Source organism: Camellia sinensis, chromosome 11 (assembly GCF_055761805.1).
Source record: "Camellia sinensis isolate YWXY chromosome 11, ASM5576180v1, whole genome shotgun sequence".
In the NCBI taxonomy this organism is placed as follows: domain Eukaryota; kingdom Viridiplantae; phylum Streptophyta; class Magnoliopsida; order Ericales; family Theaceae; genus Camellia; species Camellia sinensis.
The window spans coordinates 117,435,172-117,507,260 of record NC_138971.1 but is presented as its reverse complement, the minus strand read 5'-3'; the positions used below and the strand labels follow the sequence as shown (position 1 = coordinate 117,507,260).

The 72,089-nt window shown below is 39.3% G+C and overlaps 1 protein-coding gene across 1 annotated transcript; it reads right to left on the bottom strand.

The window, feature by feature from the left end:
* Nucleotides 1-40,160: 40,160 nt before the first annotated feature.
* On the bottom strand, nucleotides 40,161-49,388 carry LOC114312533 (uncharacterized). Its single transcript, XM_082895310.1, has 2 exons — nucleotides 48,287-49,388; nucleotides 40,161-40,927 (listed from the first exon to the last, which is right to left on the bottom strand). Exons 1-2 carry the CDS (start codon nucleotides 49,386-49,388, stop codon nucleotides 40,161-40,163), a joined length of 1,869 nt encoding a protein of 622 aa, XP_082751436.1.
* Nucleotides 49,389-72,089: the final 22,701 nt, after the last annotated feature.

Below are 72,089 nucleotides of genomic sequence, written 5' to 3'. Positions count from 1 at the left end.
TAATTTGCCCATATTTATTTTCTAACTATGCTACTATTAAAGCTACTTTTTATGTCAATGTATATTTAGAGCATTGTGAATCTGTTTAACAATTCTTGTAGCTTGAATAAATCAAGGAAGGGAAAGAGGCTCAGAAAGGGAGGGAATCGATACTGGAAGAACGTCGAATTGGGGTTCAAGACTCCCAGAGATGCTGTCACGACCCCATTCCGCCCCTAGTAGAATGGTATCGTGATGGCCAGTAATCCGAGATTACCGAAGGCCAACTTTCAAAATTCACACACAAACAGAGTATACATATGGGGCTTACAAATGCGGAAGCAATAAATTCAAAGCTAAGTAGTCCATAAGAGCAGTGCATAAGTTAAATGGAATGGCATACATCATTACATAGCTTTAATAGAACAAAATGAAGTACAAAAATACATCTTGACCAAAAGGCTTCTTAGCCATCAAATACAAAATACAATGAAATACAACTAAGAAGCATAATCTTCAAGATGCTGCAAAAGTGCAAAATCCAAAACAAGTGGCAAGTACATCTAGGCGTCACCGCCGTCCTGCTCATCACCTACATATATATATAGAGAGGAGTGAGCTTGGATACTCAGTGAATGGTATAAATAATAAAGGGGTTTACATGAATTATTTCCGAAATCTTTATCAAACCAAGGCACGTCACATCTTGTACAAAATCGAAAAGCAAATCAAGTTTATCTAACAAATCTTTCAAGTCTCAACAATCAAAGTCTTTCAAGGCTTTCAAGTTCCAAAGGATGACATTAACAAAGGTTGTGCTACAAATGGTTATAGTCCCCTAGCACGTACGGACTTTCAAGATTGTGCTACAAATGCTTAGAGTCCCCTAGTACGTACGGACTTTCAAAGATGGTGCTACAAATGCTTATAGTCCCCTAGCACATATGGACTTTCAAGATTGTGCTACAAATGCTTAGAGTCCCCTAGCACGTACGGACTTTCAAAGATGGTGCTACAAATGCTTATAGTCCCCTAGCACGTACGGACTTTCAAGATTGTCCTACAAATGCTTAGAGTCCCCTAGCATGTACGGACTTTCAAAGATGGTGCTACAAATGCTTATAGTCCTAGCACGTACGGACTTTCAAAGATGGTGCTACAAATGCTTATAGTCCCCTAGCACGTATGGACTTTCAAGATTGTCAAAACCGAAGCTAATACTTGATACACAAAATAGGGATAGTCATTCATGCTTAACAAATACTTTTCCAAAACAAGCAAGGCAAAACTTTATCAAAACTTAATAACATAACTTTATTAAAAATACCACTCACCTAGTTCTTCAAACGTCGGGGTCAAGGCAAGTCCAAGTCCTACAAACACAAGTCCTACAAACACATGGCAAAGTCTATTGAATGCACTACTCAAAACAAGTCTTGCATGCATGCAAATGACCTCGGCATTCTTCAAAAACTAAGTCAAATCAAAACAAAACACAGTTTCTTATCTCGGGAAAACATGCTGGGCAACTACCAGGTCTAGGCCGAGGTCCCACACCTCCTTGCCAATGTGTGGCCTCGATGGCCATATTCAAGGAAATGAAGTCGGGAAAATCTGGGTTTCCCCTCTCTTGAAGAACATAACGAACATGAACAACATGAACATGAGGAAGATGAATGCAAAGATCATAATTTGCTATTACAAAATCTGAGATTTCATGCTATGAATTCAAAAACATGGACCTGGGTACCCATATTCAAGGATCTTGTGAGAACAAACACAAAAACATGAATCTTAATGCAAACTTTTGGATCAAACAAGACTTTTTCTTCAAGAACACATGAACACTATTTTCTCTTTCTAAAACCAACTTTAAATCAATGCATGACGTGCAGAATAGGTTCGATCGTGCAATGTAGCTTGATAAACCTAAAGAACGACAAGTGTAAATCAAGAATCTAACCTCAATACACGAATCTAACGGTTTGATCTCTAGGAATCAAGCTCAAAAGCCCACTCTCTCACTCTAAAACTTCTTCTTCTTCCTAGAGCTTCTCTCTCTCTACAAGGCAAAGATATAATACAAAAATGTATATTTTCTGGGTCTATCGGCTAACTTAACCCTCTGCAGGGGTACGTGGCAACGGCTGGTTGGTTCTACTCAAAAAGGTGACTGAGTGAAAAGAAAAGACTATGACAAAGTGTACTCAACAAGCTAGGCGGCAAGAGCACTCCGACAAGTAATGACATCGGCTTACAACAAGACTTCGGCAAGCAAGGGGCAAGGACATCGACTAGAAAGGACAACACTTGGCCTAGCTGTGCCACACCTTGGCCTAGATGTGCCACACCTCGGTCTAGGTCGTACCAATCCAGGAGTAAGGTCACTTGGGTTCAAGGGTAACATCTCGGCCTAGATAATACACATCTCGGCCTCGGCGATGAACACCTCGGCCTAGATAGTGACATCTCGGCCAACATGTCAGAGCGAAGGTGGAGTTAACCAAAGTAAATTCCAAGATGGTCTTAGATGCAAGAGGTTCAAAACTGACCTAGGCTCAGGGTGACCTCGGCTAAACCCGCACCGAGTAAGGTACAAAGCATGCTGTAACACTTAAGTGAACAATGACAAGACTTGAAATGCAAGCTTAACAAGACAGAATCATATGAATGCATATGAGTATGGTTAGGACAGTGTGAGGGTTATTACATCCTACCCCCCCTTAAAGAAGTTTGGTCCCCAAACTTGAGTTACCTCGATTCAAGAATAACTCCGGATATCGGACTTTCATTTCTTCTTTCATTTCCCATGTAGCATCCCTGCCATAATGCTCCTTCTATTCAATTTTTACCATCGGTATTGCCTTGTTTCTCAATTGCCCCACTTGTCTATCGATAATACGCATCGGCTTCTCTTCATAGCTTAAATCTTCATCAACCACAATTCCAAAATGATCAATCACGTGCAGTGGATCCCGAATATACTTCCTTAACATCGAGATATAAAACATATTATGAACTTGACTTAATCTCGGCAGCAAAGCAAGTCTGTAGGCAACTGGGTTAACTTTCTCAAGAATTTCGAACGGTCCAATGTAACAGGGTGCCAATTTACCCTTCTTCCTGAATCTTGAAACTCCTTTCATCGGCGAGATCTTCAGGAGTACATGATCCCCAACTTCAAACTCTAACTCCTTTCTTCTCTGGTCGGTGTAACTCTTTTGTCGACTCTGAGCGGTCCTGATTCTCTGTTGGATAAGCTTGATCTTTTCGGTTGTCCTTTGAACTACATCGGGGCCGATCAAAGCTTTATCTCCTACCTCGGTCCAACATATCGGCGATCTGCACTTTCTTCCATACAAGGCTTCATACGGCGCCATGCCAATGCTAGTTTGATAACTGTTGTTGTAAGCGAATTCTACTAATGGCAAATGCACTTCCCAGCTTCCCTTGAGGTCTAATATACATAATCTAAGCATGTCTTCAAGTGTCTGTATTGTTCTCTCTGTTTGGCCATCGGTCTGGGGATGAAAAGCTGTGCTAAACTTCAACTCGGTTCCCAATGCTCTTTGTAAACTCTGCCAAAGTCTAGAAACAAACTTCGGATCTTGGTCTGATACAATGGACATCGGCACTCCATGAAGTCTCACAATCTCATTCATATACAGTACATCAAGTCGGTCAGCATTAAAAGTAGTCTAAACAGGCAAGAAGTGTGCTGACTTAGTTAATCTGTCGATTATAACCCAGATCGAATCCATTCCTTTCTATGTCTTCGGCAAACCAATCACAAAGTCCATGGAGATGTGTTCCCATTTCCACTCAGGAATCGGCAAAGGTTGGAGAAGTCCTGCTGGCCTTTGATGTTCTGCTTTCACTTGTTGACAATACAAACACTGGGACACGAACTCGGCTATCTCTCTTTTCATATTCGGCCACCAAAAGGTCTGTTTTACATCTTGATACATCTTGGTGTTCCCTAGATGAACTGCAAATTTGGATCCATGAGAGTCTTGCAAAATCTTTCCTTTCAACTCTGGGATGTCAGCCACGCACAATCTTCCTTCAAACTTAAGCACTCCATTCTCAAGGGTGTAACCTGACCTCGGCCTGGTGATAATCTCGTCGGCTACCTTCTTCAGGAATTCATCCTCTATTTGCCTTGCCTTTACTTCCCCAATAGTAGTCGGCTCCACTGAAATCATGGCTAGGCATGCCAAACTTCCCACTAACTTTCTACTCAATGCGTTGGCTACCAAGTTTGCTTTACCTGGGTGATACTGAATCTGCATGTCGTAATCCTTCAATAATTCAAGCCATCTTCTCTGCCTCAAATTCATTTCCTTTTGAGTGAACAAGTACTTCAAGCTCTTGTGATATGTAAAAACTTTGCAAGAGGCTCCATACAAGTAGTGACGCCAAATCTTCAAAGCAAACACCACTGCTGCTAGCTCTAGATCATGGGTTGGATAGTTCTTTTCATGAAGTTTCAACTGACAAGATGCATATGCTATGACTTTTCCCGCTTGCATTAATACATAACCCAAACCCTTATGTGAAGCATCACTAAAAATCTGAAATTCCTCATTACCTGATGGGAGTACAAGAACCGGTGCCATAACTAACCTCGTCTTCAACTCTTGGAAGGCTGATTCTCTATCATCGGTCCATTCATATGTTGTTCCCTTCTTAGTTAGTTGTGTCAATGGTACTGCAATCCTTGAGAAGTCCTTCACAAACTTTCTGTAATAACCTGCCAAGCCTAGAAAACTACGAACCTCGGACACGTCGGTCGGCGTCGGCCAATTCACAATGGCTTCAATCTTACTGGGATCAACTGATATACCCTCTTCATTAATCACATGCCCTAAAAATGAAATGCTGAAAAGCCAAAACTCGCACTTGCTCAACTTGGCGTACAACTTCTTGTCTCTCAAGATTTGCAGGGCAAGTCTCAGATGATTCTCGTGCTCAATTGTACTCTTGGAATAGATCAATATGTCGTCAATAAAAACAACTACGAACTCATCTAGATACGGCTTAAAGACTCTGTTCATCAAGTCCATGAATGCTGCAGGAGCATTGGTCACTCCGAAAGGCATTACCAAAAATTCGTAGTGGCCATACCTTGTCCACAAAGCAGTCTTCTCAATGTCCTCGGCTTTAACTTTCAACTGATGGTAGCCCGACCTAAGGTCAATCTTGGAAAAGACTCGTGCTCCTTGTAGTTGATCGAGCAAATCATCAATCCTAGGCAACGGGTACTTGTTCTTAATGGTTACCTTATTAAGTTCTCTGTAATCAATACAAAGGCGAAGTGTGCCATCCTTTTTCTTAACAAACAGAACGGGTACCCCCCATGGTGAAGTGCTCTGCCTAATGAATCCCTTATCCAACAATTCTTGTAATTGCAGTTTCAGTTCTCTAAGTTCAGCTGGGGCCATCCTATAGGGTGTTTTGGAGATAGGTTGCGTTCCCGACAAGAGGTCCACAGTAAACTCTATTTCTCTATCGACTAAGTGGCCAGGCAATTCATTTGGAAAGACGTCAGGGAATTCCTTAACAACTGGTATGTCAGCTAACTCAACACTTCCATTCAAATCATTTAGTATACTGCACAAATAACCCTGACACCCTTTTTGGATCAACTTATAGGCTTTCATGGGTGAGATTAAATAAGGTGGGGGTACTACTCCCTTACGCTGGAAAATGACCTCGGCTTGGTTTGGGGTCTTCAATGTGACGCTCTTAGTAACACAATTAATGGATGCATGATTCGCTACTAACCAATTCATTCCCGGTATGACATCGAAGTGAGTCATGCTTAATGGCATCAAATCAACTAATAATTCTACACCCTCAATCACCACAACACACGCCCTATATATGGATGCAACAATTTTTGTTCCCCCAGATGGAGTGGATACAGATAGCACATAATCAAGGGGTTCTAGCGGTCTGTTCAACTTCTCGGCAAATTTAACAGATACAAATGAATGTGTAGAGCCCGAATCAATCAAGATGTATGCAACTTGACAGCAAATTGAGAGTGTACCTGACACTACCATTTCAGCATTCTAGGTGTCTCCTGGCACTAGAGCAAAAACTCTGCCCTGTCTCATCTGTGTCCTTCCGACGTTGCTTCGATGTGCAGAGCCCGAGGTGCTCCCATTTTTCTTACCATCATCAGCCCTTACTTTCGGACAGTCTTTCACGGGGTGGCCTATCTCGCCACATTCAAAGCAGGCTCCTGTTGCCCAACGGCAAACCCCGAGATGCAGCTTCCCACAACTCGCACACGTCGGCTTAGAATTACCATCCCGATTTGAGCTGCTGGAACTACCCACGTTCGCCTTCTTCTTGGCATTAAACGACATTCGACGACTTTCATAGTTCGGTCTCTTCCTCTGACTCTCTCCTGAATTTTGATATCGGTTTAAGTTAGCTTCTGCCAGGATGGCCTTGTCTAACACCTCGACGTAAGTCGGCATATTGAGCATGTTGACTCGATCCTCGATCGGTCCACGTAGTCCACTTTCAAACTTCCTAGCTTTCCTATATTCATCACTGACCATATGAGGCGCGTATCTCGCCAATTCGGTGAAGGTACGGTCGTATTCTGCCACTGTCCTGTTGCCTTGCATCAGAGTTTGAAACTCTGTGGTCTTGCGATCTCGAACGCTAATGGGAAAATGCTTGTTGTAAAACAGTTCCAAAAATCTGGCCCAAGTTAAACCAAGATTAGCTTCCCGAATCATCATCCACCACCTTCGAGCGTCGTCGTCTAATGTGAATGCTGCCAATGTCACCTTCTGAGTGTCGGTGCTGGGAAAGATCTCGAACAGTTTCTCCATTTCCAAAACCCACGCCTCGGCCTTCATCGGCTCTATACCCCCTGAGAATCTCGGCAGTTTCATCTTCTTAAACTCACTAATCAAGGCGATTGTGCCGTCCCCATACAAGGCTGGCTGCGGAGGCACTTGAGGCACTGGAGGAGGTGGAGGCGGAACTGCATGTCAGCCATTCGTCTGTTCGGCCTGGGTAGATATAGCACTAGCATTCTGTTGCCTCATTTGTCTCAACTCACGGGTTAAAGCTTCAGCCAATCTTTCCAGTCTGTCCAGTCTATCCTCTGATTGATCTCGGCCAACTGGTGGTCTACCTGTCTTCATGATGCTATGAGTATGCAAAATGCAACTTTAAAACAAACTGGACCAAGAATCATGTATGCAAATAACAAATGGTCATGCCGAGATGATGCACACCTTGTCAAATAGCAAGCAATATGATGCGATCCTAACATTTTTCTAAGGGAAATCCTATGCTCTTTAGGACTCAAGTGTGTGAATAATGTACTATAAGAAACTTGTGCTCTGATACCAATCTGTCACGACCCCATTCCGCCCCTAGTAGAATGGTGCCGTGATGGCCAGTAATCCGAGATTACCGAAGGCCAACTTTCAAAATTCACACACAAACAGAGTATACATATGGGGCTTACAAATGCGGAAGTAATAAATTCAAAGCTAAGTAGTCCATAAGAGCAGTGCATAAGTTAAATGGAATGACATACATCATTACATAGCTTTAATACAACAAAATGAAGTACAAAAATACATCTTGACCAAAAGGCTTCTTAGCCATCAAATACAAAATACAATGAAATACAACTAAGAAGCATAATCTTCAAGATGCTGCAAAAGTGCAAAATCCAAAACAAGTGGCAAGTACATCTAGGCGTCACCGCCGTCCTGCTCGTCACCTACATATATACATAGAGAGGGGTGAGCTTGGATGCTCAGTGAATGGTATAAATAATAAAGGGGTTTACATGAATGATTTCCGAAATCTTTATCAAATCAAGGCACGTCATATCTTGAACAAAATCGAAGAGTAAATCAAATTTATCTAACAAATCTTTCAAGTCTCAACAATCAAAGTCTTTCAAGGCTTTCAAGTTCCAAGGGATGACATTAACAAAGATTGTGCTACAAATGCTTATAGTCCCCTAGCACGTACGGACTTTCAAGATTGTGCTACAAATGCTTAGAGTCCCCTAGCACGTACGGACTTTCAAAGATGTTGCTACAAATGCTTATTGTCCCCTAGCACGTATGGACTTTCAAGATTGTGCTACAAATGCTTAGAGTCCCCTACCACGTACGGACTTTCAAAGATGGTGCTACAAATGCTTATAGTCCCCTAACACGTACGGACTTTCAAGATTGTGCTACAAATGCTTAGAGTCCCCTAGCATGTACAGACTTTCAAAGATGGTGCTACAAATGCTTATAGTCCCCTAGCACGTACGAACTTTCAAGATTGTCAAAACCGAAACTAATACTTGATACACAAAATAGGGATAGTCATTCAAGCTTAACAAATACTTTTCCAAAACAAGCAAGGCAAAACTTTATCAAAACTTAATAATATAACTTTATTAAAAATACCACTCACCTAGTTCTTCAAACGTCGGGGTCAAGGCAAGTCCAAGTCCTACAAACACAAGTCCTACAAACACATGGCAAAGTCTATTGAATGCACTACTCAAAACAAGTCTTGCATGCATGCAAATGACCTCGGAATTCTTCAAAAACTAAGTCAAATCAAAACAAAACACAGTTTCTTATCTCGGGAAAATATGCTGGGCAACTACCAGGTCTAGGCCGAGGTCCCACACCTCCTTGCCGAGGTGTGGCCTCGATGTCCACATTCAAGGAAATGAAGTCGGGAAAATCTGGGTTTCCCCTCTCTTGAAGAACATGACGAACATGAACAACATGAACATGAGGAAGATGAATGCAAAGATCATAATTTGCTATTACAAAATCTGAGATTTCATGCTATGAATTCAAAAATATGGACCTAGGTACCCATATTCAAGGATCTTGTGAGAACAAACACAAAAACATGAATCTTAATGCAAACTTTCGGATCAAACAAGACTTTTTCTTCAAGAACACATGAACACTATTTTCTCTTTCTAAAACCAGCTTTAAATCAATGCATGACGTGCCGAACAGGTTCGATCGTGCAATGCAGCTTGATAAACCTAAAGAACGACAAGAGTAAATCAAGAATCTAACCTTAATACACGAATCTAACGGTTTGATCTCTAGGAATCAAGCTCGAAAGCCCACTCTCTCACTCTAAAACTTCTTCTTCTTCCTAGAGCTTCTCTCTCTCTACAAGGCAAAGATATAATACAAAAATGTATATTTTCTGGGTTTGTCGGCTGACATAACCCTCTGCAGGGGTACGTGGCAACGGCTGGTTGGTTCTACTCAAAAAGGTGACTGAGTGAAAAGACAAGACTATGACAAAGTGTACTCAACAAGCTAGGCGGCAAGAGCACTCCGACAAGTAACGACATCGGCTAACAACAAGACTTCGGCAAGCAAGGGGCAAGGACATCGACTAGAAAGGGCAACACTTGGCCTAGCTGTGCCACACCTTGGCCTAGATGTGCCACACCTCGGTCTAGGTCGTACCAATCCAGGAGTAAGGTCACTTGGGTTCAAGGGTAACATCTCGGCCTAGATAATACACATCTCGGCCTCGGCGATGAACACCTCGGCCTAGATAGTGACATCTTGGCCAACATGTCAAAGCGAAGGTGGAGTCAACCAAAGTAAATTCCAAGATGGTCTTAGATGCAAGAGGTTCAAAACTGACCTAGGCTTAGGGTGACCTCGGCTAAACCCGCACCGAGTAAGGTACAAAGCATGCTGTAACACTTAAGCGAACAAGGACAAGACTTGAATTGCAAGCTTAACAAGACAGAATCATATGAATGCATATGAGTATGGTTAGGATAGTGTGAGGGTTATTACAGATGCCATTGAAGGTATATGGTACATAATGGCATTAATTTTTTTTTTTCAATTTTATTTAACTGTGTACCTGAATTATGGTTTTTTAGCAGTTATTTTTTTAATGGGTTTGTTTGCTTTTAAGGTGTGTTTTGTTGTTGGATTGTGTATAAGAAATGACAAGTGGGAAATAAGTTGATCCGAGCTTTACCTGAAATGCTTTATTTTGAATGTTGCATTGGACTTGTTTTGTTGGAGTAAAATTTGAAGAAAACCATGTGAGCAATTCTTACAACCAATAGTTAGAGAGAAGAATTTCTTACTACAATTTCTCTATCTTTTATGTTCCAGTCATACCAAAACAGACTATTGTTGGATAATTTTCAATGTATTCAAAGAAAGAATTAAAGAAAAGAGAGATTGTTTGATTACAAAAATCAAAACAGTATATAAAATAAAATAAAACAACAACTGATTCTTATTTTGTTACAAAAACAAAATCAGAATCTGAAAAAGGAAAAAGGAAAAATTAATAAAACAAAAAAGTAAATTAATTACCTAACTTATTAATTTCTCGAACAAAATTTTGTTCAAGTCTAGTGTTTAACAATGTGTCCTTAAGATAGATTCGTCATCTCCTTGGTGCTTTCAGATTATGAACGTCTATCTCTCAAGATAAAATGATCAACAACGAATAGTAGCAGCACTACAAACTATAGGCACAATGAACACACTTTGTGTTTACACTCTTTCTCACAAAAAAAATAATACAGCAAAATGCAGAGATTAATAGCAGCATAGAAGAGCGAAAATTAGTGAAAATCCAAATGAGGGACTTGTCTATTTATAGGTGCAAAGGTGGCTTTTCAGATTTGAATTAAACAGGTAGCAAACCTGTTTGAACAGATATAGTACCTGCTTGGTACTGTTTGAACAGGTAGGAATCTGTTTGGTTTAAATTTTGAACAGATAAAACCAGTTTTCATAGATAAAAACATGTTCGATTTAAAATAAACAGATAGGAACCTGTTCAGAAAAGGTGCATTGGACCAATGAAATAATTTTGAATTTGAAAATTCAAAAGTTTTTGGGCCAAAAAGATAAGCATTGGGCCGTACAAGCCCAACCCAACCTCACACCACGCACCCGCACCCTAACCCAGCCCAGCCCAGCATGCTTGACCGACCGGACAACCTCACCCTTCTAGAAAACTTGGGTACCCCTTGGGGCCCTCCCCAAGTTCCAAACCCAAGCCTTATAAACCCACACAAAGTTTGCCCACCAAACCAATGTGGGACAAACCTTAACTAAAACCTTTATGGAAATTCCACCAAATATACCATTTTCATGGAACCCATTTTGGCATCAATTTCCCATTCACCCGATAATGGTTTTGAGCAACCAAATATACTACGTGAATCACAACGCGGCATAGACAGCGTTACCACGTAGACCCTCCAACTTTGGCGCATGGGTCCTACCTAAAAATTAGACCAAGGTTTGGAAGAAAAAAAAAATGTTTTTCCCAAACCAATTTTCAAACCATTTCTTACAACTATAACAGAGCATCTCAACCAACTACACTAACTGACTAAGGCCTAATTGCCATGGACTAAAAAATCTAGTGGCTTGGTAACCACCTAAATAAGTTGTTTATTGACTTATTTGTTACAAGTTGTCAAATCACCTCTCTACTTTTCTATACGTATTTTTGTAAAAAGTCAAAAAGCCACTAAATAAGTCATACTCAAACCACCCAAAGCAAAAGCATGTTTGTCTTGTGCTAAAATAATAATAATAATAAAATAAAATTTCTCAAGAAAATATAATAGATGAATAATCAATCGATAAAAAATTATTTATTTGAATATCCTATTTCCTATCAGAATAAGCATATAAATCGAATCACTAGAATTATTAACAAAGGAGTATGAGTACTAATAATAGAAAATCAACTTTTTCAGCAATTATTAAACGCATCAACTTTTTTTTATTCTAAAAAAGTAATTGCCAAACTCCACCTAAACTGCCTTTTGTCTAGCCTAGCGTTTGCTAGTTATCCATTTATTGGTTACCTTTGTCCACATCAGCCTTTATTATATCTGAGGTGCCTTACGTTAGTAACAATCAAAGTAACAAAATTGGCATTTTTGCCTATACATTATTGTCGAGAAGACCTACTGGAAAAAAAAACCCCCCTTATAAATTCAAGATACTAGTTTTTTTATTGTTTGGGTAAAATCTTGACCCAGGTCTGAGGAAACCAATTAGATTTTGTTGTGTTTTTATATCTTAGCTAACCAAATCTACTTCAAATTAGTAATTTTAAAATTCATTATTAGGAAAATTTTGAAGAATCTATCTGGAATTATCTAGTCATCCATTGTTTGCTAATTTAGCTGCAAGGTTGTGCTCTGCGTAAATTTTTAACTGTTTTGACATTTGACTTTTTTTGTTAGTATTTTTATAATTGACAATCATGTTTAACAAAACTCTTTTCAGTTGTAATTTTATTCGCTTTTTTGTTTCAATAAGGATGTGAGTGTTTAGATGCGAACCCAATCCAAATTGTGTCTATGCAGAGAAGTTTGTGATCTTGATCATTTCATGTTTGCCACTTCGCTGATTATGTATAGGGATTAAGCTTCCCGGTCAGCTCGCGGGGGTCCAAGATGTAGCGCCCCATCGCAGGTCTGGGGTAGCACCCAAGCGAGGTCGAGGGGCAGCGCCCTCGAAGCAAAAAGCAAAAATGCAGTCGACGTTGTTTGACTGTTTGAGCGGTCATTTGTGCACTCGAGTTGAGAAAATGATCATCTAGTAGTTTTGTAGAGCACCTGAACTTCTGAGAAGAAAGTTTCACCGCTCGAGTGGTGAATGGTATGCTCGAGCAATCAGCCTATATGTTTTGCACTACCTTTACTCACATCGCTTAAGTTGTGAAGTGTGTACTCGAGCAGTCTTCGCGATCCAGTTTAAGATTTGAGCCGTCCAAATTTTCAAAGAGGAAAAAAAAACAAAGTTTTTTATATTGGAAGGTACTTTAAGAGTGTTTCCTTGATGATTTAAGAGTGATCAATGGATCCATGAACTTTATATCAATATCATCAATGGATTTAATTCTTTTCTTTTATTCATAAAAGAGAGAATTGTTCTTCAGTGGATTCCGGGAGAACTTGGGTATGAAACTTTGGTGGATTCCGGGAGAACTTGGGTATGAAACTTTGGTAGATTCCGGAGTGGCTCATCGTCGTGGATTCAACATTGTGGATTCAACGTTGGGCAAGGCAATTCCAAGGTGAAGACAGTGGTGGAAGAGGCACGTTGGAGTCAGTTCAATTCAAGCGTAAATTCGCTAGGTAATTGAGGGTACACATGTGTAATTTTTTTTTGCCTTCTTAGTAGATTGTTTTGTGGTTGTGGCCCATGATTTTTTTTTATTTTTTTTTATCACAATTGGAGACACTCCAATTGTGATTTTTCCATGTTAAATAATTATGCCAATTTGTCTTTAATTGTTTGATTAGGATTGTTAATCATTGTTTAAAATTGAAATATAATCACAAATGAATATCTCGAAGATTTTAATTTTTTTCATTTTTTAAAAGGGTCTAAATTCAATAATAAGTTTTAAGGATTAAGCCCATCTTTGTTCTTTTTGTGAATCCAATACAAGGAGTTTGGCCATTATGATTGTCCATGATTTGAATGATGTCAACAGTCGTTCTTTTTATGATTACATTGCTACAGCTTGAAATTTTGCTCTACCTTTTTTAGCGGTGTTGTTAGCATTCATATTTCTTATTTCATTAGGACTGAAACTTCCATTATCTGTGGTGAAATGTTTTTGGTATTAAAGATAGAGTTTGACATCAAAAATTTACATTTATGCCATAAATTTTATTGATCTATATGTTATCATAAATCTTTATATGGGTTGTATGTATCCGGTATGGGTACGGGCACAACTACGTGCATACTAGGTACACAAAATACATATCCGATACTTTATTTTTAAAAAATTTGAATGTTTGTACAACATGGGTACGTGTTGGATACTTTTGTGGGTATGCCAGGGCGTAATTTTTTTTTTTAAATCTAGGGGTACTAAAATAAATATATTGTGCATTTTTTAGAACTCCAAAAATAATTAATATTTTTGTAAATATCACAAATTTGTTTAGAAATGTACTTAAATTAAATAGGTTAAATAGGATATGACTGAGTAAGCTTGTGTGTGCGCGTGTGAGAGAGAGAGAGAGAGAGACTATATACGTATGCTTATGTCTATATTATATAGAGAGGTTTAGTTCAGAATATGGTAAGAATGCTTATGTCTATATTATATAGAAAGGTTTACATATGTATGCTTATGTCTATATTATATAGAAATGTTTAGTTCATAATATAGTAAGAACATGAGGGTATTTAGGTCTATTTACAAGTGTCGTTAACAGATGTTAGGGTGTGTTTTAGTTTACAAATCACATGGGATTATGTGCTTATTTCTTAATGTCAGGGGATTATTTTGCAAATTTAGAAGTTGAATTTTGGTGGGTTGGGTAGTTATATGCCGTTAGTCATGGCAAAGAAGAGGAGGATGAGTTAAAAATGAGAGAGGTATACATACATATAATATAGAGAGGTTTAATTTAGAAGAGAATGAGATTATGAGATTATTCAGGTCCATTTACATATGTTGTTAATAGATTTTAGCAGTGTATTTTAGTCCACAAATCACTTGGTTTGTGCACATGGCCCAAATCAAGGGTAGGAGTGGGCGCAGGTCAGTTGCGGGCACAGAACCTTCAATTTGCCATCCGTCCGCCAATCCGGTAGATGTGGATTGAGCGGATTGGCGGATTGACGGATGGATGCGAATCGGTTTGGCGGTTTAAAATTTTATAAATTTTCAACATAATTCAACTTGTACACTTCCTCAAAAAAAAAAAAAAAAGTATTACAATCACTGCATGCCTTATCCAAAGAAAGAAAGTTTGAAACTTTAAAATATTACAATCACTGCATATCTCATCCACATATTACAATCACAACATGCCTCATCCACATAAATTATTACAATCTATGGTTCTTAAAATATAAAAACAATTCAAACCACCAAAACCACGAACAGAGCAGTAGTAGAGATTGTATGACTCTGTATTGTTACATCTATATCTATTTTTGAAAACAAAAACCAACAAGCATATATCATCTTTTTATTTATTAATTTTAGAGTTAGATTTAAAAACCAAAAAATATATATAAATAATGCATTTATTTTTTTCAATTCAAAAAATATATTCAAGTTGAAAACTCTTTTTCAACAGGATATTTAAACTCCTTTTCAACTAAAAACACAAACAGAATATCTAAACAAATTAAAAACGTAAAGTCTTATAAATTACTAGAGATGCTCGTGGTTTGGCGGTTCGGTTGCGGCCAAAGAAACCTTAAATCCGCCATCCGTCCAAAATTAGTTAGATTGGAGAAAATCAATCCATAACCGTCCGCTCGTCATCACGCATCTGTCCAAAATGTGGCGGATCGGTTCGGTTCGATCAGTTTGGGCGGATTGGCATATCCACTGCTCACCCCTAATCATGGGGAGTAAAATGAAATTTACTCTAATGAAATAAGGGAATTAGAATTGTTTGCTACTCTTTGCTCTGGTATGTCTTCCTTCCAGATTCAGATCAATTAGTAATTAAATATGAACACATTCAACCAATTTAGAACTAGTAACTAATCCCAATGTATCAAATTAGAACTAGTAACTAATCCCAATGTCTTCCATGTTTGCAGGAACTTATATTGACAAGAAATGTCCGTTCACTGGCTAGGGGTGTAAATTTTCGGGCCTCGCGGGCTCCTACCAAAATTTGGGCTTGGCCAAACCGGCCCACGGGCCAAAAAAATTAGGCCCAGGCCCAAGCCCAAGGGTATTCAGGCCTCGGGCTTGGGTGGGCCTAACAATTTATTTTTGTTTTTTAAATTTATTCTACCAAAAGTTTATTATTTTCCATTAAAAAAGATATTGGGCCTTGGGCAAACCGAACGGGCCGGCCTTGAGTGTGATTTAAGTGGGTCGATGGGTCTGGTCATGGGTCGGGTCCACGAGCCAAGCCGGGCTTCAAAATGATGGCCTAGGCCCAAGCCTAGGGGCTCGGGTTGGGCTCAGGTTCGGCCTAAACGGGCCTAAATAGGCCGGGCCGCGGGCCATTTTTACACTTCTATCACTGGCGATGTTTCTATCAGGGGCCCCATACTTGCTGGAACCTGCCACAGTGCCAAGATGATGAGAACAATCATTGTTTGACGGAACTACCTTCATTTTGTCAAGAAATACCAAAGGCAAGACCGATCACTTTCATTTTAATCAATACTATTTTTTCTACCGTTTTTATGGAAATTTTGAAATTTGTGATCAAATTTTTTTTTTAATAAATAAGTCAATATTATTAACAAAAAAGCATCAGGGCGATACTAACAAATACATTGACAAAGAATCAACCGAAAAATAAAAACTAAGCAAGAAGAGTATCTATAAAATCCACAAAACCAAACAAATCTATAGCGATCTCGGGTTTACCCTTGTTGTACAGTGATCCGGACATGTGTCCGTGGATGTTGGTAGTTGTTTATTATCTTGTTTACATCCTTTCCTACTTTTTATTTGAGTTATAGGATGTGTTGGGCGGGTTGGTTACAGGTTGGTTGAGTTTAGAAACCAAAACTAGTTGCCCAGATTTTTGGCCTGTCCGCTCGAGCGGAGGTGTTGGCGCTCGAGCGGGGAATACATCCATCCAGTATCTTGTTGTGCAGTGTTGTGAGCTCGAGCGAAGGGTTGGGAGCTCGAGCGGAGGCCTGGTTCTGCGAAAGTGCTGGGCGAGTGCATTCTGCGCTCGAGCGGGCGGTTGGCCGCTCGAGCGGAATTCTGTGAGTGGCCGCTCGAGCGGGGTGTTTTACGCTCGAGCGGAGACCTGGGTTAAAGTCCCGAATTTGTGACTCTTTAAATCACTTTTTCACTTTCTCTTCTCTCTCTTACTTTTCCAAAAACACCATTGTTGAGCCTCTCACTCTAGACTCTACCTTCTCTCTAGGTTTTGATCTAGTAGGAGTGATTTACTCACCTTTGGCCTTTACAAAAAAGTTGTTGATCGTCGAAGGCTACATTTTAATCTGAAAATCACGGGTTTTGGAGCACGTTGGGTTTTGTCGTCTTCTCCTTTGGGACTCCGAATTTGAGGTAGGGATAACCTACTCCTCTCTATGGGTTTTGTCTTTAAATTTTGGTATTTTGAGATGTTGGGCTTGGTTTGGTAACTTTGTGAAAGTTTGGGGCTTATGTGTAATTTTACAAAAGTTGGGGTTTTATTCATAATAAACCTAGATGCATGTTTGGCATAGAAAATGGAATGATTGTTGAATCATTGATGAAAATGGGACCTAAGGGTTGAAATAGTAATTATGGAAAATGGCCTAATTACATTGTTTAATTAATTGGGATAATTAATTGGTGAGAAATGAGGAAATAAAATGTTGATTGAATATCCATTTGTGCATTTATTTTCTGTTTTAGAAATAACTGCTTTGGGCTATCGGTGGAGGATAGTCGAGATTGTTGTAGACAATGCATGATGATTAGGTAAACGGAAACTAATCAATGGAATGTGTCATGGAACTTGACGGCTGATAGAATACATTAATTGTGTGTATTGTGTGATTGTATATAGAACCAATGTGTTTATATACGTTATGTGTAGAGGAGGAGATAGGGGATGTACTCCGCGGTTTAGGGGAAGATAGGGGATGTACCTCTAAACCGGATAGGTATTGGGAGGAGATAGGGGATGAACTCCGTAGACAGAGCTCATATGCTTGTCTAGAGAAGTGAAGATAGAGCTCATATGCTTATCTTTGTGAAGTGTGGATACAGCTTGTATGCTTATCTGTGGATATTGTTGATATACATATCTGTTGTAGAATGTGGATACAGCTTGTATGCTTATCTGTGGATATTGTTGATATACATATCTGTTGAGAATGTGGATATAGCTTTTATGCTTATCTGAATGTGAGATATAGTTTTTATACATATCTGTGGAAATGATGATAGAGCTAGCATGCTTATCTATTGAAAAAGGGAAAATGAAAAGTAATTGGGACTTGTAAGTCGTTGACATAAATATGTAATTTATGTGATTGTATCAGTGTCGACCAACTATCAATTGCTAATGTTTTAGTCATTGTCCATGGTTGGTTTAGTGTATTTCTACTGGGCTGTGGCTCACCCTATATGGGAATATCATTTTCAGGTGCAGGAAGCATGCCACCTCCAAGGACATAGCTTGGGAGGCTAGAGGCGGACATAGTGTAGTTGTTTTACTTTTGATGTATTACATGTAACTTCAAGCCAAGGGCTTAATGTGCAAACGAGTTAGTACTCTTTTGTTGAAACCAAGTGTTAACTTGGAAAGCTGTAAGCCCGTAGGGCATTTTGTTTTGATGTTAACATGTAATACTTATGTAATGGAATTCGAATGAATAAAGGAATGCGGTTAGTTTAAATGTAAATGCATGTCCTATTTGATGGGTTTAATGTTATTATTTTGAGGGCGTTACAACTTGGTATCAGAGCGTACCGGGTTCGAATACTTTGGGTACGTGGGAAGTGATTAGTATCACAATGGGTTTGTCTCGCTTGATAGAGACTTAGATGTAGTATCATAGGCTATGTGCTTAAGTGATAACATGCTTATGTGACTATGTGGGTATGGGATTTAATTTCTGGGATGTTGATTGGATCCTTGAGTTTCTGGGAGTCTTGTTGGAAAGGCACTTGATCAATGCTGTTTCTAACCGGAACTCTAGTAACGCCTCGGACTGTCATTATCCGGAAATGAAGTTCGTAAGTGCTTATGTGTTTATGTGCTTATGTGGAGTGAATTACACTTGTCCATGCATTAGGACGTAAGTGTTTAGTTTCGGCACATTTATGAATGTGCTAATGTTCTGTGTTGCCTTTATTAGGATGTCAGGACGAGGAAGAGGTGCTAGGCGTGGTAGACCTGCGAGGCAAGAAGTACCGTTACAGGGTGAGATTCCGGCAGTGCAGGAGGGAGTTGGGCAGGCCAATGTGGCCGAGCCAGTGGGTCAGCAGGCTATGGGTGCCTTGGCCAGAGAGATAGCAGGAGCTTTGGGTATTCTTAGAGCTGGGAATCAGGCAGCTGAGGCAGGGCCTTCCTTCTTGAAGAGGGAGTTCTTTCGGTGTAATCCAGACGAGTTTATCGGGGATCCTAAAGAGCCGCTTAAGGCAGATGAATGGCTCGAACAGACAACGAAGATGTTTGAGATGCTTGGCATCGAGGACGGAGCACTGAAAGTGACCTTGGCATCCTTTCAACTGAAGGGAGATGCGGGTCAATGGTGGAAGTACGAGAAAGCTCGTGTTGGTGGTACTTGGGAGGCGTTTGTGAATGCTTTTCAGGAGAGGTTTTTATCAGCAGCAGCTAGGGAGAAGCTGAGGGATCAGTTTAGCCGGCTTAATCAGCAGTGCTTGTCAGTGGCCGAGTTTGAGGCTACTTTTACCAGTCTGTCTAGGTTTGCACCTGAACTGGTGGCGTCTGAGGAACGCCGTTGCTATGAGTTTGAGCGGAAGTTGAGGCGGGGCCTCAAGTTGAGAATTGGTGGGTCATATATTCGAGAGTATAGACACCTAGTGGACGCTGCAGCTCATATGGAGCTTATGATGCAGGAGGAGGATGAGGGTCAGAGAGGCTCCAAGAGGAGCCAGGATAGTCAGAGTGATGACAGGAGGCAGAGGGGTTATAACCCTCAGCAGTCTCAGGGTGCAGTCTCTAGATCGACCTTTCCAGTGCCGAGTGTAGGCTCGGGGAGAGGCAGTCAGGGGGAATTCACTTGTTACAAGTGTGGCCAGTTGGGTCACAAGGTTTCAGTTTGCCCGCAGAAGGGTGGGGGTCAGAAAGCTGCTTCTTCTTCAGCTAGACCGCAGAGTCAGAGTTTGGGCAGGGGGCAGCTCTTGACTTGTTATCAGTGTGGACAACCTGGACACATGAAGAGGTTTTGCCCACAGTTGAGTGCCACTTCGGGAGCGTCTGGTTCTAGGCAGACGCAGGGTTTTCAGCCAGCTCAGTCTGTGCAGGCCTCGAGGGCCAATCCGGGAGTTTCGTCATCCCAGTCTGTGCAGCACTCTTTTGCTCCGAGAGGTGAGCAGGTAGACCAGGGGCCTACGGGGCGCGTGTATGCTGTTACCGCGCAGGATTTAGTACCGGCTCCATCAGTAGTGAGAGGTACTTTTCTGTTTTGCAACTCAGTTGCTAATGTGTTGATAGACACGGGTGCATCTCATTCTTTTGTGTCTGCTGCATTTGCATCTGTTTTGGAATTGGAGTTAGCATAGTTAGCATCTCCTATTTGTGTGGTATCGCCTTTGGGTGGTGAGTTGATTCTGAAACAGGGTGTTAGAGGATGTGATATAGAGGTCGCCGACTATAGGCTTCCTTTTCCGTTTGTTGTCATGCCCATGAAGGGTTTTGATGTTATTTTGGGTATGGACTGGTTATCGTCATACCGGGCTGTTATTGATTGCTACCGCCAGAGGGTTACATTGTGTACCTTGAGCGGGGAGTGGTTCCATTTCTTGGGAGACCGGGTTGGTAGTGTTTTGCCACCGGGGTATGATTCGCGAGGGCGAAGTGAGCTTAGTAGTCTACTTGCTAGCTTTGAGAGTGGTGAGAGTGGTGAGACCCAGGTTGTGTTACCGAGGGTGGTTTGTGAGTATTCGGATGTCTTTCCCGAAGATCTTGTTAGTTTGCCACCTCACCGAGAGATAGAGTTCTCTATTGATTTAGTGCCTGGTACGGCGCCGATTTCTATGGCACCTTACCGTTTTGCTCCAGCAGAGTTGGTTGAGTTAAAAGTTCAGCTCCAGGAATTGCTCGATAAGGGCTTTGTTCGCCCTAGTGTTTCACCGTGGGGAGCGCCGGCCCTCTTTGTTAAAAAGAAAGATGGTGCCTTAAGATTGTGTATTGACTACAGGAAGTTGAATCGGGCTACGGTTAAAAATAAGTACCCTATGCCCCGTATAGATGATTTGTTTGACCAATTGAAGGGTTCCCGTTGTTTCTCTAAGATAGACTTGAGATCGGGTTACCATCAGTTGAGGGTCAGGGATGAGGATATTCCGAAAACGGCATTCCGTACGTGGTATGGCCATTATGAGTTTCTGGTGATGCCATTTGGGCTTACCAATGCACCGGCAGTCTTTATGGACTTGATGAACCGGATTTTCCGGGAGTTCTTAGACCGATTTGTGGTTGTCTTCGTGGACGACATCCTTATCTATTCGTCTTCTGAGGAGGAGCACGAGGCACACTTGAGAGTGGTGCTTGAGTTACTTAGAGCCCATAGGCTGTATGCCAAGTTTGGGAAGTGTGAGTTCTGGCTGGGGAAAGTCAAATTCTTAGGCCACGTGGTATCCGGGAAAGGGGTGTCTGTTGATACATCCAAGGTTGAGGCAGTGCAAGATTGGGCACAGCCTAAGAGTGTGTTTGAGATCCGCAGTTTTCTGGGATTAGCTGGGTATTACCGTCGGTTTGTGAAAGATTTCTCCAGGTTAGCGTCACCGTTGACTAGACTGACTCGGAAGGGAGTCAAGTTTGTGTGGAGTGAGACTTGTGAAAAGTCGTTTCAAGAGCTGAAAGTTAGATTGACCACCGCTCCGGTGTTGATTATTCCGGAGAGAGGGTTGGGTTATGCGGTTTATTGTGATGCCTCACGAGAGGGTTTGGGTTGTGTGTTGATGCAGGAGGGGAAAGTGGTAGCTTATGGCTCACGTCAGTTGAAAATACACGAGAAGAATTACCCCACACACGACCTAGAGTTAGCAGCTGTGATCTTTGCCTTGAAAATCTGGAGGCACTACCTTTATGGTGAGAGGTTCGAGGTATTCTCGGATCACAAGAGTTTGAAGTATCTGTTTACACAGAGAGACTTGAATCTGAGGCAGAGGAGATGGATGGAGTTCATCGAGGATTATGATTTTGAGTTGCATTATCATCCGGGAAAGGCCAATGTTGTGGCCGATGCCCTTAGTAGGAAAACCATTAGTGATGTAGCTTGTATAGCCATCCGGGAATGGGAGATGTTGGGAGCACTTGGCGAGTTTGATTTGCTACTGGGCGAATCTGTTGAGGCTGTGGCCTTGTTTTCTGTTGTTGCGCAGCCTACACTTGTGACTAGAGTGTTAGAGGCACAGAGAGGTGACCTTGAGGTAGAATCCCTCCGAGAGAAGATCTCCAGTGGGAAAGTTGAGAAGGGTTTGACGGTGTATCCCGACCTGAGTGTGAGATACCGAGACCGTTTGTTTGTACCGGAGTCTTGCCGAGAGGAAGTACTCCGAGAGTTTCATCATTCGCGCCTTACGGTGCATCCGGGAGGTACTAAGATGTATCAGGATTTGGGTCGCCAGTTTTGGTGGCGGGGTATGAAGAGAGATGTGGCTGTTTTCGTATCAAGGTGCCTTACTTGCCAGCAAGTGAAGGCCGAGCATCAGAGGCCAGCGGGTTTGTTGCAACCCTTGCCTATTGCCGAGTGGAAGTGGGAGCATGTCACTATGGACTTCGTTGTGGGTCTTCCGAGGACTCAGCGGGGTAGTGATGCTATTTGGGTGGTTGTAGACCGGTTGACTAAGTCGGCGCACTTTATTCCTATGCGCGTGAGAGATTCGGTAGATCATCTTGCCGACTTGTATATTCGGGACATAGTGAGATTGCATGGGGTCCCAGTGACGATCGTCTCAGATAGAGATCCTCGTTTTACTGCTAGGTTGTGGCAGAGTTTGCAGAGTGCCTTGGGCACTAAGTTGACCTTTAGTACGGCTTATCATCCTCAGACTGACGGGCAGTCCGAGCGTACTATTCAGATCCTCGAGGATATGCTTCGGGGTTGTGTCCTGGATTTCAGTGGGACGTGGGAGAGGCACTTGCCATTGGTAGAGTTTGCCTACAACAACAGTTTTCAGTCTAGCATCGGTATGGCACCGTTTGAGGCCTTGTATGGCCGACCGTGTAGATCTCCAGTGTGTTGGGCCGAGGTGGGTGATGCACCTTTGTTGGGTCCGGAGTTGGTTAGGGAGACGACGGAGAAAGTTGAGATTATCCGTAGGAGGCTTGTTACAGCCCAGAGTCGACAAAAGAGTTATGCCGACCGTAGGAGGAGGCCTTTGGCGTTTGAGGTAGGTGATCATGTCTTTCTGAAGATATCACCTAGGCGAGGTCTGATGAGGTTTGGGAAGAGTGGGAAGTTATCCCCTCGGTTTATTGGTCCTTTTGAGATCCTTGAGAGGATAGGTGAGGTTGCTTATCGGTTAGCCTTACCGCCGCAGTTGTCCGGGGTGCATGACGTGTTTCATGTGAGTATGCTTCGGAAGTATGAGCCAGATCCATCACATGTGCTGGATTGGACCGATTTAGAGGTAGATGAGGATGCCTCGTATGAGGAGAGACCGGTTCGGGTCTTGGATATGCGGGATCAGGTCCTGCGTGGTAAGACCATTCCTTTGGTGAAAGTCTTGTGGAAACATCACGGAGTGGAGGAAGCCACTTGGGAACGTGAGTTGGAAGTCCGTGAGAAATATCCGGACTTGTTTGTTGATGTGTGATCTTGTATTTAAATTTTCCGTTTTGTTGAACTTAAGAGCTTTTATATATGTCTTAAGTTGTGAAACATTGAAAATGTTTGGTTTATTGAAAGTATGTTTTGGAACTTGCCTCATATGGAAGTTGAATGTAACATTATATCTGTTGAATAAATTGTTGAAATTAGAAGGATAGTGCATAATGTTGATGCATGTTGAAAGTACATATGTTGTTTACATATTGTGATTTGTCTCTTGTTTAAGGGATGGGATGACCGGTAATGGGTCGAATTGTTGACTGTTCAAGTGTAACATTGTCTAAATTGGAGAAAAAACTTGTTTTTGAAAACTTGTGCTTAATTTCGGGGGCGAAATTCTTTAAGGGGGGGAGGTTATAGCGATCTCGGGTTTACCCTTGTTGTACAGTGATCCGGACATGTGTCCGTGGATGTTGGTAGTTGTTTATTATCTTGTTTACATCCTTTCCTACTTTTTATTTGAGTTATAGGATGTGTTGGGCGGGTTGGTTACAGGTTGGTTGAGTTTAGAAACCAAAACTAGTTGCCCAGATTTTTGGCCTGTCCGCTCGAGCGGAGGTGTTGGCGCTCGAGCGGGGAATACATCCATCCAGTATCTTGTTGTGCAGTGTTGTGAGCTCGAGCGAAGGGTTGGGAGCTCGAGCGGAGGCCTGGTTCTGCGAAAGTGCTGGGCGAGTGCATTCTGCGCTCGAGCGGGCGGTTGGCCGCTCGAGCGGAAGTCTGTGAGTGGCCGCTCGAGCGGGGTGTTTTACGCTCGAGCGGAGACCTGGGTTAAAGTCCCGAATTTGTGACTCTTTAAATCACTTTTTCACTTTCTCTTCTCTCTCTTACTTTTCCAAAAACACCATTGTTGAGCCTCTCACTCTAGACTCTACCTTCTCTCTAGGTTTTGATCTAGTAGGAGTGATTTACTCACCTTTGGCCTTTACAAAAAAGTTGTTGATCGTCGAGGGCTACATTTTAATCTGAAAATCACGGGTTTTGGAGCACGTTGGGTTTTGTCGTCTTCTCCTTTGGGACTCCGAATTTGAGGTAGGGATAACCTACTCCTCTCTATGGGTTTTGTCTTTAAATTTTGGTATTTTGAGATGTTGGGCTTGGTTTGGTAACTTTGTGAAAGTTTGGGGCTTATGTGTAATTTTACAAAAGTTGGCGTTTTATTCATAATAAACCTAGATGCATGTTTGGCATAGAAAATGGAATGATTGTTGAATCATTGATGAAAATGGGACCTAAGGGTTGAAATAGTAATTATGGAAAATGGCCTAATTACATTGTTTAATTAATTGGGATAATTAATTGGTGAGAAATGAGGAAATAAAATGTTGATTGAATATCCATTTGTGCATTTATTTTCTGTTTTAGAAATAACTGCTTTGGGCTATCGGTGGAGGATAGTCGAGATTGTTGTAGACAATGCATGATGATTAGGTAAACGGAAACTAATCAATGGAATGTGTCATGGAACTTGACGGCTGATAGAATACATTAATTGTGTGTATTGTGTGATTTTATATAGAACCAATGTGTTTATATACGTTATGTGTAGAGGAGGAGATAGGGGATGTACTCCGCGGTTTAGGGGAAGATAGGGGATGTACCTCTAAACCGGATAGGTATTGGGAGGAGATAGGGGATGAACTCCGTAGACAGAGCTCATATGCTTGTCTAGAGAAGTGAAGATAGAGCTCATATGCTTATCTTTGTGAAGTGTGGATACAGCTTGTATGCTTATCTGTGGATATTGTTGATATACATATCTGTTGTAGAATGTGGATACAGCTTGTATGCTTATCTGTGGATATTGTTGATATACATATCTGTTGAGAATGTGGATATAGCTTTTATGCTTATCTGAATGTGAGATATAGTTTTTATACATATCTGTGGAAATGATGATAGAGCTAGCATGCTTATCTGTTGAAAAAGGGAAAATGAAAAGTAATTGGGACTTGTAAGTCGTTGACATAAATATGTAATTTATGTGATTGTATCAGTGTCGACCAACTATCAATTGCTAATGTTTTAGTCATTGTCCATGGTTGGTTTAGTGTATTTCTACTGGGCTGTGGCTCACCCTATATGGGAATATCATTTTCAGGTGCAGGAAGCATGCCACCTCCAAGGACATAGCTTGGGAGGCTAGAGGCGGACATAGTGTAGTTGTTTTACTTTTGATGTATTACATGTAACTTCAAGCCAAGGGCTTAATGTGCAAACGAGTTAGTACTCTTTTGTTGAAACCAAGTGTTAACTTGGAAAGCTGTAAGCCCGTAGGGCATTTTGTTTTGATGTTAACATGTAATACTTATGTAATGGAATTCGAATGAATAAAGGAATGCGGTTAGTTTAAATGTAAATGCATGTCCTATTTGATGGGTTTAATGTTATTATTTTGAGGGCGTTACAAAATCTGTGGACACTCTCCCTGACATCCAACTATAGAAAAACACTAAAAATTGATCCTTCAAATGAGTCACTGATTCTTCTTCTCCTTGAACGACTCTCCCAACTTCTGACTCATTTTCATTAAAGCACAGCGGTCTATAGTCAACTCGCCGATTACATTCCAACCAAATCATCCATATCAGACAGAAAGGTGCCAAAGTGCACACCTTTCTATGCCTCATTCCAACCCTACCCCTCTACAATTATAAAGGACACCCTCAACACTTCGTTGTTATACCCAAATCACATTAAACAAATAAAAATTCAACACCCAAACTGAACAATGAAAAAGAAGATAAGACACCGACTCCACATCCCTACAGCACATACATTACCAATTGACCATAATTTGCTGACATCGAATAAGAGTATCAGTAGTGAGAATCTTATCCAACACTGTCGTCCATGCAAAGAATGCCACCTTGTGTGATTATTGTTGTCCAATTGTGAATTATAAATCATGAATCGTAATGGTAATGTTCACTTTATATAGCAAACAAAACCAAACCAAGCCTTAAGTCCCATCAAATGGGATCGGCTACATGAATCCTTCTTCTTTACTCGACTCTATCCAAGGTCATTTCGTTAATCAAACTAAGGAGGTTCATATCTTTATTTACTACCCTAGTCCACGTCAATCTAGATCTGTCCCATCCCTTAACACTTTCATCTACTGCCACTGTATCGCATCCCTTCACTACTGCCTCGGTTAGTCTTCGTTGTATATGACTAAACCATGTCAATCTATTTTCTCTCAACTTATCTTCTATCGGTACTACTCCTACCCATTCTTGAATATACATTCCTAACTCTATCTTTTCTAGTATTGTCACACATTCATCTTAGCATCCTTATCTCAACAACACTTATCTTATCTACATGTTTCTTAGTCGCCAAACATTTCGACTCATATAACATTGCTGATCTAATAGCCATTCTACAGAACTTCCTTTTTGCCCAGATTACACAACAGTCCTCCTTTGATGTAAAGTTTCTTCAAGTTCTTCAAATTGCTAGACCACAACCAACCGGGTGTATCTATCTCAGGAAAACCCTCAAGCTTTAGTTTTTGCAACGATGAAGGAAGTTCCAATGAGAGAGGAAGTTTTGGATCACGCTGCTGAATGAATGATCTTGTCAGCTTTGTCTGCTTGGAAAATAGTTGTGCTTGCTTAAGTGAATCATCAGTTTTACCTTGTAAAATGCATCCTGACCAAGATATTTTCAACTTTTGTAGAGATTTTAATCTTTGTAAATGATGAAGCTGCAGATCTGTTGGAAATTCTTTCATACTTGTGGATATGCTCAATTTTCGTAGCTTTGGCAATTTTGTCAAATCATTGATAGTACATGATTTTTTGTCATTGGAATCTCCAATAATAAATCCCTTAAGGACTTAGAGATTAGATAGTGCACCAAGCGCCTTGGGCCTGTGATCCAAAAGGTAACACCCAAAGCAAGCCAATCCAATCTGGAACCACATCGAGATTGTGACACGCTTTGAGATCCAGAATCTTAAGATTAGTCAGTTGTGAAATAAACTGAGGAAGCTCTGTAATCAAAGAAATTCCACGAAGGCTAAGAAACCTCAATTTTTTCATATTCTTTAATGCATTGAGAATTTTGATGTCTGGAACTTCAATATGATGCGTGACCGAGTGCTGCCACCTTTCCAAGTAAAAAACTTTCAAATCGGTGCCCCATTTGAAAATAATTTCATGTCTTCCATCAATAATAGCTGCATCGACGTTGACGATCCATCTATTCCAAAAGATGAGGCATCCATGCGAAAAATAATCAAAAGTAAAAGCAGAACGAATGTAAGGGTGTAGCCTGTAGCTATCCACAACCAATCCACAATATTTGTAGATAGGCTCAATGAATCCCTTTGCAGTAAGCTCATCCAAGATCTCATTGACAAAATCCTCTGCCGCCTTCCCCAACACAATTTCTTCTTTTGTATTTTTGGTCCATCGAATTTGTTGGGGATGGAAGTCCCTCTCCAATCCACAAGTAAATCATAAACCTTTTCTTTATGGCAGCCATTGGGAAAACCCAGAAAAAATTCAAACTGAAAATATTAGTTTGAGAGAGTGAGAGAGGATTGAGAGAGAGAGAGAGACACTGAATTATCTCTATTATTCAGTATGTTTACAAAGAGATGCACACTCTCTTTATAGAGAGGAGAAAGCCAACAATTAGGGTGCCAATTGAGGCACCGAAAGCATAAAGCAAGAATAATTATTAAAGCTAACATAATGCTATACTAAACATAATGATAACACTAGCAATACTAAACATAATGATAACACTAGCAATACTAACATATAATACTAACATCACTAACATATAATACTACATCACTAACATATAATATTAACATCACTAACATATAATACTAACATCCCCCCGCAAACTCAAGGAGGGAAAGCATCAACCAAGTTGAGTTTGGAAACAAGATCATTGAAGCGGCCAGGAGGATGAGCCTTAGTGAAGATATCAGCGAGTTGATCGACTGAAGCAATAGGGAGAAGATGAACAGTACCACATGTAACATGCTGGCGAATAAAATGACAATCAATCTCAATATGTTTGGTGCGATCATGAAAAATATCATTGTTAGCCATCTGAATGGCACTCTGATTGTCACAATAGAGAGGGGTAGGACCAGAAGAAGAAACACCCATATCAGCAAGGAGCCAGCGAAGCCAGAGAAGTTCCTGAGTAGTATCAGCAAGAGCTCGGTATTCAGCTTCGGTGCTAGAGCGGGCAGTGAGGGATTGTTTTTTGCTACGCCAAGCAAGAAAAGAATCCCCTAAGAAGAAGCAGAAACCTGTGGTAGAGCGTCGATCCATAGGATCCCCAGCCCAATCAGCATCGGAAAAGGCACGCAGTTCAAGAGAGGAGGAAGCAGAGAAGTGAAGGCCATGGAACAGAGTGCCTTTGAGATAGCAAAGGATGCGGAGTAGAGCAGTATAGTGGGGAGTGTGGGGAGCCGACATGTACTGACTGACAATGTGAACAGCATAGGTAATGTCAGGACGAGTTACTGTGAGATAGACAAGACTGCCGACGAGCTGGCGATAAAGAGTAGCATCAGAGAGAAGAGTTCCATCGAGAGGAGTGAGACAAATCTAAGGATCAACAGGAGTAGAGATAGTTTTGCAATCAGTAAGACCAGCACGAGTCAGAAGATCAGATGCATATTTGGCCTGGGACAAGTAGGAACCAGTAGAATCATGAGAGATTTCAAGGCCTAAGAAGTAGTTAAGGGTACCAAGGTCCTTCATCTCAAACTGTTGGTGGAGAAACTGTTTGAGGTGGAGAATACCAGCTTCATCATTACCAGTGATAATCATATCATCCACATACAAAAGAAGAAGAGTGGTACCATGAGAAGTAGTCCGTATAAAAAGAGCAGAGTCATAGGAGCTAGAGGTGAACCCGAAGTCATGAATGGTAGAACTGAACGTAGCAAACCAAGCACGAGGCGCTTGCTTGAGGCCATAGAGAGCACGCTGTAGTTTGCAAACCTGATGAGGTTGAAAAGTGGACCCAGGTGGAGGTTGCATGTAGACCTCCTCAAGAAGATGACCATTGAGGAAAGCATTTTTGACATCCATCTGAAAGAGCCCCCAGTGGCGAGCAACAGCAACAGCAAGTAAACTGCGAACAGAGGTAAGCCGAGCAACAGGAGAGAATGTCTCCTCATAATCAATACCATATTCCTGGTTGAAACCCTTGGCAACAAGACGAGCTTTGTAGCATTCAATAGAGCCATCAGAATGTGTTTTGATTTTGTAAACCCATTTGCAGCCAATCGCAGTCTTGCCAGGAGGAAGATCAACAAGATCCCAAGTATGAGCTTTGTCCAAGGCCTGGAGTTCATCAGTCATAGCTTGCTGCCAAAGAGGATTAGTACAAGCCTCACGATAGTAGGTAGGTTCATAAGTAGAGAAGGCAGCAGATCCAACAATATAATCACGAAGATGGATAGGAGGTTGAGTTACCCGGCGTGGTCGACCCATAGGAGGATCGGTGGAATGAAGAACCGGTGGAGAATGAGGTGTGGCAATAAGAGGTAGACCTTCAGGGAGAGCAGGCTGGACGGGATCAGGAGTGAGCAAGGGCGTCTCGATGAAGGAGGAACCTGTATCAAAATCAGCAGAGAAAAGATCTATGGAAGGATTAGTAAACAGTACAGTAGTGGAAAGTGCGGGTAAGTGAAAGGAGGATAGCGAGGAAAACATTTGGTGCTCCCAGAAAACGACATGGCGGGAGATACGAAGACGTTTAGAGAGAGGATCCCAATAGCGAAAGCCTTTATGTTCAATTCCATACCCAAGAAAGCAACAAAGACGAGAACGAGGTTCAAGCTTGGTGTGTTCATGGGATTGAAGTAGAACAAAGCAGGCAGAGCCAAAAACCCAGAGATTGGCGTAAGGAGGGGGAGTGCCATGCAGACGTTCAAAGGGAGTTTGATTATGGATGACAAGGGTAGGAGCACAGTTGATAGTGTAAACAGCAGTGAGGGCAGCTTCCCCCGAAAAGTTTTCAGGGCAGGAAGAAAAGAGAAGGAGAGCACGAGTAGTATCAAGAATATGCCTATGTTTCCGTTCAGCGCGGCCATTTTGCTGGGACGTGCCAGCACAAGAACGATGAGGCAGTGTACCATGATGCTGAAGAAAGGAAAGAAAATCGGAATCCCGATATTCCATAGCATTGTCAGAGCGAAAAATTTTGATGGCTTTGGAGAATTGGGTGTGGACCATTTGGGCAAATCCATAATAAATGTGTTTAAGTTCAGACCTATTTTTCATGAGAAAAAACCAAGTAAACCGGGAAAAATCATCAATAAAAACAACAAAATAGCGGGATCCCCCCATAGTAGGAGTAGGAGAGTGTCCCCAAATATCAGAATGGATAAGATCAAAAGGTGCAAGGGAAACAGAAGTACTTTTATTAAATGATAAAGCAGGTTGTTTGGCAAGTTGACAGGGTATACAATCGAAATGATCGGGAATTACATGACCCAACTGTCCACTAGAAACCAAAGACTTTAAGCGATTAACAGAAATATGCCCTAAGCGACAATGCCAAAGATGAAAGGGAGATAAGGAGGAAGTAGATGTAGGAGCAGCGATCTGAGGAGAGGCAGGAACATGAAGGTGAATGAGTTCATAGAGACGTCCATGCTTACGGCCGATCCCAATAGTCTGCCCCGTCTAAGGGTCCTGTACCAAACAATCAGTAGCAGAAAATGTGACAGTTAGACCAAGTTCACATAATTGACCAATTGAAATAAGGTTTAAGGTGAGAGCAGGGATATGATAAACTTGAGGTATAGATAAAGAAGAGGTGGAAACAGTACCAACATGACGGACAGACATGAGGGAACCATCAGCAGTATGAATTGAGGGAAAATAAGGAGATGAGGAGAATGAAGAAAAAATAGTAGAACTGGAGGTCATATGATTACAACAGGTAGAGTCAAAATACCAAGAAGAGTTACCTAGGGTTACAGACAAAGTAGTAGGAGGAGGTGTACCAGAAGGGGAGAGAAGTTGTTTGAGCATGGCCTCTACATCCGTCGAAGAAAAGTGAGGGGTAGACGGAACAGGTGACTCAGAGAACCCCGCAGAGGCAGAAGCATCAGTGTGAGGAGACTGATTCCCAGAAGTAGCAACAGCAGTGTGATGAGACGGATTCCCAGAAGCAACAGTAGCAGTGTGATGAGACTGATTCCCAGAACGATGAAAGCTTCCCCGGGAAGAGCCACCGCGAGAGGAGTGGTTATTGGAGGATGATCGGGATAGATTGCGAAAACAATCCTGTTGCAGTAGCGGCAGGATCTGACGGGGCAATTGACCAGGAGATGGGTTGAAGGAAGGCCCCGATTCTGACAATAAAGGCAAGCAGTGGTCCGCTGGGTAAATGATGACCGGTACGGAGGAGTGGCAAGAACAGAGTCCACATGATGAGTTTGAAGTGTACCGAGACGAGTTTCCTCTGATAGCAACTCAGAAATTGCTTGTTCAAGAGTGGGCAATGGATGGCGATGAAGCAGAGAGGCACGTACGGGCTCAAAAAAGGAAGTAAGAGCCATGAGGAATTGCACCAACCTTTGCTGGTTGCGATAGAGAGTAAATAAAACAGCATCGTTGTGGTTATTCCAAGTTGGTTCTGAAAGAGCAAGCTGATCCCAAACAGAGTACATTTGAGAAAGGAAGTCATTAATGGACTGAGTGGATTCTTGGCGCATGCGGTGAAGTTGGTTCTGAAGTTGATATTGATGGGCAAGACCAGTAGTCTGGTATCGTTCTTTCAAAAAATCCCAGATGTCTTTTGCAGGAGTAGTTACAAAGTCAAGCTGAAAGCGACCAAACTGAAGACTGATAGAGGTAACAGAGGTATTACGAAACCAGGTAATGATTTGGTAATTCTTACTGTCCCATTCCTCAAGTCGGTCTTCATATGTAGCAGTATGAGCAGTAGTGTCAGTAGTGGCACTGTCTTTTACTAGTTTAGTCACATCCCTGGTGACAATTCGCCAGAGCTTCTTGCCTTTGAGGAAGGAGGACATGGCTTGGGCCCACAGAACATAGTTTGAACCATTCAAAATAACAGAAATGGGATGAGAGGCATCATGACGATCCATAATACTAGTTGAGTAGGGTTAAAGTAATAGGAATAGACCTGAAGGAGCAAAATTAGTTAAAACAAAGTGTACCGGTGAGTCCGGAAGGTCGAAAATAGCAAGGAAATGTATGCCGGACAGAGATGATGTCAGCAATGATGTCAGCGGCGCACGTTAGCAGAGTGCAGGAAGGAGCACGTTAGCAAGACAGGCGCGGCGCACGGTAGCGGACAGGCGCAGGCGCGGCGCACGGTAGCTGTTTTGCCGCACGCGGGTGCACGCTAGCGAAGCGGCGCACGAGAGGCGTACAGTAGCAGGCGCGGCGTACAGGAGAGTCAGGGCTGACGTCAACCGCGGGCGCGTGTGGGCGCGTGGCGGAAGTGAGCCACAACAGATGGCGCGTGCTGGCGCGTGTGAGAGTGGTGGCGGAAGTGTTGACGCGCAGAGGACAACGGCGGCGCGTGTGGGCGCGTGGAGGGTTTTCTGAGTACAGGCTTGGTGCCGTTGGAATCGTGAGGAAATTCCGAGCGGTTTGATGTAGTGCCACTGTGTACGGGACTAAACACCAAAATCGAAAATTGCCAGAAATGTAACACTGGGCTCTGATACCATGAAAATATTAGTTTGAGAGAGTGAGAGAGGATAGAGAGAGAGAGAGACACTGAATTATCTCTATTATTCAATATGTTTACAAAGAGATGCACACTCTCTTTATAGAGAGGAGAAAGCCAACAATTAGGGTGCCAATTGAGGCACCGAAAGCATAAAGCAAGAATAATTATTAAAGCTAACATAATGCTATACTAAACATAATGATAACACTAGCAATACTAAACATAATGATAACACTAGCAATACTAACATATAATACTAACATCACTAACATATAATACTACATCACTAACATATAATATTAACATCACTAACATATAATACTAGCACAAACAATCTTGTAGTTTCCAGGGGAGTCTACAGACAGATACCTGGATATCTTCAAGTGCAGCGGTGTGATCAAACTGTGGCTAATTGTAGAAACTGTGCAAATTGTCGGCCTTGTTTACATTGACTTGGTAGTTGTCGCTGCTACTGTTAATGGATCCATCAAACCATGGTTTCCGATGTGGTTTTGAATCATCATCATATTGGATTTTAAGCTTGGAGGGAATCTGAGATTTCAACTTGTTGACAGACATTTTTAGTTGGTCAAGTTCGTTAGTATCACTCTCTCCTTCTCTTGTTTTGAGCTCCTCAAATTTCACACAAGCCTGGTTGATTTGCACATTCATATGATCTACAAACTTTTGAATCTCTGTCATGGTCTCTTTCATGAAATTAAGATCTCGACCAATCATGTTAGTGAGCGCATGAATTCTAACTTGGTAGTCGTCGTAGTCATCGTCGTCATTTGTGGTGGCGGCGGCGGTGGTAGCTTTGTGGTGGTGGTTGTTAAGTGGATTTGGTTGGGAGATACTACTGCCCATGGCTTTGAAAGGAACTACTACCAAAACAGGGTCGTCTTGGCTAGAGAGAGAGAGAGAGGTTTTTTCTTTGATGGTCTGGTCTGGGTTTCAAAGAGAAAAATGGATAATGAGAGAGAGTCAACACGCTTTTTCTTTTATGGTCAGGGTTTCAAAGAGAGAGTTGGATCATGAGAGAGAATAAACGCTGTGACACCATAACTTGAAGGGGGTGGCCTACTACAGATGCTTACCGAGGCAATAATTGAAGAGACGCGAGGAAGAAATATGGCCCATTGGCGTTGTCTTGAGAGAACTTGAGGGTGGATTTTATTACGTTTTGGTTTATGGAGTTTATTATGAATTTTATTTTAATGATTCGAATTATTTATAAAAAAAAAAATTTGTGTATGTTATTTATAAAAAAAATTAAATTGATTTAATTATTATGATTTTTTCATTTTATCTTATTTTTCTAAAAAAATAAATAGTCTATTTTAATAAAAATATTTGTTTAATTTTTCGAAAATAAAAGTAATAAAATAAAAATATTATAATTATCGGTTTAACTTAATTTTTCTACATAAATAATATACATTAAAGACCCTACAAAATAAATAATTAGAATCATTGAAACAAAACTTGAAATGGATTCTATGGAGAAGCTCAACCATCTTTTAAACAATGTGGAAGAAGTTTTACTTTGCCCCCAAACTGTCACTCAAAATCAATTCAACCTCCATTCTTTTGATTATAGGAATTTTACACATAAACCATTCAATTTTGGATTAATTTCACCCCACTGTCAACTGTCGTCTATGATCAGACAGAATTTGCTAACTTGGCATCATGTTTTCATTTAAAATTTCATTTTATCCCCCAAATTATCTATAAAATATTAATTAGACCCTCAAATTTCATTTTGTTCAAGGGTCTAATGATATTTTAGAAATAGTTTGGAAGGTAGAATGAAATTTCAAATGAAGTTTGAGGGCCATATCATCAACTTCTATTTGATTATAAACAACAATTGATGGTGAGGATAAAATTGATGCAAAATTAAATAGTTTATGTGTAAAATTGATTTTATTAAAAGAACAAGAATTGATTTGATTTTTAAGTAATAGCTTTGGGGGAAAAATAATATTTTCTCAACAATGTGCCTCCTTCACAAGGTGCATATCATACGTATTCTATTACAATATGCATAATATAATTATAACGTTTCAAAACAAGCACTAAATAATATGTTGTAATTTTATAACCAAAATTATTCCTAACATTTCTCATCATAAATTATTTGTAATATACATAATCACAATGGTTATAAATTTTGCTTTAGTTGCGCGCATCATAGATTCACCATTTGTAACTTTTATCATAGAGTGAGTCACATGACGTTCACCACAAATATTCTTAATTTTCATCACAAAATACAATAATCAATAAATATATTTTCTTGACTAACAAAAAAATTCATCACAAGATACAATAATAAAAAAAATCAATATAAAAGAGATGACATATCATTTTATGACTAAAAAATTATTGAAAAAAAATAAATTAAATTAAATATCATGTGAATTAAAATATTAAAAAAATTTAACATAATTATATTAAAATTATTAAATTTGATGTATTTTTTTATAAATCTTCAAAATGATAAGTGTAATTTACCCAATAAATTAAGATGACCCCAATTTTCTCAATGAATGATAAAATTCACGCGGGGTTTTGGTTGGTTGATCTAGTTGAGCATAAAGACCTCCTTTCCCATCAAGTTCCTAGTAAATCAATTTGATCGTACTTCAAATTTTAAATGATTAATACATTGATTATATGTATACAATTTCTTTTCTTTTTTTCAAAGAGGAAATTTGTAAGAACTTTCTCTTACAATAGAAAGCTTTTAGGGAGGTTCAAATAACCTCAAGTTTGGCTTAGCTGACTAGTAAAATCTCTTAATAATATAAATTTTTACATAAATAACTAGTTAATATGTTATTAGAGCAGATAATGAATTTTATGAAGACTAGCGGTTAGCACACATGATGTGTAATACTACAAACCCATCTTTATCAATCTAAAAATTATCCAGAATCTTTATCTTGTAATTCAGATTTATTTTACACATAAACATCAAATCACACAAATTCAATCATAACCACATAATTCCATTCAGAGTAAATTCGGCAAAGTTGAAAGATGAATACCTAAAATTATTCATAAAAAAATAAAGAACATGTATCATAAGAAAAAGTGAACAAAGATTTGAACAACAAATCTAGCTTTTGGCATGCAAATTACAGTAAAGCTATGTTTGGCTTTGGTTTTTTTGGCTAAAAAAGTACAAAAGACAAAATTAGTTACATAAGCTAATAAGATAAAATGTCATATCTAAATAATAATCATTACATTTTTTCTCTGACAAAAGTCAAAAAAACCAAAAACAAAATTAAAAAAAGGCTAAAATAGCTAAAAAAAAAACTAAAAAGTCATGCTATTTTAGCTCTTCCTAAACAAAGACTAAATATTGTGGTGTCCTTCAAACCTACCTCGAATGTGCAAAAGAAGTTTTTAATTAAAGAGAGAAAAAATTATATAATACCAAACTTGATAATTTTCCATGGAGGGAAGAAAGCCAACCCAAAAAGAAAAAAGTCTTGCAAATTATAGCTATCGTTGGTAGAGTTTTAGAATTATGATTTGATAATAGAATTGTATTTTGAGTTTGTGAGTTTTGAAATTATGATTTGAAAAGAGAAAATTTGTTTGGTTATGAGTTTTGAAAAAAAATTTGAATTGAGTTTTGAATTTTTGATGTGACATATGCAATGAGAAAAGCTGTTTCGTTATGAGTTTTGAAAAGAATTTTCAAAACTTAATTGAAAAACTTATAACTCATAGCCAAACGCACAACTCAAAACTTTATTGTAAATTATATTCAAAACTCATAACCAAATCCTTTTTACAATTCAATTCAAAAAAATAATTTGTCATTTTGGTCTAAAAAAATAATTTCTATATTTAAAAAATATTAGAAACAAATTTTTTTTTTCCAAATAACAGGTGGCGATTAACAATTGCAACAAAAAAAAAAAAACGAGTGGATAAAAAATTCAAAAATTATCTGGTTTACCAAACATGTTTTCAAAATATATTTTGAAATTGATTTGGAATCATAATTTGAAAATTAAAACCAAACATAGTATTCAAATATATGGGTGAAAAATTGATTAGAAACTCACACCAAACACATAGGGAATTCTATGTGGATCTCCTTTGTCCGGTTATTTTAAATCATCTCTTTATTTTACAATCAGACTACAAAAACTCATCATTTTGTGGTGTATTATGCCCCTTTGGGTTCATTTGGGAAGTGGGTTAGCTTTTTGGCTTTTTTGGCTATTTTAGCCTAGGATTAAAAAACCTATTTTGGGATAGGTTTTTTGGCTTTTTTTACTTTTTGGTAAGGTGTCCACATGTGAAATTACCCAACTACCCTTGGGGTGAAAATTGGCCACCACTGGGCGGCTAAGCCTGACACGTCAGCCTAGTGTTTTCTTTCTTTCTTTTTTTATTTTAATTTTTTTTATTGTTTTCAATTTGTTTTTTTTTTTTTTTTTTTGGAAAAGGCTTTGTGAGATTTTTTTTTTAAATGACTTGGAAAATGAAAATTTTGGTTTTTTTTTTTTGTTTTTTATTTGTTTTTGTTTTTGGAAACGGCTTTTTTATGTTTTTAAAGGACGTGGAAAATGCTAATTTTAGTTTTATTTTAATGTCATTTTTTTGGTTGTCTTTTATTTGTTTATTTATTTATTTATTTATTTTGGGTTGGAAAAGGCATTTTTATTTTTTTTTCCCAAATGATGTGGAAAATGATAATTTCGGTTTTTTTTTTTTCAAAAGGGCTTTTTTATGTTTTTTTTTTAAATGATGTGGAAAATGGTAATTTCGGTTTTTTTATTGTCTTTTTTTTCTTTTTCTTTTTCTTTTTGGAAAAGACTTTTTCATGCTTTTTTATTTTAAATGACATGCAAAATGGTAATTTCGGTTTTATTTTTGTCCCTTTTTGTTTTTTTTTTTTTTTTTGGAAAAGGATTTTTGATGTTTTTAGTTTAAAATGACGTGGAAAATGATAATTTCGGATTTTTTTTTCGAAAAGGCTTTTTTATGTTTTGTTTTTTCAAATAACGTGAAAAATGATATTTTTGATTTTATTTGTGTTTTTTTAAGAAAAATGCAAACATTTGAAAATATTTATGTCATCGATTGTAACCATTTGTTGAATTTTTTTTTAAATTTTTGATAATAGGGATTATTTCTCGTGTAAACACATACATATTGTACATGATAATATACTTACACACAGCCTCCTCTACGTGGGTTACCCATGTTACAAGCCTACGATTATTAGGTGGACTATTATATATTTCCTAACATTCCGTTATTACGCATGTACACTAACTTGTCTCGTATGCGAAGTCGCACAAATGCTATATGTGGGTCCTTATCCTCCAACCATTAAACCATCATCATCATGTTCAACTTATGGTATGACATTTACCATTGCCATAGCCTCTTTCTCGTTCAAGATGGGGTTAAGAGTTGTTAGATTGCCTGTATTTTGATGAATATAATTATGTAACGACATTGACGCACCTACTAACTGAACTGCACATTTGCAAAATCATACTGAGGCATGTCTCTAATAAACCCCCATTGATTTTTCCTGGCGCCGAAAGTGCGTTCCACCACACTGCGTAATGACGAGTGAACTTTATTAAATGATTCCCTGGGAGTGTTTGCTGTCCTTTGCCCTTCACTAATGCGGAATGATGGAACTCTTCTACTAATGTAACGATTTAAAAACAACGCGTAGAAGAATTAAAAAAATTATTTTTATATAGAAAGATGATTTCATTTATAAAAAAAAGACAAAATCAGAATGGACACAAGAAACAACCTCAATTAGAACCTCTTCCATTCAAAGTGACCATAGATGGGCAGCTTCATTTCCTAACATTTTGTCATGAATACAAGTAGATTTAAAACTCCCATCCAATCTTTAATATCAGATCAGCAATGATATTCCTAATAGATGAGAAATTTTCTTCATTACTTCTAATTTGTATGGCTAAAAGTAACTACTCTCAGCTTGTATGATTCCTAATAGATTTAGAAATTTTCTTTATTAAAACAAATTTGTTTGGTTAAAAGTAAATACCTTAGCCTGTACGCTTTCCAATAGATGATAAAATTTCTTCATTAAAACAAATTTATTTGGTTAAAAGTAATATTCCTTAGCCTGTATGCAACAAATTCAAGCCATTGGCAAAAGACACAATTTTGTACGCCCCAACTACTTTAATGTTGTCCACAATAGATTCATTTGCAATTCTCTCACTGCTTGATGCCATTTCTCATGAAATCTCTCACAATGATACCAATACCTATCACTCCCATCTTTTAATTTTTATATATATTCCTTTTAAATAGTTCACTGAATTCCATCACATTCACATAATAAAAATGTTAATGTGTAAAGTAACTGAAATATTGAATATAAGTTAATGTAAGAAAAATGAAGGGCATTGGAAAATTAAAACTCAGCATTATTTATTACAAAGTTGAAGACGTGTAATAAATTATACATTTAGATAAAAATTTAAATTTAAAAAGATAAATAAATAAATAACTCATTTGAAATCAAGAATTCTTCAAAGCTGATAAAACATCTTTCATTGTAGCTTATAGGAAAGTAGGTCGATGGTTTAAATTGAAAACAAATCAAAAAATTAGAATTTAAATTGATAAAATTAAAAATTAAAGCTTATTTTTTTGACAAAATTTAAACTCTGATTTTTTATTATTTTTCTATTTTTGTAATTTCCCCTCAGAAAAATTACCAGTAAAGGCATGCTTTGTCTTACGCAAATGCAACTTTATTGAAAACTTGTAAGAAGCCTTGATGAATGACCTTGAAGACATATACATTTGATTCAATAAATAAACAAGTACAACTAGTTTTTCATGAGAGAGGGAAATTACTACATACTATCTGTCAAAACATTAATTTGCTAGCCTAGAAGTAGAAAGGGAAGACAATAGGAAGAGATTTCCCTTCCTCTCTCAATATCTTCTTCCACCGCAATTCTCATCGATGCCATTGTCTTTTCTCATCCAAACACCATTCTGATCACCTGGGAAGGAATTGAGGCCGGGACATTCTACTTTCTCCAAATAAATCAAATTGGGAAATAACATCATAATGTCTTTCCAAGGCATCTCTAAGTTACTCAAGTACTTCAATTTTAACATTTTAACTGTGCTAGCTACTATTTTGTCCAGATTACACAATAGTCCTCCTCTGATGTAAAGTTTCTTCAAGTTCTTCAAATTGCCAGACCACAACCAACTAGGTGTATCTATCTCAGGAAAACACTCAAGCTCTAATTTTTGCAATGATGAAGGAAGTTCCATTGAGAGAGGAAGTTTTGGATCATGCTGCTCAAAGAATGATCTTGTCAGCGTTGTCTGCTTGGAAAATAGTTGTGCTTGCTTAGGTGAATCATCAGTTTTGCCTCGTAAAATGCATCCTGACCAAGATATTTTCAACTTCTGTAGAAATTCTAATCTTTGTAAATGATAAAGCTGCCGACCTGTTGGAAATTCTTTCATACTTGCGAATATGCTCAATTTTCGTAGCTTTGGCAATCTTGTCAAATCATTGATAGTACATGACTTTTTGTTCTTAGAATCTCCAATAATAAATCCCTTAAGGACTTGGAGATTAGATAGTGCACCAAGCCCCTTAGGCATGTGATCTAAAAGATAACACTCGGATATGTCCAAGGGTGTCAAATTCTCAAGCAGGCCAATCCTGTTGGAACAATCTTCTGTGTAAATAAATAAATTGAAATAAATTCAAACAAAATAAATAAATAACATACCGGATTTATTTATCGAACCAAATTAATTAAGACCAAGTCGAGTGTGTGACACTCTGTCCTTAAGACAGATTCGCCCCGCTACGGTACTTACGGTTGAGTGGCGTCTATCTCCCAGGATACAATGATCTTCACAAATTGTAGTAGTACTCCAAACAATTTGTTCGGCGAACCAAACCTGTGTTCTAACTCTCTGAATATTATACTAAAACTAATATGAAGAATAAAAACAAATGCAGTATTTTTTGGATAGCAAAAAGACCACAAACACACTGAATTTCCCCGGGCCTAAACCATTGCTGGAATGTAATATTTATAGGCAAATATTACTGTCCGAAAAGGTTCCAATATTGAAAGAACATAAGAGATTTCAAATGAACAGGTGCCAACTTATTCAAACAGTTTTAGCCGTTGCACATGGAATAGAACTTCCTTCCAACAGTTTGAAAAACAAAAAGCCGTTAGAGGACAAAGTTCTACACTACACTGTTTGGAATAAATTTTATTAAACTATTTGCATAGTTTAATCAAACCAACAACCTTCACTGTTTGAAATAAATATATTAAACTGTTAGATTTAGATTAAACAAATAAATCTAATAGTATAATAGATTTTAATAAAACCTGTTTGGAATATAAATATTAATCTTATTTGACAAACTTTAGGAAACCATTTAAGGAATCCAAAAATTTGAATTTAGATTTAAATTAAATTCCCACAATAATTTTTATTGAAAAAATTCAAATGAATTTTGTCTAAAAATTAATGTTAAACCTGAAAACGATGTCAATTTCCCATTCACTCATAAATGGTTTTGACGTTCCGTCTTCATCGTGTGACTTGCCATGCGGCAAGGAACACTTCACCTCTTCGGACACGCCCCAAAATATTTTAGGGGCCTACTAAATTTTGGGCTCAAAGTCGGCCTAAAATATGCCTTATATAAACCAATTTTCCAACAATCCCCCACATGAATGGAATTTGACGGAGAGAAAATGCAACAACATGATCTAATACAGAGAGTACAGAAATTGAAAATATTCTGCAAAGGATAGGTAGCTTTTGGCTTTGAACCTTCCCTTGTGAGACACTATCGGATTTACTAGCTAACCAGTGAACATGATGTCTTGAACTGTTCAGCCGTTTGTGTAAACCAAGACAATAGAACTCACACAGTATATCAACAGACACAGTTTAGTTCTCACTATTGTGTTCATTTTGGCCCTGAACAACCTGGTCTTTCATGAGTGCTCTAAAGACTTGTAGCCCTTCACAAATCTTATAGAACCGGCCCAGTTCACACTCACATAGGTGATTCTTATGAAAAGTATCCTGCCATACTCAACTAGGTTTACCTAGATATAAGAATCATTAAAAGTATTACTTAACCTAAATCGCTGCAGACATCACTTATTTCATCATAGAAATGGGTAGGAGTTGGACTCCACAGTGATCCTTCTGAGTCAATCACAACTCGGTTGTCCCTTTGAACCTAGATCTTGGGATCTCCAGTCAACTAGGTTGGGTTGCCGTTGTGGTAACTCTTATTTAATAGGCTTAAGTCCCATTCCCATCGATGAATTTTCAACTAACTCTCTTGCTAACCCTTTGGTTAGTGGATCCGCTATGTTGTCTTTAGACTTAACATATTCTATGGAAATAATTCCATTAGAGAGTAGTTGTCATACGGTGTTATGTTGACGACGAATGTGTCGTGACTTACCGTTATACATATGACTCTGTGCTCTACCAATTGCTGATTGACTATCACAATGTATGCATATAGCAGGCACCGGTTTTGGCCATATTGGAATATCTTCAAGGAAGTGGCGAAGCCATTCTGCCTCTTCCCCTGCTTTGTCTAAAGCTATGAATTCAGATTCCATAGTAGACCTAGCAATACAAGTCTGTTTGGAAGATTTCCAAGATACAGCCGCCCCACCAAGCGTAAAGACATACCCACTGGTGGACTTCGAGTCTCTAGTATCCGATATCCAATTTGCATCACAGTATCCTTCAAGTACTGCTGGATATCTAGTATAGTGAAGCCCAATGTTACGAGTAAATCGAAGATATCTTAGAACCCTTATCATTGCTTTCCAGTGTTCTACTCCCGGATTACTCGTGTATCTACTTAATTTACTTACTGCATAAGCTATATCTGGGCGGGTGCAGTTCATCAAGTACATTAAGCTTCCAATAATTTGGGCATACTCTAATTGAGAAATACTTTCCTGTACATTCTTAGAAAGATACAAATTAACATCTACAGGAGTTCTAGCAAGATGATCATCATCTTTGCTGAATTTGTCAAGTATTTTCTCAATGTAATGAGATTGTGACAAAGCATATCCTTCTGATGTTTTGGTAATTTTCATACCAAGAATTACATCAGCAATGCCCATGTCCTTCATGTCAAAATGTTTATTCAACATTTTCTTAGTAGTCTTAATCATATCATTATTACTACCAATGATGAGCATATCATCTACATAGAGACATACAATAACATAACCTTTGTCTGTGTTTTTAATGTAAACACATTTGTCACACTCATTAATTTTAAATCCATTTGACATCATTGCCTTGTCAAATTTCTCATGCCATTGCTTTGACGCTTGTTTTAAACCATATAATGATTTAACCAATTTACACACTTTCTTTTCTTTCCCTGGAACAGAAAACCCTTCTGGTTGTTCCATGTAAATTTCTTCATTTAACTCACCATTTAAGAAAGCGGTCTTAACATCCATTTGATGAATTTCTAGATTGTATAGAGATGCAATGGCAATTAGCATTCTTATGGATGTTATTCTAGTAACCGGTGAGTATGTGTCAAAGTAATCTAGACCTTCTTTTTGTCTAAAACCTTTGACTACAAGTCTTGCCTTGTATTTATCTATTGATCCATCCGCTTTCAATTTTCTTTTGAAAATCCACTTGTACCCAAGAGGTTTACAACCTGGTGGCAAGTCCACTAATTCCCAAGTGTGATTTTGCAAGATGGATTCAACTTCACTGTTGACAGCTTCTTTCCATAAAGGAGCTTCAGGACTGGACATAGCCTCTTTAAAATTTAAAGGCTCATTTTCTAACAAATATGTTAGAAAATCTGGACCAAAAGATTTTGAGGTTCTAGCACGTTTACTACGCCTAGGTTCCTCTTCTTCATTTTGATCTAACTCTTGTTCTTGATCATGTTCTTGATCCTGACTAGTAATAGCATCAAAAGATCTTTTATGAGTACTAGTCTCTTGTCCAGTCTTCTTTGGAAATACATGTTCAAAGAAAGATGCATTCCGGGATTCAATAATAGTATTTATATGCATTTCGGAATGTTCTGATTTATAAATCAAAAACCGATATGCACTACTATTCTTGGCATAACCAATGAAAATGCAATCAATGGTCTTAGGACCTATCTTAGTCTTTTTAGGACTAGGAATAGCCACTTTAGCCAAACACCCCCACACTTTTAAGTATTTGTAGGATGGTACTCTTCCATGCCACAATTCATAAGGTGTTTGATTTATTTTCTTTCGGGGTACTTTATTTAAAATATAATTAGCAGAAAGTATTGCTTCCCCCCACAAGTTCTGAGGTAATCCAGAACTAATTAACATGGCATTCATCATTTCTTTTAAAGTCCTATTTTTCCTTTCAGCAATTCCATTTTGCTGAGGTGAGTAAGGAGCAGTGGTTTGATGAATTATTCCATGTTCTTTACAAAACTCACCAAAAGGTGATTCATATTCACCACCTCTATCACTTCTAAGTTTCTTGATTTTCTTACCAAGTTGATTTTCTACTTCATTCTTATATTGAATGAAAGTTTCCAAAGCTTCATCCTTGGTTCGAATTAAATAAATATAACTATATTTAGTATAGTCATCTATAAAAGTGATTACATACTTTTTTCCACCTCTGGTTTGAATTGATTTAAAATCACAAATGTCACTATGAATTAATTCAAGTGGTTTCGTACTTCTTTCAATTGAATGAAAAGGAGTTTTAGATAATTTTGCCTCAACACAAATTTCACATTTATGATTTGAATCAATGTCAAATTTAGGTAAACATTCCATATTAATTAATCTACGCAAAGATCCATAATTAACATGTCCTAGTCTACCATGCCATAAATTTGAAGACTCAAGCAAGTAAGAAGAAGATGTAGTATTATTAATAACTGAGGGTACAACGGTCATTACATTTAACTTGAAAAGGCCATCAGACATGTAACCTTTTCCTACATACATCCCATTCTTAGTAAGTACAAATTTATCACTCTCAAATACTAGCCTAAACCCATTCTTACTCAACAAAGATCCGGAAACAAGATTCTTGCGAATGTCCGGTACATGCAGCACATTTTTGAGAGTGAGTTCCTTTCCAGATGTCATCTTGAGTACAATCTTTCCTTGTCCTTCAACTTTGGAAGTTGAGGAGTTGCCCATAAAAAGTTGTTCACCATTATCCACTGTAGAATAAGATGTGAACATCTTTTTGTCGGCACAGATATGGCGAGTAGCACCAGTGTCCACCCACCATTCTTTAGGATTTCCGACAAGATTTGCCTCGGAAACAACTGCAGAAAGATTGATGTCATCGACACCATTGGAAATATTATCCACTTCGGTCATGTGGGCTTGAGTAGGCTTCTTGCTTGTTCTTCTTTTGTTTTTTCCTTTGCTACGGCAATCTTTGGCCCGATGTCCCTCTTTGTCACAGATGTAACATTTGCCATTAAACTTGTACTTTTTATTTCCTCCCCCTTTAGAGCCTTGTGATGAACTTTCTCCAGAAGACTTTCGTTTCTTGGTTTTTGAAGCATGTTCCACCACATTTGCCTTAGACTCCATAGGAAGCTTACCAGCCCGCTTTTCAGAATTGCGGTTGTCCTCCTCAATCCTCAAACGCACAATTAACTCGTCCATAGAAATTTCTTTGCGCTTATGTTTGAGGTAGTTCTTGAATTCCTTCCAGCCTTTTGGTAATTTTTCAATTAAGGCTGCAACTTGGAAGGATTCACTGAGAGACATACCTTCTGCGTGAATGTCATGCAGAATGAGTTGGAAATCTTGAGCTTGGCTGATCACAGTTTTTGAATCAACCATTACAAAATCCAAGAATCTGCCAACCACAAATTTCTTTGAGCCGGCATCTTCCGTTTTGTACTTTTTCTCCAACGATTCCCAAAGTTCCTTTGCAGTCTTGATTGGACTGTAGACGTTGTATAATGCGTTGTCAAGTCCGTTCAAGACGTAATTCCGGCAAAGGAAATCGGCATATTTCCAGGCATCAACCGCAGCAACCACTTGCCGGTCGGTTTCATCCTCTTTCAGGATAGGAGCATCTTCACGGAGGAAACGAGCCAGGTTCAGAGTTGTAAGATAGAACAACATTTTCTGTTGCCATCTTTTAAAGTCAGTTCCTAAGAACTTCTCTGGCTTTTCACCGTGATTTACCGGTACTGTTACAACAGGAGAGGGGGTTGGCGTCATTGCAGCCACCACAGTAGTACTTGTTTGGGCATTTGTTTCAGTAGCCATCAATTCTAATATATAAAACAAAATTATAATTAGAATTTACACTACACAGAAAATTAAACCAAATTCACAGAATTAAATTCCGTAAAAATAAATGAAACAAGAATGTAACTTTTATTTTCCAATTAATTTGAAAATAAAATAAAATTTTATTTAAACAAATTAATTCCACACAGAAAGTAAATTCTGTAAAAATAAAAGAAATAAAAAATTATAACTTTTATTTTTCAATTAATTTGGAAATAAAATAAAATTTTATTTAACCAAAATAATTCCACACAAGAAATTAAATTCTATAAAAATAAAAGAAATAATAACTATAACTTTTATTTTTCAATTAATTTGGAAATAAAATAAAATTTTATTTAACCAAATTAATTCCACACAAGAAAATTAATTTCAGTAACACTTCAATAATTAAAATACTGAAACAGAATTTTAATTAATGAAAACTCAGAAAATAATTTCTAAAATCCAAAATTAATTTCTGAAAAAATTCCACAAAAATATATTCTGAATTGTTAATGACACCAGTATCGTACTACTAGTTGTTGTCAAAGAAAAGAGACAGTATATTACTACTATCTGTCAAATAGCATATAATCACTATTTGTTTTTCCAACCAGAATATTATTTTGTAAATTCACAGAAAATAATTTTCTTTCGAAATTATTTACGAAGAAAGAAAAAGGAAAACAAACGAAAAATTCTGTAACCAGAATAATTCGAATCTGTCTTAAGATTGTTGGAACAATCTTCTGTGTAAATAAATAAATTGAAATAAATTCAAACAAAATAAATAAATAACATACCGGATTTATTTATCGAACCAAATTAATTAAGACCAAGTCGAGTGTGTGACACTCTGTCCTTAAGACAGATTCGCCCCGCTACGGTACTTACGGTTGAGTGGCGTCTATCTCCCAGGATACAATGATCTTCACAAATTGTAGTAGTACTCCAAACAATTTGTTCGGCGAACCAAACCTGTGTTCTAACTCTCTGAATATTATACTAAAACTAATATGAAGAATAAAAACAAATGCAGTATTTTTTGGACAGCAAAAAGACCACAAACACACTGAATTTCCCCGGGCCTAAACCATTGCTGGAATGTAATATTTATAGGCAAATATTACTGTCCGAAAAGGTTCCAATATTGAAAGAACATAAGAGATTTCAAATGAACAGGTGCCAACTTATTCAAACAGTTTTAGCCGTTGCACATGGAATAGAACTTCCTTCCAACAGTTTGAAAAACAAAAAGCCGTTAGAGGACAAAGTTCTACACTACACTGTTTGGAATAAATTTTATTAAACTATTTGCATAGTTTAATCAAACCAACAACCTTCACTGTTTGAAATAAATATATTAAACTATTAGATTTAGATTAAACAAATAAATCTAATAGTATAATAGATTTTAATAAAACCTGTTTGGAATATAAATATTAATCTTATTTGACAAACTTTAGGAAACCATTTAAGGAATTCAAAAATTTGAATTTAGATTTAAATTAAATTCCCACAATAATTTTTATTGAAAAAATTCAAATGAATTTTGTCTAAAAATTAATGTTAAACCTGAAAACGATGTCAATTTCCCATTCACTCATAAATGGTTTTGACGTTCCGTCTTCATCGTGTGACTTGCCATGCGGCAAGGAACACTTCACCTCTTCGGACACGCCCCAAAATATTTTAGGGGCCTACTAAATTTTGGGCTCAAAGTCGGCCTAAAATATGCCTTATATAAACCAATTTTCCAACAAATCCAATTTGGAACCACCTCCAGATTGTGACACGCTTTGAGATCCAAAATCTGAAGATTAGTCAGTTTTGAAATGAACTGAGGAAGTTCTTTAATCAAAGAAATTCCTCGAAGGCTAAGAAACCGCAATTCTTTCATATTCTTGAGAAAATTGAGAATTTTGATGTCTGGAACTTCAATGTGATGCGTGACCGAGTTCTGCCACCTTCCCAAGTAAACAACTTTCAAATTGGTGCCCCTTTTGAAAATAATTTCATGTCTTCCATCAATAATAGCCGCATCAACGTTGACTATGCAACTTTCCCAACAGGCGAAGCGAAGATCCAGAAAATAATCAAAATCATGCAACTCTAATTCAAAGGTTACAGCAGAACGAATGTAAGGGGGCATCCTGTAGCTATCCACAACCAATCCACAATTTTTGTAGATAGGCTCGATGAAGCCCTTTGCATTAAGGTCATCCACGATCTCGTTGGCATGAAACTCTGCTAGTTCTCGGTATAGACATCTCGATGATAATAATTCACTTTGCAGAAAGCTCCACCAGTAAATCACAAACCTTTTCTTCATGGTAGCCATTTCTGGGAAAATCCGGAAAAAATACAAAAAATGTTTTGATTCCGGACAGAGGCTATGGAAAGATACCTGTGGCTGATTGTAGAAACTGTGCAAATTGCCGGCCTTGTTTACATCGACTTGGTTGTTGCCGCTGCTACTGTTAATGGATCTGTCAAACCATGGTTTCCGATGTGGCTTTGAATCATCATCATAATGGATTTTAAGCTTGGAGGGAATCTGGGATTTCAACTTCTTGACAGACATTTTCAGTTGGTCAAGTTCGTTAGTATCACCCCCTCCTCTTGTTTTGAGCTCCTCAAATTTCTCACAAGCCTGGTTGATTTGCACATTCATATGATCTACAAACTTCTGAATCTCTGCCATGATCTCTTTCAAGAAATTAAGATCTCGACCGATCATGTTAGTGAGATCAGGATCTGCAACTTGGTAGTCGTCGTTGTTGTTTGTGGCAGTGGTAGCTTTGTGGTGGTGGTTGTTAAGTGGATTTGCTTGGGAGATACTACTGTCCATGGCTTTGAAAGGAACTACTACCAAAACAGGGTCGTGTTGGAGTCTTGGCTAGAGAGAGAGAGAGAGAGAGAGAGAGAGAGACAGGTTTTTTCTTTGATGGTCTGGTCTGGGTTTCGAAGAGAAAAATGGATCTTGAGAGAGAGTGAACACGTTTTTCCTTTGACGGTCAGGCTTTCAAAGGGAGAGATGGATCATGAGAGAGAATAAACGCTGTGACACCATAAGAGAGAGAGAGAGAGAGAGAGGGGGGGGGGAGACCAAGTAAGACTCAGAAAAGGTATAGAAGAGATAAACAAAGGGGTGGCCTACTACAGATGTTTACCGAGGCAATAATTGATGAGACGCGGGGAAGAAATATGGCCCACTGGCCGGCACCATGGTTGTTGAACCGCGTTGTCTTGAGAGAAGATTTGAATAATATTTGGGATTATCAAATAAATATTATGAAATATTTTATAAATTTTTTTTTTTTTTTTGATTTGTGTGTGATATTTTGTTATATGTGTAATTTAACGATGAAGAATCTTTCATGATCATCTTCATGTTATTTTTTTCATGATTCGTAACATTACTCGATGGATTTTATTATTGTTTTGTTTTGGCTTGTGGAGTTTATTATGAATTTTATTTTAATGATTTGAATTATTTATTTTATAAATTTTTTGTGTGTATATTATTTATAAAAAAAATTAAATTGATCAATAATTATAATATTTTCATTTTATCTTATTTAAAAAAATAGTCTATTTTAATAAAAATATTTGTTTAATTTTTCGAAAACAAAAGTAATAAAATAAAAATATTATGATTATTGGTTCAACTTAATTTTTTGTTATAAATAATATACATTAAAGGCCCTACAAAATAAATAATTAGGATCATTGAAACGAAACTCGTAATAAATTCCACAGGGAAGCTCAACCCTCCTTTAAACAATGTGAAGGAAGTTTTACTTTGCCCCCAAACTATCACTCAAAATCAATTCAATATCCATTCTTTCGATTATATAAATTTTACACATAAACCATTCAATTTTGGATCAATTTCATCCCGTTGTCAACTGTTGTCTATGATCAGACAGAATTTGCTGACTTGGCATCATGTTTTCATTTAAAACTTCATTTCATCCCCCAAATTATCTTTAAAATATTAATTAGACCCTCAAATTTCATTTTGTCCCAGGGTCTAATTGTTATTTTAGAAATAATTTGGAAGGTAAAATGAAATTTGAGGGTCATATCAATAACTTCTGTTTAATTATAGATGACGATTGATGGTGAAGATAAAATTAAATATTTTATATGTAAAATTGATTTTATTAGAAGAATAAGAATTGATTTGATTTTTAAGTGTAACGCCCTCAAAAAAAATACATAAAACTCATCACTTTAGACATGCATTGATATAAAAGAAACCAACCATTTCTATTCATCAGAGTAGTTCTTACAATAGTATTACACGTTAACAACAACAGCAAATGCCCTATGGGCTTACAGCTTTCCAAGTCAACACCTGGTTACACAAAAGAAGAGTACTAACTCTATACAAGATAAGCCCTTGGCTTGATATACATATAATACAAACAAAATAAACAAAAAGAGTCTTCAAGTCTCATCACCATCCAAGCTATGTCCTTGGAGGTGGCATACTACATGTACCTGAAAAATAATGTCCCATATAGGATGAGTAGAAATATGCTAAACACAGTATGAGCAATAACTAAGACATTAGCAATTGATAAATGTTCAATTTCCATAAATCATTTCATAACCCATTTCCATTTCTTGACCACTATGTTCATGTTTTATTTCAGTTTCCATTTCTTATCAATTTCACAATTTACGTCAACGGCTCAGAACCTGGCCAACCACTTATATGAGACAGTGACTCATATTAAACGTTTCCCATTTTACAATAGATAAACATACTAGTTGTATCAACATCTCAACAGATAAGCATACAAGTTGTATCTACATTTCAACAGATATGCATATTAGCTATATCAACACTTCCAAAGATAAGCATATGAGCTGTATCAACACTTCCATAGATAAGCATATAAGCTATATCAACACGTTAACTGACAAGCATATGAGCTGTATCAGTGGAGTCCATCCCCTATCTCCTCCCAAACAACATCCGGTTTAGAGGTTCATCCCTTATCTTCTCCTAAACCGTGGAGTACATCCCCTATCTCCTCCCACACACACAACGTATATACACATAGGTCATATACACAATCAATCAATACATAACGTTAATGTATTCTATCACAGTCATACTCTATGACATATCCAATTGATTAGTTTTAGTTTGCCTAATCATCATGCATTGTCTACAACAATCAAAACTACCCTCCACCGGTAGCCCAAGCAATTATTTCTAAACGGATAATAAAAGCTCCAACAGATAAAATATCAATATTTTCAAAAGTGAGCGATTAATAAATCCAACTCCACTATTCTACTATATAATGAGCCAATTTCATTGTTCCCAACTCAATTCCATATAATCACAATTTTTCCAAATTAATTATACCAATTAATTTACACAATCAATTAGGGTTTTCTACCCCATTTCCCAATATTGACCCAATGGTCTATATATCAACAAATAATTTCGTTATTTTGAAACCAAAGATACACATTTTAGAATCAAAATAGCAAAACTCCCTTTTTACATTTTGAAACCCTAAGTCCCAAAATTTCCCAACTTCAACACTTTATCAAAACAACCAAAAAACTATGTCAAAGACCATAAGAGTGAGTAGGAATCCCTACCTCAAATGATGACACCCAACGAAGAAAATGAAGAAAACGGAAATGCTCCAAATCCCGAAATTCTTAGATCAAAAGTAGCCCTCGACGATCAATAACTTTTTTGTAAAGGCCAAAGGTGAGAAGACAACTCCTACTAGATCAATACCTAGAGAGAAGGCAAGGTTCTAGAGAGAGAGGCTTTCAAATGGCGTTTTTGGAAAAGTAAGAAAGAGAGAGTGTGTGGAAAAATGATTCAAAAATGCCCAGCTGCCCTCTGTTATACGACATTCCCGCTCGAGCGGAAAACACAACGCTTGAGCGTCAAGAACAAAAACTAGGTCCGCTCGAGCGCAAGAAGGCCCGCTCGAGCGCCAAGACACAAGGATAAAGTATATCTGCTCGAGCGTGAAAACCAGTCCGCTCGAGCGTAGATTTCCCCCTCCCAGAACTTACACCAAAAATGTACTACCCGCTCGAGCTCCAGAGTACCCGCTCGAGCTCGACCGCTCGAGCGTAAAGAAACCCGCTCGAGCGTGAAAAACATGCTTGCAGAAGTTTCGCAGAGCACCAAAACACTAGGAGTGTACAATCTCCGCTCGAGCGCAAGAAGACCCGCTCGAGCGGACCTCCTAAAAACTGGGCAACAAGGAATTGAAACCAAAGTCTAACCAACCTGTAACAATTCTGCTCAAAACATCCTAAAACTCAATCAAGCAGAATTAAAGGATGACAACAAGGTATACAACCACCAACATCACGGAACCAAAGTTCGGAAAACAACAGATACAGAAAGGGAAAATCGGGATCGCTATAACCTTCCCCCCTTAAAGAATTTTGTCCCCGAAATTAAATACTGGTTTTTCAAAAACAAGATTTTCTCAATTCCCAACATTATTACAATGCGAAATTCAACAACTCGACCCATTACCGGTCATTTCATCTCTACTCAAGAGACAATTCACCACATATCTCAATATGTATTAACAACATGCTTTCCTCGAAATTCAACAATTTCTATATACATGTTTCACAATTCTATATCATATTTCACATTGATGATATATCTCCATTTCTACAATACGCTCAACATATATAATGTTATAACAAACTTCCATTCCAAGGCAAGTTCTACAATACTTCCACAAACCAAAACATCCACAATGTTTTACAACTCAAGACGTATATAATGCTCTTAAAGTTCAACGATATTACAAAATTACCAATGCATGGTTACACATCAACAAACAAGTCCGGATATTTCTCGCGGACTTCCAACTCACGTTCCCAAGTGGCTTCCTCCACTCCATGATGTTTCCATAAAACCTATACCAAAGGGATGGCCTTGCCACGCAGGACTTGATCCCGCCTATACAAGACCCGAACTGGTCTCTCTTTATACGAGGCATCCTCATCTACCTCTAAGTCGATCCAATCTAACACATGGGACGAATTCGGCTCATACTTCCGAAGCATACTCACATGAAACACGTCATGCACTCTGGACAACTGCGGTGGTAAAGCTAAACGATAAGCAACCTCCTCAATCCTCTCAAGGATCTTGAAAGGACCGATAAACCGAGGGGACAACTTCCCACTCTTCCCAAACCTCATCAAACCTCGCCTAGGTGATATTTTCAAGAAGACATGATCACCTACCTCAAACGCCAAAGGCCTCCTCCTACGGTCAACATAACTCTTTTGGCGACTCTGGGCTATAACAAGCCTCCTACAGATAAGCTCAACTTTCTCTGTCGTCTCCCTAACCAACTCCGGACCCAACAAAGGTGCATCACCCACCTCGGCCCAACACACTGGAGACCTATACGGTCGACCATACAAGGCCTCAAATGGTGCCATACCGATGCTAGACTGAAAACTGTTGTTGTAGGCAAACTCCACCAAGGGCAAGTGCCTCTCCTACGTCCCACTAAAGTCAAGGACACAACCTCGAAGCATATCCTCAAGGATCTGAATAGTACGCTCGGATTGCCCGTCAGTCTGTGGATGATAAGCCGTACTAAAGGTCAACTTAGTGCCCAAGGCACTCTGCAAACTCTGCCACAACCTAGCAGTAAAATGAGGATCTCTATGTGAGACGATCGTCACTGGGACCCCATGCAATCTCACTATGTCCCGAATATACAAGTCGGCGAGATGATCTACCGAATCTCTCACGCGTATAGAAATGAAGTGTGCCGACTTAGTCAACTGGTCTACAACCACCCAAATGGCATCACTACCCCGCTGAGTCCTCGGAAGACCTACAACGAAGTCTATAGTGACATGCTCCCACTTCCACTCGGCAATAGGCAAGGGTTGCAACAAACACGCTGGCCTCTGATGCTCGGCCTTCACTTGCTGACAAGTAAGGCACTTCGATACGAAAACAGCCACATCTCTCTTCATACCCCGCCACCAAAACTGGCGACCCAAATCCCGATACATCTTAGTGCCTCCCGGATGCACCGCAAGGCGTGAATGATGGAACTCTCGGAGTACTTTCTCTCAGCAAGACTCCGGCACAAACAAACGGTCTCGGTATCTCACACTCTGGTCGGGATACACTGACAAACCCTTCTCAACCTTCCCACTGGAGATCTTCTCTCGGAGGGATTCTACCTCGAGGTCACCTCTCTGTGCCTCTAACACTCAGGTCACAAGTGTAGGCTGCGCAACAACAGAAAACAAGGCCGCAGCCTCAATAGATTCGCCCAGAAGCAAATCAAACTCGCCAAGGGCACCCAACATCTCCCATTCCCAGATGGCTATACAAGCTACATCACTAATGGGTTTCCTACTATGGGCATCGGCCACAACATTGGCCTTTCCCGGGTGATAGTGTAACTCAAAATCATAGTCCTCAATGAACTCCATCCACCTTCTCTGCCTCAAATTTAAGTCTCTCTGTGTAAACAGATACTTCAAACTCTTGTGGTCCGAGAACACCTCAAACCTCTCACCATAAAGGTAGTGCCTCCAAATCTTCAAGGCGAAGATCACTGCTGCTAACTCTAGGTCGTGTGTAGGGTAATTCTTCTCGTGTATTTTCAACTGACGTGAGCCATAAGCTACCACCTACCCCTCTTGCATCAACACACAACCCAAACCCTCTCGTGAGGCATCGCAATAAACCGCATAACCCAACACTCTCTCTGAAATAATCAAAACCGGAGCGGTGGTCAATCTAACTTTCAACTCCTAGAATAACTTTTCGCAAGTCTCACTCCACACAAACTTGACCCCTTTCCGCGTCAATCTAGTCAACGGCGAAGCTAGCCTGGAGAAATCTTTCACAAACTGACGGTAATACCCAGCTAATCCTAGAAAACTGCGGATCTCAAACACACTCTTAGGCTGTGCCCAATCTTGCACTGCCTCTACCTTGGATGTATCAACAGACACCCCTTCCCTGGATACCACATGGCCTAAGAATTTAACCTCTCCTAGCCAGAACTCACACTTCCCAAACTTGGCATACAACCTATGGGCTCTAAGCAATTCAAGCACCACTCTCAAGTGTTCCTCGTGCTCCTCCTCAGAAGGCGAATAGATAAGAATGTCGTCCACGAAAACGACCACAAATCGATCTAAGAATTCCCGAAAGATCCGGTTCATCAAGTCCATAAAGACTGCTGGTGCATTGGTAAGCTCGAATGGCATCACCAGAAACTCATAATGGCCATACCGCGTACGGAATGCCGTCTTAGGAATATCCTCCTCCTTGACCCTCAACTGGTGGTAAACCGATCTCAAGTCTATCTTAGAGAAACAACGGGAACCCTTCAACTGGTCAAACAAATCATCTATACGGGGCATAGGGTACTTATTCTTAACCGTAGCCCGATTCAACTTTCGGTAGTCGATACACAATCTCAAGGCGCTATCTTTCTTTTTAACAAAGAGGGTCGGTGCTTCACACGGCGAAACACTAGGGCGAACAAAGCCCTTATCTAGCAATTCCTGGAGCTGAATCTTCAACTCACTCAACTCGGCTGGGGCAAAGCGATAAGGTGCCATAGAAATCAGCGCTGTGCCGGGCACTAAATCAATACAGAACTCTATCTCTCGTTGAGGTGGCAAACTAACGAGATCCTCGGGAAAAACATCTGAATACTCACAAACCACCCTCGGCAATACAATCTGGGTCTCATCACACTCACCACTCATAAAGCTAGCAAGTAGACCACTAAGCTTATTCCGCCCTCGCAGATCATACATCAGTGGCAACACACTACCAACCCGATCCCCCAAGAAATGGAAACACTCCCCGTTTAAGGTACAAACTGTGACCCTCTTACGGTAGCAATCAATAACAACCCGGTAAGACGATAGCCAGTCCATACCCAAAATAACATCAAAACCCTTCATAGGCATGACCACAAAAGGAAAAGGAAGCCTATAGTCGGCGACCTCTATATCACAACCTCTACAGCCGTCTTTCAAAATCAATTCACCCCCAACAGGTGATACAACACAAATAGGAGACGCTAATTGTGCCAACTCCAACTCCAACTCCAACTCCAACTCCAACACAGATGCGAATGCAGCAGATACAAAAGAATGAGATGCACCCGTATCAATCAATACACTAGCAACCGAGTTGCAAAACAGAAAGGTACCTCTCACTACTAATGGAGCCGGTACTAGGTCCTGCGCGGTAACAGCATACACGAGCCCTGTAGGCCCCTGATCCACCTGCTCACCTCTAGGAGCAAAAGACTGCTGCACTGACTGGGATGACGAAGCTCCCGGATTGGCCCTGGAGGCCTGCACAGACTGAGCTGGCTGATAACTCTACGTCTTCCTAGAACCAGACACTCCTGAAGTGGCACTCAACTGTAGGCAATACCTCTTCAGGTGTCCAGGCTGACTACACTGATAGCAAGACAAAGGCTGGCCCCTGCCCTGACTCTGGCCTTGAGGTCTAGCTGAAGAAGAAGCAGCTCGCTGACCCCCTCCCTTCTGCGGGCAAATCGAAGACTTGTGACCCAGCTGGCCACACGCAAAACAAGTCAAGCCTCCATGACTACCTCTCCCAGAACCCGCACTTGGCACTGGAAAGGTCGATCTAGCCAAACCACCCTGAGACTGCTGAGGGTTAGAACCCCTCTGTCTCCTGCCGTCACCCTGACCATCTTGGCTCCTCTTGGAGCCTCTCTGCCCTTCATCCTCCTCCTGCATCATAATCTCCATATGAGTTGCAGCATCAACCAAACGTCTGTACTCTCGGATAAAGGACCTTCCAACTCTCAGCTTGAGTCCACGCCTCAACTTCCGTTCAAACTAAAAGCAACGGCGTTCCTCGGACACCACAAGTTCAGGTGCGAACCTGGACAGACTAGTAAAAGTAGCCTCAAACTCGGCCACTGACAAGCCCTGCTGTTTAAGCTGGCAAAACTGTTCCCTCAGCTTCTTCCTTGCAGCTGAAAATAAAAACTTCTCCTGGAAAGCATTCACAAACGCCTCCCATGCACCACCAACACTGCCCTTCTCGTACTTCCACCATTGACCCGCATCTCCCTTCAGTTGGAAGGATGCCAAGGTCACCTTTAAAGCCCTGTCCTCGATGCCAAGCATCTCGAACGTCTTCTCCATCTGGTCCAACCACTCGTCAGCCTTAAGTGGCTCCTTCAGATCCCCAACAAACTCGTCCGGATTGGGCCGGAAGAATTCCCTCTTCAAGAAGGAAGGCCCTGCCTCAGCTGCGTGGGCCTGTTCCTGATTCCCAGCTATGAGAATACCCAAAGCTCCTGCTATCTCTTGGGCCAAGGCACTCATAGCCTGCTGACCCGCTGGCTCGGCCACATTGGCCTAACCAACTCCCTCCTGTTGTGCTGGAATATCATCCGGTAAAGGCATTTCCTGCCTACCATGCCTGCCACGCCTACCACGTCCTCGTCCTGACATCCTAATAAAGGTAACCAAGACCATTAGCACATTCACAAATGTGCCGAAGCTATAACACTCACGTCCTAATGCATGGACAACTATAATACACTCCACGTAAGCACATAATCACATAAGCAATTACGAATTTCATTTTCGGATAATGACAGTCCCGAGGCGTTACTAGAGTTCCGGTTAGAAACAGCATTGATCAAGTACTTTTCCAACAAGACTCCCAGAAACCCAAGGATCCAATCAACATCCTAGAAACTACATTCCATACCCACATAGTCACATAAGCATGTTATCAATTAAACACATAGCATATGACACTACATCTAAATCTCTATCAAGCAAGACAAACCCATTGTGATACTAATCACTTCCCACGTACCCAAAGTATTCGAACCCGGTAGCTCTGATACCAAGTTGTAACGCCCTCAAAAAAAATACATAAAACCCATCACTTTAGACATGCATTGATATAAAAGAAACTAGCTATTTCTATTCATCAGAGTAGTTCTTACAACAGTATTACATGTTAACAACAAAAGCAAATGCCCTATGGGCTTACAGCTTTCCAAGTCAACACCTGGTTACACAAAAGAAGAGTACTAACTCTATACGAGATAAGCCCTTGGCTTGATATGCATGTAATACAAACAAAATAAACAAAAAGAGTCTTCAATTCTCATCATCATCCAAGCTATGTCCTTGGAGGTGGCATACTACCTGTACCTGAAAAATAATGTCCCATATAGGGTGAGCCAACGCCCAGTAGAAATATCCTAAACACAGTATGAGCAATAACTAAGACATTAGCAATTGATAAATGTTCAATTTCCATAAATCATTTCATAACCCATTTCCATTTCTTGACCACTATGTTCAAGTTTCATTTCAGTTTCCATTTCTTATCAATTTCACAATTTACGTCAACGGCTCAGAACCTGGCCAACCACTTATATGAGACAGTGACTCATATTAAACGTTTCCCATTTTACAATAGATAAACATACTAGTTGTATCAACATCTCAACAGATAAGCATACAAGCTGTATCCACAGTTCAACAGATATGCATATTAGCTATATCAACACTTCCAAAGATAAGCATATGAGCTGTATCAACACTTCCATAGATAAGCATATAAGCTATATCAACACGTTAACTGATAAGCATATGAGCTGTATCAGTGGAGTCCATCCCCTATCTCCTCCCAAACAACATCCGGTTTAGAGGTCCATCCCCTATCTTCCCCTAAACCGTAGAGTACATCCCCTATCTCCTCTCACACACACAACGTATATACACATAGGTCATATGCACAATCAATCAATACATAACGTTAATGTATTCTATCACAGTCATACTCTATGACATATCCAATTGATTAGTTTTAGTTTACCTAATCATCATGCATTGTCTACAACAATCAAAACTACCCTCCACCGGTAGCCCAAGCAATTATTTCTAAATAGATAATAAAAGCTCCAACAGATAAAATATCAATGTTTTCAAAAGTGAGCGATTAATAAATCCAACTCCACTATTCTACTATATAATGAGCCAATTTCATTGTTCCCAACTCAATTCCATATAATCACAATTTTCTCAAATTAATTATACCAATTAATTTATACAACCAATTAGGGTTTTCTACCCCATTTCCCAATATTGACCCAATGGTCTATATATCAACAACCAACAATAATTTCGTTATTTTAAAACCAAAGATACACATTTTAGAATCAAAATAGCAAAACTCCCTTTTTACATTTTGAAACCCTAAGTCCAAAAATTTCCCAACTTCAACACTTTATCAAAACAACCAAAAATCTATATCAAAGACCATAAGAGTGAGTAGGAATCCCTACCTCAAATGATGACACCCAACGAAGAAGATGAAGAAAACGGAAATGCTCCAAATCCCGAAATTCTTGGATCAAAAGATAGCCCTCGACGATCAATAACTTTTTTGTAAAGGCCAAAGGTGAGGAGACAACTCCTACTAGATCAATACCTAGAGAGAAGGCAAGGTTCTAGAGAGAGAGGCTCTCAAATGGCGTTTTTGGAAAAGTAAGAGAGAGAGAGAGAGTGTGGAAAAATGATTCAAAAATGCCCAGCTACCCTCTGTTATACGACATTCCCGCTCGAGCGGAAAACACAACGCTCGAGCGTCAAGAACAAAAAACTAGGTCCGCTTGAGCGCCAAGACACAAGGATAAAGTATATCCGCTCGAGCGCAAAAACCAGTCCGCTCGAGCGTAGATTTCTTCCTCCCAGAACTTATACCAAAAATGTACTACCCGCTCGAGCTCCAGAATACCCGCTCGAGCGCGAACGCTCGAGCGTAAAGAAACCCGCTCGAGTGTGAAAAACATGATTGCAGAAGTTTCGCAAAGCACCAAAACACTGGGAGTGTGCAATCTCCGCTCGAGCGAAAGAAGACCTGCTCGAGCAGACCTCCTAAAAACTGGGCAACAAGGAATTGAAACCAAAGTCTAACCAACCTGTAACAATTCTGCCCAAAACATCCTAAAACTCAATCAAGCGGAACTAAAGGATGACAACAAGGTATACAACCACCAACATCACGGAACCAAAGTCCAGAAAACAACAGATACAGAAAGGGAAAACCAGGATCGCTATATTAAGTAATAGCTGTGCGGGCAAAATAATATTTTCTCAACAATGTGCCTCCTTCACAAGGTGTATATCATATGTATTCTATTACAATATGTATAATATAATTATAGCGTTTCAAAACAAACACTAAATAATATGTTGTAATTTTATAACCAAAATTATTCCTAACATTTTTCATCATAAATTATTTGTAATATACATAATCACAATGGTTATAAATTTTGCTTTAGTTGTGTGCATCATAGATTCACCATTTGTAGCTTTTATCATAAAGTGAGTGACAAAACGTACACTACAAATATTCTTAATTTTCATCACAAAATACAATAATCAATAAATATATTTTCCTGACTAACAAAAAAATTCATCACAAGATACAGTAATAAAAAAATTCAATGTAAAAGAGATGGCATATCATTTTATGACTAACAAATTATTAAAAAAATAGAATTAAATGTCATGTAAATTAAAATATTAAAAAAAATTAACATAATTATATTAAAATTATGAAATTTGATATTTTTTTTTATAAATCTCCAAATTGATAAGTGTAATTTACCCAATAAATTAAGATGACCCCATTTTTCTTCATAAATGATAAAATCCAGGCAGCGTTTTGACTGGTTAATCTAGTTGACCATAAAGACCTCCTTTCCTATCAAGTTCCTACTAAATCAATTTGATCGTACTTCAAATTTTAAATGATGAATACATTGATCTATGTATACAATTTTATTTTTATTTTTTTCAAAGAGGAAATTTGTTAGAACTTTCTCTTACAATAGAAAGCTTTTGGGGAGGTTCAAATAACCTCAAGTTTAGCTTAGATTGTGTTGGCTACATATTTTGTATAAGCCATTTACAATTCAACGTGTGGCAGAATAAGGGTAATATGGAAAGGCTATTCAAGTCCTCGATCGTGATCGTACACATGGTAGTTAGTATTGTTTCTTACAAGATCTGCATAGCACTGGATCAGCAAAGAGATGCAAAGTGATGTGGCTTCAACGGTTACTCACATTCAAATTCAAAATCAGGAGGGAAGCCTAACTGCAAGTGATGGCATAGTGCAGCTAACTATAAGGCAACATGATCAGCGATCATGGAGGAACGATTCGACGGTTAGAAGTGCAGTTCGATGGTCATTCTTGAGAAGTATAAATAGTAGAAAAGGCCCCAGAAAAAACCCCCAGACTCAGATCCAAAAAACTAGTTTTATTCTACTTTATTTCCTTTCTAGTTTTTACATTTCCTGTTCTTTACATTTCTGTACTTTAATTCCTGCACTGCACTTCGTTCATAGGAGTAGGTTCAAGTAGGCTGTTGTTGTAAACCTCTACGAGGCTGAATTGGATTATTGTAAGTTTTTCATTTTAATGAAATGCTTCAATTGTTCTTCCTTTGATTGTTGTTTACTTAATTCTCCTAAATCAAGCCACCGGTAAAAGTCCTCTTCATTAAGGCTGAAAGAACTAAAACACAGTCGTCTGATAATTGGTTGGCAATTAATTTTCTGTAAGGACTGATTGATCCTTGCTGGCACGCTCACAATTACAATAATAACCTTCAAAAGCCAAAAAGCCAACATATATTTTTGGTATGCCCAGTGGGACTAATTGAAATGGCTAGACGTAGGAGACAATGAGAAAATGAACGCTTGGAAGAAGGGGTAGAAGGAGAAGTAGAAATACCTAATCCAGAGGATAATGTGATAACACATCCTCTGGAGACACCAATTTTATCAGAACCTATGGTTGAACAGACCAATACTTCGGAACAAGTACCACATGTTCATAATATTAGACGAAGCCAAGGAATTGGACCATCTACTCAGCCAATGAATCCATGGGGTGGCCTAGTAGATGCCATGGGACAGCAGTTAATGAACACAATGGAAAGATGGGCAACATCCTTTTTGGGCCGAATGAATACCCATCAACCGACAAACATAAGACGCATGGAGGAGATTTCCAATGTCCCTCAGCAAAGATTGGCTACAGATAAACAGCCTATGCAAATTAATGGACATTCTAAAGGTCAAACTAGTAATCAGAACTATGAAAGACCATCACCTCAGTCTTGGTATGAACCTATTTCGAGGCCTATAGCAGGACAAAATGCCTCAGTACTTAACAGTGAAACCATGCAAATTGGTAGATCTGGCCCAGTACAAGAAAATGGCATAAGAATGGTTCCAAATCCCATGTTCGAAGCCATACCTAGCATGAGGGGGTTCACTAATCCTTTATTCGAATTTATACCCGGGGAGTTGGAAGGTTTTCCTAAAACTGGAAGAGACACAATACCTGTTCCAGCACCTTTCGCAGGACATTTCTCAGGACAAGCTCAAAGGGGTCACCCATACCCCCAACAGCAGCCGGCACCACAGGGACAACCAGTCCCAAATATACCACCTTATGGACCAAGAGGACCCCAGGCACAAGGTTGTCCACCAAATCCTATGCTTATTTCCCCAATAATGGTTCAACAGGAACAAAATATGGCCCCTAGGGACCAAATTGCTGATATTGTTAGAGAGATGTGTGGACCAATGGCTTGGGCGGTTCAAACTCCTATGTACAGCAAACCATATCCAGAATGGGTGGATAGGGTACATGAATATCCAAGAGGATTCAGGATACTAGACTTTGCCCTTTTTTATGGGAATGGAAACCAGTCAACAATGGAGCATATTGCTAGGTTTGCTGCTCAATGTGGTGAATTTACCAATAATGATTACATGAAGTTAAGATTGTTCCCAAATTCTCTTACAGAGACAGCCTTCGTATGGTATATTAACCTTACGCCTGGCTCCATTCAGACTTGGCAACAAATGGAAGAGGCATTTCATGCCCAATTCTTCCAAATTGAGCCAGAAGTGCCCATGGCAAATTTGGCAAGGTTGAGCCAAAGGCCTAAGGAAAAGGCTGCTCAATTTATTGCCAGATTTAAAAGAGCACGAAATAAATGTAGGTTCACCCTACTAAAGCCAGAATTTGTGAGATTGGCTCAAAATGGCTTAGAGTTTAGACTTCGAAAGAAGTTTGACTCAATTGAGTTTAGAGACTTAGTGGAATTAACTTATAAGGTGTCTAGGTATGAAGCATTACTAGAGGAAGAACAAGATCGAAATAATGCATCATACAAGACATATTATAGGAAGACATATTATAGAGATCATAATTATGAGATTGATGCAGCAGAGATTGTAGGGAAAGAACCTGTGATCTGTGAGGCATTGATTCATAAGGACACAACAATTGACCAGCAGTTTAAAAAGAAAGACCTTCATAGAAAATACTCTTTCGATTTAACAAAGGCAGATGACATTTTTGATCATTTGCTTGCAGCCAACTTCCTTAAGTTACCAAAATGAGTCAAAATTTCATCTCCAAATGAACTTAAAGGAAAAGTGTATTGTAAATGGCATAATTATTGGTCTCACTCGACTAAAAATTGTATTGTTTTTTGAGACAGGATCCAAAAACAAATTCAAAAAGGAAGTTTAAAATTCCCAGCTAAAGCAGAAAAGGCCATGAGGATCGATAGTAATCCATTTCCAGAAGTTGGAGAAAGTGCAGCTAATGTTGTTGTACCAGACTTCTAGAATTTATCTTTGAAGGAATTGGAAGAGGTCAATGTGCAAATGCATGTTGCTAGCCAGACTACTGTCAAGAAAGACATCAGAAGTTCACCAGTTGTTGGACAAGGCTCTATGGGTCAAGAAAATGACTCTGATGAGGAAGCACTGGATGATAACTCCTCACAGGCAGCAGTTATCCAAAGAATGTGCCCCAGGTGTAGGTTGAGCTATAAGTGGCTGAAAGGGCTTCCAATTGATGGGAAGCAATACTACAAGGATGTGCAGAGATGTCCTAAGCCAACCAGTGCTCATAACAAAAGGCCATATCCAACTGGTCCTAGGCAGCAACCAATCATGGCTGGATCAACAGCTACTACAATGCAATCCAAGAGTAAGAGGCCTTTACATGAGTCCAGACCTCCCAATTATTACAGAATGGAAGGCAATCGTCCTAAAAGAAGGACTGAAGTAGGTTCAAGTTATGGGAGCAAAGCCAGAAATTGGCCCCATAGACCAGCCTCACACAAGATGAAAAGTGGCCACCTTCATGGAAGGCCGGAATTAGGCCCAAAACAAGGAGTCAGGGCTAAGCAATGGCATTCACAGACAGCTTCGAAACTGGCTTCGAAGGAAGAAAGAAACAGCTCAACAACTGAGTTGGTGGGTTCATGGGTACCTGGAGTCCCAAATTGGTTTGTTATGCAGAACAAACCTAGGGAGATACCTGCCCAAAGAAATGCTGTTGGAGATCATGGTAGGATGGTTAAACCTCCCCTGGTGGCCCCAAATAATTGGGTGTTACTAAAGCATCCAAAAACAAAGGAACCAAACATGGTCCCAGTAATTTCTAGATCATAAAGGAGAAAGATCCAGTGTAGGTACACTCAGTATCAGAAAGACCTGAAAGAAAGTGAAGAAAGCTCTTCATTGGTCCAGACAGAGGGGCAGACAGAAGGAAAGAAAAATCCAAAGTCAGACCATAGTCCAAGACCAACTCTACAAGACAAAATGGGTTGCAGCAGAGAACAGTTGGCCAAAGTTCACTCTGAACTAAAAGCCAAAGAAAGGTCTAGTTTAGCAGGATTGGAGAAGGCTTTGATGGAGAGTGATAGCGAGACAGAGGAAGAAATTAGCCTAGGCCAAAAGAAAGAAATGGTTGAGGAAGAAATGTTCGAAGCCTTCATGGCTAAACAGACATTTTTGGTTGAAAAGCCAGCATAAACAGACCATTCGAAGGAGTTTGTTAGTAATGAAGTGCCAGAATGCAGCATGGAAAATGCTTCTGAAGTAGTTGAGAAAGGTGGCCAAGAGGAGAAACAGGTACAACCAGTCATCCAATTTGGCTCGTTTCCTCCAATATCAGTGAATATGGTACATATACTACCACATGAATTCCAAGCTGAAGATGAGAACCAAGAGGGTCAAGAAATTGACCCAATTCCAGTCTCTAGTGAAGACTCACAAGTAAGTATGGTGCAAGATGAATCCGAAATGGCTACCCCAATGGAAACTGAATGCAAGAGTGAAGAAGAGGTGAGTATTAACCTCTAATATCCTTTTGAGTATCCCACGACATCAATGGCACAACATGTTAAGCCTTTGTATATCAAGGCCTTCTTTGATGGGATACAATTAAACCGAGTCTTGGTAGATAATGGGGTAGCAGTGAACCTGTTTCCAAAATCTTCCTTAAAGAAACTAAGAAAAAGGAACCCCAGGTTAATCCCAACCAGCACAACCATTGCTAGCTTTGCTAGAGACAAACAGATGGCTCAAGGAATTTTGCCCATCAACCTGAGTGTGGGAACCAGGGACTACATGACGGCATTCTTCGTTATCAACAACAATGCTAAGTACAATGCTTTACTTGGTAGAGATTGGATTCACACTAATAAGTGTATGCCTTCCTCTCTGCATCAAAAGATAATGATGGACTTAGGCAATGGGGAGACAGAGGAAATCGATGCAGATCCTCAACCCTTCATAGCTTGTGCAGACTTCGCAGAGGCCAAATTGTATATTGAAGGAGTGACACCACTCAGTATACTGAGAAAACCTGATGGATCAGCCGAAGTGACGGCTGATGAGGAATTGGCACACCTGAAGCACTTAGTCCAAGAAAGTGCTAATGAAGAGTTTGTCGTTAAGGATGACAATGATGCCTGGTTGTAGGCTAAAAGATGAAACCCAAGAAGGTAGGTCTTTGGCTCTAGTTAAGTTCTCAGTATTGGATGTTAAATCAATAGTCCAGAAGGTGCAAAGGCAAGAAAGAGAAGCCATGATAATTGGCTGTAAGCAGGAGCAGCAACAGGCCAGTGTTTTGGCCCTTGATAAATATTGTGCTTTGGATATTGAAATAAAAGTCCAAAAGATACAGGAGGAGGGTAAGGATGTCGAACCAAAGAAACTGGTAGCAGAACAAAGCAAGGAGATGGCTTCGAAGTTAGAAAGAATCAAAGAAGGAGCATCTGTAAGTTCTCAGTTACAAGACCCCTTGGAAGAAGTGAACTTAGGGGAAGGTTCTATACAGCAGCCCACCTATGTAAGTGCTTGTTTGAATGCTCTTGACAAGGAGCAGTTGTTGGTGGTCTTAAAGAGATACAAAGATTGTTTTGCATGGTCTTATAATGAACTACCAAGATTGGATAGATCATTAGTGGAACATAGGCTCCCTATGAGGTCTAATTTCAAGCCATACAAGCAAAAACCAAGAAGAATGAGTCCATGAGTGATTCAGAAAGTTAAGGAGGAAATTCTTAGACTCCTCAAGGTAGGCTTTATTAGGACAGCCAGGTACGTTGAATGGCTATCCAATATTGTGCCTGTAGTTAAGAAGAATGGTAAAATGAGGGTGTGCATCGATTTTAGAAACTTGAATTTAGCAACCCCAAAAGATGAGTATCCTATGCCTATAGTGGATTTGCTGGTAGACAGTTCAGCAGGGCATCAAGTTTTATCAATGATGGATGGGCATTCTGGTTATAACCAAATCTGTATTGCAGAGGAAGATATCAACAAGACAGCATTCAGATGTCTTGGGAATATTGGCACCTTCGAATGGGTTAAAATGCCATTTGGTTTGAAAAATGCTGGGGCTACATATCAAAGGGCTATGAACACTATTTTTCATGACCTCATTGGAGGATATTTAGAGTGTTATATTGATGATATTGTAGTAAAGTCCCAATCCATGAAAGAACATTTGATCCATTTGGAGGCAGCCTTCGAAAGAATGAGAAGGTTCAAGTTGAAACTGAATCCTCTCAAATGTGCTTTTGGCGTATCAGTTGGAAACTTCTTGGGTTATGTAGTACACAAGAAGGGAATACAGATTGATCAGAATAAAGCCAAAGCTATCATTGAAGCCAGACCTCCATCAAGTAAGAAAGAATCACAAAAATTCCTTGGACAGGTTAATTTTCTTCGAAGATTCATTTCTAATACTGCAGGAAAAACTAAAGTTTTTTCTTCCTTATTAAGGCTGAAGGATGAAGAGGAGTTTGTGTGGACAGCAGAGCATCAAACTGCTTTTGAAGGAATCAAAGCCCACTTGGCCAACCCTCTAGTGCTGATGCCACCAAGAGGTGATAAGCCCTTGAAGTTGTACATAGCTGCAGCAGAGGATTCATTGGGAGTTTTCTTAGCCCAAGACAATGAAGAAGGCAAGGAGCAAGCTATTTATTACCTTAGTAGGTTTTTAAATTCTTGTGAATGTAAATACTCAGCTATAGAAAAGCTATGCCTTGCATTGTATTTTACTGTAATGAAATTAAGATACTATCTTTTGCCTACAACTGTCTTGGTAATTGCAACCATAGATTTGGTTAAGTATATGTTATCTAGACCTATGCTGAGGGGAAGAATTGGCAAATGGATACTAGCCTTATCAGAATTTCATTTAGAATATGTTCCCAAAAAGGCAGTAAAAGGACAAGTTTTAGCTAATTTTTTGGCAGACCATCCATCTCAAACAGAAGGCCAAGAGATAATGGAACTTGGTATGGCTAGTGTTGAACCATGGCAAATGTGGTTCGATGGATCAAAAGCCAATGGTTTAACTGGAATTGGTATAGTAATTAAGTCACCACAAGGAGTAGAAACCACACATGGTTTCAGAGTGGATGAAATTACTTGTTCCAATAATCAAGCTGAATATGAAGCTTTAATAATGGGATTGGAAATATTTATTGGATTACAAGCTCATGCAGTTGACATATTTGGGGATTCTCAATTGGTAGTTAACCAAGTGAAAGGGGTTTTCAAATGTCAAAGTATAAGCATGTTGCCATACTATGTTGTTGCATTACATCTATTTTCTCAATTTTAGATAGCAAATGTAACTCATGTCCCAAGATTCTTGAATAATAAAGCTAATGATGTGGCTCAAAAAGCTTCGAATTTCAAGAGAAGGGATAATACTCAAGGGAACATAAATCAAACAACATATCAGAAAGTAATACCACCTTTGAATAAAATGAATGTGATCCTGGAAGTCAATCATAATGACTTACAAGAACAAGATTGGAGGCATCCAATAATGCAATATCTGGCTGGCCCATCTTCGAAAGCCAGCAGAAAAATTAAATTGCAGTCTATGCAATACATAATGTATGGTAATGCTCTCTACAACAGAGGGGGAGATGGGTTATTGTTGGAATGTTTAGGCCCTAAGGAAGCATTGACAGCTATGGCTGAGGTTCATGAAGGCATCTGTGGTGCTCATCAGCCTGGTGTGAAGATGAGATGGTTGTTTCAAAGGCATTCCTACTATTGGCCTACTATCCTTAAAGACTGCATAGAATATGCAAGAGGTTGCCAGGCATGTCAAAAACATGGCACAATAAGGCACGTGCCCATAACTGACCTGCATGTAGTTGTGAAGCCTTGGCCATTTAGAGGATGAGCCATGGATATGATGGGAAAAATACACCCACCCTCTTCGAAGCATCATTGCTTCATCTTAGTGGCCACTGATTACTTCACCAAGTGGGTCGAAGCTAAGCTATACAAGGCTGTAGACCAAACTGAAGTCATTGGATTCATTAAGGATTTAATCCATAGATTTGGCATCCCACAAACTATAACTGTTGATAATGGGACTGTATTTGATGGGAAAATGGTAAAGTCTTTTATGGCAGAATTTGGAATTAGCCTTGTTAATTCCACTCCCTATTATGCACAAGCCAATGGTCAAGCTGAATCATCCAATAAGTCTTTGAAAAAAAGAATACAGAAAGTTATGGGAGACAATCCTAGGGATTGGCATAACTTATTATTGGATGTATTATGGGTTTATAGGACTTCTCCAAGGTCAAGCACAGGGATCACTCCTTATGCCTTAGTATATGGGCATGATGCAGTGCTACCTGTGGAAATTAATGTTAAGTCCTTGAGGGTGAGATGCCAAGATCAGTTAGATCTTAAGCAATACCATCAGAGTATGTGCTTGGAATTAGAAAGTATAGATGAAGCTAGAATTTTGGCACTAAACAGCATTCTTTTCCAAAAGAAGAAAGCAGCCAAAAACTATAATAAGAAAGTCAAACACATTGGCTTTGATGAAGGGGATCTGGTATGGAAGACAATACTCCCAATAGGGATTAAAAGCCATAAGTTTGGCAAATGGTCACCTAACTGGGAAGGACCATATCAAGTTCATAGAGTCCTGCCTTTTGGAGCATACCATTTGAGAAATTTGAATGGATATGTACATCTTAAAAAGATTAATGGCAGGTACTTGAAGCCTTATTTTCCAACCATATGGAAAACACAAGGAATAGAATAAATGTTAAGTAAAAGAACATAAGAATATTCAAATGATGAATAAGAATTTGCTTTTCATAAAGAGTTGAATACATTCTGCCATAAATTGGCCCAAAAGTCAGTACAATGTCTCAGTTGTTCTTTTAAATGGATGTTCTATTCTTAAATGATGAGAACAACTGGATGGCTGTGGTCATTTTCTGCTTTCGGTCGGTCAATCCTTGATTGGTAATCTGTAATTTGGTGACAGTTCGATCTAAGGCTTGGTTGACCGCAGATAACTCCTCTTCAAGTTGAGCTTTCTTCTCCAATAGTTGATTTCGAAATTGGGAGACAGAGGAATGCTGTTCCTTTAACTCTGATACTTCAGTATGTATTTTAAAAACAAAGCTCTGATCTTTCACTAATATCTCCTCTGCAGCCTTGGCAGCATGGCAAATGTAGATGTAAAAATCAATGGTGGCTGCTACTTGAGACAAATGACTTGAGACAGTCATGCCGGATTGTTCAACAATCTTGCAGCACTGGAGGAAGCCATTTCTTATTATAGGCCTCTGTAAGGCTTCGAAAGGAATCCTCGAAAAGGATGTCAGCAACTCCAGACAGCTGTCCAAGTCTATTGGAGGCAAGGAAGTCTTACTACTGGTGGAAGAGCTCTCAAAAATTTCTAGTAGAGAATCAGCCAAAACTAATGGCTCAGTCTCATCGCTAGCCATTGGAGAGGTGGAAGGTATGTCGAAGAGGCTAGCTAGCCTGGCTTCGAAGATGTCTACCTCATCCGTGGACATGAAAGGTGCAGAAAGAGCTTTGGTGGAAGGAAGAAAGGACTGCATAGGAATAGGAGAAGTGGATGGAGCATCTTCAGCAGTCTCTATAGTCCTAGCCACCAATAGGCCGAGGGAAGAGGGGCTGGAACTAGGCAGAGATAATAGACCATGAGTTGGAGAGCTGCCAGTACCCTCTATAGAGGAATCAGCTACCATCAGAGATGGAGTAGCAGCTGAAATTTCCTTAGGATGATGAGGAGAAATAAAGCTCAAAAGAGAACCAAATTGAGTAAAATTAAAAGACAAATAGGGGAGGTATGGAGTTAAACCAAAAGAAAGAGATATAGGGATACTTGGCCGTAAGGAGGGTATGGAGGATACAGGCCTAGAAAGTGGGAGTGTTATCTGAATAGACTTCACATTTTACGATTGATTAACTTCAATCGAAACTGAGAGAGTCCTTATTGGAAGAATAGGCTCGGTAGTTGTTGCTGCAAAAGAAGAAGTGCAAAGTAATGTCAAGTCTCAATACCAAGAATTTCACAAGAAGAGAATAGAGGCATGAAAGAAGTTACTTATTTCAGAAGTGGTAGCAATAATGGGAGAGCTACGAAGGGAATAGTGCTCAGCAATATGCTGCCTTCTCGTAGTTTCTCTTTGGATTGTAGCAGCAGCAGCAGCTTCATCTCTTAATAGTTGTTGCTACCGGCTTTTTTCAGCTCTCGGGAAAACAATTATGGCCTTAGAATGTTCCTGCTCTACTGCTTTGGCAGCTGCCTCATGAGTAGGGTCTTCGACCAAATCAGAAGGAGAGACAGTCATCTTCTTTCTCTTTTTTCTCTGTATTGGTATTTCTTGCTCTTTCTCAATCTCTCTCTCTTCAATCTGGGATTCAGATTCCTCAGGAGTGAGTTCTTCTTCTACTACTTTGGCAGTTGCCTCATGAGTGGGATCTTCAACCAAATCAGAAGAAGAGACAGTCATCTTCTTTCTTCTTTTTAAGGGTATCTCTTGCTCTTGATCTGCCTATTCTTCTTCTGCTGCCTGAACCTCAGGTGCTTCCTTTTCAGGATCAAGTAAGAGTTTCCTTTTCTTTTATTGCTGTTTGCTCATGAGAAGATTTAAAGCTTGGGTCTTCTGAGGAGAATCTCCCTGTGAGGCACCCGTACCACCTTCACAAAAGAAGAACTAGAGATAAGGCTAAAAGCATTATAAAGAAGGAGAAAAGAGAAGAAACAAGGGTATATACCTTTCTTCGAGGCAGCTCGAGTAACTCTAGGAGGAGTTGAGGCAG

Bases quoted from the DNA above. Each gene is read 5' to 3' on its own strand.
- LOC114312533 (XM_082895310.1), bottom strand. From the start codon at position 49,388: ATGGACAGTAGTATCTCCCAAGCAAATCCACTTAACAACCACCACCAC. The intron at 40,928-48,286 runs GTTTATATAAGG...TTATTTACACAG, and splicing joins TTGGATTTGTTGGAAAATTG to AAGATTGTTCCAACAGGATT.